Below are 71816 nucleotides of genomic sequence, written 5' to 3' on the forward strand. Positions count from 1 at the left end.
TTTGTTTTGCTTACCTCCAATATAATAGTCAACATTTTTCTACTTCGTAAAGCCAATTATTAGGAAGTGTAAATGTATTAACTACAAAGTTTTAATAAGGATGTTTGCGGTACCATTTTTACTGGATTGCTGTACGTTAGTTCCTTGCATACATCGATCATTTTTCTTAGGATCACTTCATCGCATCGCTGAGAGCACTAATACTAGTTCTATCTGTAAACAACGTACATGAACTTCAAAACAAAAAATCTTGAATTAACATCAGGGCAGGATCCCAGTGGCGTCAAGGTAAGGTTACTACTTTATTTGAAACAAACAAATAAATAAAATACTATATTGTATATGCATGCATGTATGCCGCAACAGTTTAAATCTCAAAATTGAAATGATGATTCTGTTCATTTGCAAGAAAGAATTGGAGTGCTTCATTTTTGCTCGATGTGGTTTCCTACTGTATTGAAATCGGAGTTAATTTAATTATCACAACATGCAGTTGATGTGCTTGCCTCTCACCGTGCGTTTGGCATTCTCTTTGGTGTTCCTTGCAATACTTATTATCTCACATGCTTATTCCGATGTATAAAACTTCTAGTTTTGTCATATAGTAGATTAAGTATGTAGTTTGAGACGACTTCATCCATCTACATATATTTTTACTAAATTAATTTACTATTTTTAAAACAAAAGAACTAAATATATGCATGTGATATCCTATCGTATTTTATCTACTATCAATAGCATAATTTGAACAGTTTTAACAATAGTTAAGTTTGCACGGCTTTTGTTTGTTTTCACTCTTGCATGCTTCCCCTCTCCCTCGGCGCACCAGTTCAACACAACGACCATGACGCGGTCAATCCCTCCACATTGCACCCCTCCACCATCATCGACACTAGTAGAGAACAGACCTTTCATCCGAGGCTAAAATGGGCTCTAGTCCCGGCATTTTTTGCGCCCGGGACTAGGGAGACCTTTAGTCCCGGTTGGTGTCTTCAACCGGGACTAAAGGTCCCTGCCCAACGGCTACTGCGCTCGGCACAGTGGTAGGGGACCTTTAGTCCCGGTTAGAGACACCAACCGGGACTAAAGGTGGACCTTTACTCCCGGTTGGAGCCATCAACCGGGACTAAAAGTCCTCCAACCTTTAGTCCCGGTTGGTAACACCAATCGGGACTAAAGGGTGACCTTTTAGTCCGGGTTGGTATTACGAACCGGGACTAAATGTCTCCCACCCGAGACTAAAGGTCCCTCACGGGTCAATTTAAAAGTAGGAGCGCAGAGGACTATGTCACATATGGTGTGTAGGTGAGTTGGTAAGGAATCTATGCGTGATGAGAGAGGTCTTGTGTTCGAATCCCACACAGCGCAAGCGAGGTCTCAAGAAATTAGTTTATTTTTTGTACTGAGGAGGGAGCTTTACTCCCGGTTATTGACCCGGGACTAAAGTGAAGCACCCTTTAGTCCCGGATTCTTACTCCCGGTTGGGAAACCGGGATTAAAAGAGGTTCCCAACCGGGAGTAGAGCCGGTCTCTCTACCAGTGCGAGGTCTACTGTCCACCGTCGCCGCGCCAGCGCTGTTAGCAGTTCCCTGGAGCAAGAAGCTTTGTGCTTGGGGAAAATCGCCGCAGGCACCTACAACAGAATGGCTCTAGTCGGATGTTCCTGTCCACCCAGGAGGGTGCACTACGCTAGATTCGCACAGTAGGAACGAGGGCATTTTTACTATAGGGGCGGCTGGGGTTGGGGGCTCCCCTACAGTGGACGTCCTTGGGCCCCAGCAGCCCAGCCGCCCCTACAGATGGCACTGTAGGGGCGGCTGGTAATCTGAGCCGCCCCTACAGTTGGGGCTGATCTGTAGGGGTGGCTCAATCACCAGCCGCCCCTGTAGTGACCATTTGTAGGGGTGGCTGCCACCAGCTGCCCCTGCTGTTCGACTGTAGGGGCGGCTGAATCACCAGCCGCCTCTACTGATGGCGCACGAATAAATAGCAACCACCCATTCTTCCACCTCGGGACATACTCTTCTACCAAAAAAAAAGTTAGGAGGCCTTTGGCTCCTCCTAAAAATTGCTCTACTAAGGGAGGAGGTTTTGATCTCAAATCCTTTGATGGAGAGGCTCTAAAAGGTAAGGAAATGCTTCTCCAACTCTTTATTTGAAGTTTAATTCGTTGGTTAATGAGTAATTTAATTTTTGGTTTTCTCTCTCTTCCATGGAGCTTGAGTTAGTAATGAGTGAAATTGGACCCTAATTTTCACTATACTAGGGTAAATTAGGTAGGGAAGTAAGATTGCACCCTTTGTTAGTACATCTTTGTTGATTTTAGTGTAGTATTAGTGAAGTTTGATGCATGTGTCATGAAACCCTATATCTAGATCTAGATCTAGGATTTTTTTAATTCTTTTTCAATTTTTTCTTTATGTGACTAGGGTTTGCATGTAGGTGAATGTGTAAGATTTTAATTGTTGCTAATGTGTAAAATATCCTCTACCATGGCTACTAATTATCATTTAATATTTATTTTGATTCCTTTCTATAATGTGTGTTTTTAATTAGTTATGGATAAATAGGCCATTAATTAATTATCCTCTACCATGAAATTGGAATGGAGTTTGCATTAAAGGTAGTGGATGAAATATTAAATGTTGCTAATTGTTTTCTTTGAAATTGTTTATTTGAACCAATTAATTTATATTTTAAAATATTTATGCATTAATAGTCAATTAATTAACTATCCTCTACTATCATGGTGCGTGTCTCAGGTATATACAATTATTCTCGAGTAATATTCTTTTTTTGGTTGTTTTGTTTCTATAAGATGGACTACAGGAACTCTTGGATGTATGGTTCGTTAAGACACGACGCTCTTTTCTGTGATGAGGTGGACAAATTCATCAAAGCGGTAACACCCAGTTTCAAGGACAAAGCCGAATGCACACCATATGTGAGCCCTGGAAATCAAATCTCACATATAGCTACAAATGAAGGGGCAATATCAATTCATAATGCTTAATATATAGCGAACTTAGCAAAAGAGATAACCTTAGAAAGCAATCAACGGATAGACAACTCTGATCTCCGGGTGCAGACTTCACTCCACTGGATCCAACCGACTGGTTGATCACAAGCCTAACTCCTTTGAAAATTAGCAATCTGAACTTTGTCCTGTGTGGGGGAAATTGCAAGAGTGAGTCCATGTCGAACTCAACAAATATAGCTAGGGGTTTATGAGGCTCAATAAGCTGACACTGGTTTACTGTGGTTAGCAATTAATTGATCATCCAATTTAGCATTCATTAGCATCAAGGTAGTAGCAAAACCCATTTACACATGATCAATGAACATGAATAATCAATATCTTAAACAAACATAAATGATCATCTTAACAAGTAAAAGTCATTATCCCTTAATGTAAGTGTTCCAAGGTCACTCGTATCCGTGAGCATGGCTAGTATACTAGTTTGTTAACTCTACGCAGAGGTGTACACTTTCACTGTGAGTCATGATTCTCGTATGCCCGGGTTAGCTAGGCCCAAAACACAGAGAACCATATGAAGCCACCCAAGAGCTCGTCTAACCGGCCAGGGCCGCAGGGTCATCAGATATAGGAACCGCCCTTCCAAAAATAAAGTAAAAGGCCGCTTCCAAAGCTAGGCTCAACAGGACAGAGGCTGTCCTATACCCAACTCGCAGACCTCTAACCAGCTAGAAAAGGGTTTCTCAAGCGACTAGAGCCAGAGCCCTATAGCCCTCACAGCTGTACGTTAATCCCAGATAATCAGTTACAAGACAAGTCCTTCTGTTGCTAAAAAGTCATCTTGTTTATGTTTATAGCATATTCATTAATCAAGTTTCAAGATCATGATTGTTGCACTAGCAATAGAACTACCCAATGCAAACCTCCCAGGGTGACAAGGTAATTAAGTATTTAAAAGCTAGGAAATCCTACCATAGGTAGCAAGGAAGACACATGCATATGTATTTTAGTGAGCATCATGAATAGGACAACAAGGAAGGTCCTTAGCTATACTTGCCTTTAACTTGCTTTACACCCAAAGCAACTTGCTCAGAGAAGCCCCAACTTTATCTTCCATTCTATAACTTCTGCAGCTTCGGGCACTCAACTTCTGATCTCCAGCGTTCGCAAATGGTTCTTGTTCTACTCGAAGCAAACACCACGCAAAGGCAAACATACAAGAAACAAAGTAGAGTAAGACAACACACCACATAAGAGATAACATCGTACTAAATGTTGCTACGATCGCGAGAGCGTAGGAAACGACTATCAGGAGCTTTTATATATATATTATAAGACTAACGACTATTGATTTATTTTAACTAATTAAAACCAAGTGAAGAACAATAATTGAAACTGGTCAAAACATTTTTAATTTGAAAAGTCGAGTTTAACCATATTTTATATTTATAGACATGCATGTGTTATTTAATCAAAATAAACTTTAACTTTTCAGAATAAAAGAACAATGTGAGCACATCTACTACAACTGAACGTGACGTGGGTTCAGCTACACAAATTCTAATCAAAACATATTTAATTTAAAAGTTGAGTTAGAATTAGTCATATTCTATTAAGAATTATGACCATGTAATTTAAGTCAAATTAAACATTAAACATGGAAAAACACGTGAGAATATATGTTCAAATCATATATATGCTATGCATGACTGAGCTAAGCAAAGTTATAATTAAAAAAAACATTTTTGGTTAACAGTTAACAATATTATTAACATTCGTTTAAGAAAGACCTTGGTGTGGAACCTATGTTTATTATTTTTTTTATTCAGAAAACTGATATAGCGTGCACACTAATCAAATTAGTATTTAATTTATAAAATACAGAAACATTCAAAAGAGTATCCAAACAAGCTATATACGATGTGTGTCTAAGCTAAGAAAGCTAATACCTGATGAAGATCATGTTAATATTAGCAAACTAATACTGCTTTCAAATTAGAAAACTAGTGGTATGCACGTTAATCCACTTTGGGTAATTCAGAGCTGAAACGAACAAACGGTGATGGATAATCTTTGACGAGAATAGCTACATATGGATATCAAGAGTTAGCAACGGATAAAGAGGATTAAAAGAAAGATAGATACGTACTGTGCTTGGTCATATAAGGCTGCTATTTCTTCCTTGGCCGGACACGTACTTGCATGGATGTGAGTTCTATTTTCTTCCAGAACACAACGGCCAGAGCTAGTTGACAGCTGGTTTCGGTTTTGATCGATTGCTGCAGACAGCAACCAGGGAAGCACGCCAAACCGGCAGGAGAAGGCAGTAAGAGTCTTGACTTTCTTTGTTTCCTTCTGGTTGTTGGCATGACAGAAGCTGGCAAGGACGCAGGTGCCCAGAACGTACTGGATCGCCGGCGTGCAGCGTGAACTAGCAAAGACGACAAGTAGAAACCGAGCAGGGCGGCTAAGCTCAGCGGTGGTGCTCAGCAGCAGGATGAGAGAAACGACCGGATGCAGCTATGCGTTTGATGTAGCGATGACGACCACCAGAGTTCTGACGGGCAGCCGGCTGAACCAAGAGATCGATGGGTGCTGGGACAGCAGAACTTTGGCGGCGGCGGCGACTCCGGAAAAAGGATTTCAGATCCTCAATAAGATCAAAGAGAGAAACGTAGCATGTATTTATATGCGCTAGGTTAAAACCAAGATGGAAAAGGACTAGATTTTATTATTTCGGAATTAATGTGTTTTATGACTAAAACCAATTCTAGAAAGTCTAGAATTATTATTTGAGTCACGAAAAATACTCCGAAGATTCTGAAGATTTGGGAAAAAGTTCTCAGAGACATTTTGGAACATGAGGAACCTAACCAAAGTATTTGAAGCTCAATAAAATATATTTTGGAGCATATGTAAATTAGATTATGCTAGCAAAAATGTGAGAACGAATTCTAGAAAAAGCTGAAAAAAAATTCACGAGAAGTTTTTAGAGATATTTTGATGGATGAGAAACTCAAATGAGTGATTTGGAGTAGAACGAAAAGAGTTTGGGAAGCTCCAACGAAAGAATTAAGCTAGAAAACAAGGAATTTTAATTATTAGAAAAGAAAGCACGGGCTGGAGAAAGATAAACGACTTACTAAATGTGTGTTGAAAATTTTACTCACTCGTAACACCAAGTCAAGCAACAAGCAAACACCACATCAAGAAAACAAGCCCGTCATATTAATATGAAAAGTTTGAAAACATAATTTGAAACTTACTTAATCTTGAAAAATTTTATACAAATATTGAAATCATTTTTTTATTTCGTGTTTCCTATTCACAACCCAAAATAGGAATTTTAGGGTGTGACAAAAGCCGCAGAGAAGCATGCAGCGACGTTGAAAGAGAATAGTGACACGATTATTTGTCCCTGCAAAGATTGCAAGAACCTTATTGCATTTCGAGATGTGAGTACCATCAAAGAACATCTGATTAGGAGAGGATTTGTTCCGGACTACACAGTGTGGATTCATCATGGTGAAACAGTGGTTGTTGATGACAGCGACGATGATCTAGCTGATGAAGCTGAAACCCAAGCATACTTGTCCCGATTCACAGACGATCTTGAGCAACAAATGGATCGTGACTATGGCAATCAACAAGGTGGTGGCTTTGGCAATAAACAAGGTGGTGATGATGCTGGTGGTGTCAGCAATGATGGCGAAGCACGTGAGGGGGATGCAGATGACGGTGACAACTTGGACGAAATGCTTGGGGCCTTTGGACCTGAAATATTAGAAAAGAGCAAGAGAGGTCTAGAAAATCTTGAGAGGGTGACAAAAGCATCGAAGAAGACTGTGTATGATGCTGAGAAGGGCTGTCTGACATACTTCACACTGCTACGTTTTGTGCTTGAGCTACTCTTCCTGAAGGCTAAGTACGGCTGGTCGGACTGCAGTTTCGATGATCTGTTGTGCCTCATGTCACGGTTGCTCCCACGGCCGAACACAGTTCCCGCCAACACATACCAAGCGAAGAAGGTTATAAGTCCACTCACATTGGGGGTTGAAAAAAATCCATGCATGCCCCAACCACTGTATCCTTTTTCAGCGTGGCACATCGTTCGAGACTTTAGATACATGTCCTAGGTGTGGGGCTAGTCGGTACAAGAACAATGACCTTCAAAGTGGGGTGGAAGCCTCCACAGGAAAGAGGAAGAAGGGTGGGAAGAAGGTGGTGCGAGAATCTCAGCCCCCAGAGGAAACTCCATTAGGCAACGATGCAAATAAGAGAAGAATTCCTGCCCTAGTTATGTGGTACTTGCTAGTAACGACCGCTTGAGGTGTATGTTCCTAAACCCTAAGGAAGCCGCACTGATGACATGGTGGGATGATGAGCGCAAGGTGGATGATGATACGATCGCACACCCGGCCGATTGTAGCCAGTGGCAATCGTTCGATGCCAAGTACAAAGCAGAATTCAGTGATGACCCACGGAATGTACGGTTCGGCTTGAGCACCGATGGAATGAATCCCTTCAATGAGAGGATGACCGACCACAGCACATGGCCAGTCATCTTGACCATGTACAACCTCCCAACGTATTTGTGTCAGAAGAGGAAGTACATTCTCCTCACCATTCTTATCTCCGGCCCCAAACAACCAGGCATTGATATAGACGTGTTCTTAGAGCCTCTGATGCAAGAAATGGAGAGGCTATGGAGGTATGGGGAGCCGATGTACGATGCGTTCCGGCGGGAGGACTTCATATGCAAAGCAATAATATTTGTTACTACCAATGATTACCCCGCGCTGTTTGCCCTGTCTGGACAGTTGAAAGGCAAGACTGGATGCTTAGTCTGTTTGGATGGTACTAAATGGGTGTTCCTAGATGGATCCAGGAAGATAGTTTACATAAGGAACTGGCGCTTCTTAAAGACAGGTCACAAGTACCACGGCAAATTGTACCTAAGATACTATGGCAACATCCCGGAGGATGAACCCCCTCCAAAGAGACGTTGTAATGGAGAACATGTGTTCAGAATGGTCCAAAACATACACGTCGTCTATGGAAAGAAGAATCCAGATGGAACGATCAGAGATAGAAGCACACCTCCTATCGAAGGCGTACCATTCAAGAAGCAATCGATCTTCTTTTAGTACCTGCCTTATTGGCCAGACTTGGAGGTCCCCCATGCCATTGATACGATGCATGTGCAGAAGAATGTCTTTGAGTCTCATGGCTACCTTGATGGACACGGGCAAGTCAAAGGATGGTCTCAGATCACAGAAAGACATGGTGCAGTTGAACGTGATGTGGGAGCTTTGGCCGGTACAGCAAGATAATGGCAAGTACAGTCTTCCCGCAGCTAGCTTCAACCTAACCCTAGAGGAGAGGAGAGCTATATGCAATTTCCTTAGGGAGGTCAGAGTGCCGACTGGGTTTTCGGTGACCCCGAAGAAGCTAGTGTCGATGAAGGACCTATCATTAACATACTGCAAGGCTCACGATTGTCATGTGATGCTGACAGTGTTCCTACCAATTGCAATCAGGGCTATAAAGCCAGAGTTCCTAAAGATGGCCATCACCCGCATGTGCTACTTCTTTTCGAAGATCTCACAGAAGACGATTCGCAGGCAAGAGCTGAGTGACCTACATGAATTCATGGTGGAGACCCAGAACTAGCTAGAGATGTGTTTACCTCCCGCTTTTTTTGATATAATGGTACATCTCATGATTCACCTGGTTCATCAGATCGAGGCACTACGCCTTAGCTTCTTGCATGAAATGTGGTCCTACGAGCGGTTCATGTCGGTTCTAAGCCGATACGTGCATAACCGAACACACCCAGAGGGCTCCATGATAGAGGGTTACAATTCCAAAGAAGTCGTCGAGTGCTGCCAAGAGTGGCTAAAAGTACAGAGAGGGATTGGTAATCCCGATTCTCGTCACAAGGGAAAGCTAGCTGGGAAGGGCACAAGTGGTAGGAAAGTGTTCCTCGACAATGATTACAGAGAGGTGAGTCGGGCGCATTACAGTGTCTTGCAGAGTATGGCAGTGATGCAACCGTACATTGATGAACACATGGCTATCATTATGGCCAAGAGGAATGGCCGTTCAGATGATTGGGTCATGAAATAGCATAAGCAACGCCTGACATCATGGTTGAAGGACCAGAACATACAGCCTAGAGAAACCATAGATTCTATTACCATCAGTCGGTTGGCGGTCGGGCCATTGAAACAGGTGACGTCTTGGAATGCTTATGACATCAATGGGTACACATACTATACCGACACAAAGGACGGGAAATCTGTGAATCATAACAGCGGCGTCTGAATAGAGGCTCTCAACGGAGAGGGGCGAAAGGTCCTGTACTTTGGCATAATTGAAGATATATGGGAACTTGACTTTGGAAGGGATATAAAGGTGGCCCTGTTTCGATGCCGCTGGATCAAGCAACATCAATTAAATGAGATCGGACAGAGAGTCGTCGACCTCCAGAATGTAGACTACCAGGATGACCCTTGGGTGCTCGCTGAACGTGTCGCGCAAGTCTTCTATATGCCCGACCCGCAAAGTAACCTCCCCCCAAAGAAGAAGACAAAGCACGTGGTGGCCTCTAGAAAACAACATATCATCGGAGTTGATGGCGTGGATGATTTTGAAGCTTACAATAAGTGTGATGAGATGCCGCTATTCACAGACTTTTGTAAGAAGATCGAGGCTATGGAAAAGAACCTGCCCAAAGATGTATTGCCATGGGAATGAAAAGGTGTCAAGGGGAAAGTTGTCACGGTGGGGTAGCTAGTTTATGTAAGTGTGTTAGTGTTCGTAAGACTACATTCATGTATGTGTGTGTGAGACTACATTTATGTATGTGTGTGAGACTACATTCATGTATGTGTGTGTGAGACTACATTCATGTATGTTTGTGTGAACAATGTGTACTAAGAATTTATCAAATTATGAAATTACCAAAATAAAAGTTGTAGATCTCCATGAGTTATTCAACTTTGGTATTTATTACTTTTTCAGTTGAAATGATTTGGGGGTCCAAATTATGGTTTCAACTTGTCTTTTTTCAAATTTCAAAATTTGAAAGGTTCAAATTTAGTCAAATGACAATATAACCAAAATAAAACTTATAGATCTTGATGAGTTGAACAACTTTTGTATTCATCACTTTTACATCTGAAATCATTTAGGGTTTGAAAATTTAGTTTGAACTTGTCAAATTTCAAATTTCAAATGTGATTTCTTTATTTAATCTGTGGGTCAACTTTGTAACTAGTTTTTCTTCCTCATACTAACTCCAAATCTGATGATTTTTTTCCTAAAATTTTCTAAAATCATTCTCTATCAATTTATTTTGTTGGTTTTGTCAATATATACATATGAAAAGTTTGAGCAATTTAAATTTTGAATTTAAAAAAAATGCAACTTCAGACAAGATTTTGGTACCCCAAATGATTTCAGCTGAAAAAGTGATAAATACCAAAGTTGAATAACTCATCAAGATCTACAACTTTTATATTGGTCATTTCTTCATATGACAAAGTGGTAATGACATTGTTCACAAATGTGACACATCTCTCATAAGGTTTTATAAACTGAGACATATGTAAGATTAGTAAACAATGTGTGCTAAGAAATTGTCAAATGATGAAATCACCAAAATAAAAGTTGTAGATATTCATGAGTTGAACAACTTTGGTATTCATCACTTTTTATGTTGAAATCAATTTGAATCTCAAATTTTGGTTCGAACTTGTCGTTTTTCAAAATTTCAAATTTGAAAGGTTCGAATTTTGTCAAATGACAAGATGACTAAAATAAAAGTTGTAGATATTAATGAGTTGAACAACTTTGGTATTCATCACTTTTTATGTTGAAATCAATTTGGGTCTCAAATTTTGGTTCGAACTTATCGTTTTTTAAAATTTCAAATTAAAAAGGTTCAAATTTTGTCAAATGATAAGATAACCAAAATAAAAGTTGTAGATCTTGATGAGTTGAACAACTTTTGTATTCATCACTTTTACATCTACAATCGGTTAGGGTTTGAAAATTTGGTTTGAACTTGTCAAATTTCAAATTTCAAATTTTTAAATTTGTAAAACATTGTCACATCCAAGTTTGATCAAACTTAAATGCTGAAGCATGATTTTAGAAATTTTTAGGAAAAAAAACCATCACATTTGGAGTTAGTATAAGGGAGAACAACTAGTTATAAAATTTACCCACAGATTAAAAAGAGAAATCACACTGTTCTAGATGATCCTTACATGATCATAGTGAACAGTGTGATTTTTTTTTAATCTGTGGGTCAACTTTGTAACTAGTTTTTCTTCCTCATACTAACTCCAAATCTGATGATTTTTTTTCCTAAAATTTTCTAAAATCATTCTATATCAATTTATTTTGTTGGTTTTGTCAATATATACATATGAAAAGTTTGAGCAATTTAAATTTTGAATTTCAAAAAAATGAAACTTTAGACAAGATTTTGGTACTCCAAATGATTTCAGCTGAAAAAGTGATAAATACCAAAGTTGAATAACTCATCAAGATCTACAACTTTTGTATTGGTCATTTCTTCATATGACAAAGTGGTAATGACATTGTTCATAAATGTGACACATCTCTCATAAGGTTTTATAAACTATATGAGACATGTGTAAGATTAGTGAACAATGTGTGCTAAGAATTTATCAAATAAAGAAATGACCAAAATAAAAGTTGTAGATATTCATGAGTTGAACAAGTGGAGATGTCTGGGTTTTATGCATCTGACGTCGCAACTTGCTCGAAACACTCTCAATTTTTTACCACAGCCTACACATGCGATAACATGACACCTCGACAAGTTTCGTGATTTTCGGACTTCGTATGGACTTTATATACTAACTCCGCTTTCGTTTACTTGTCACCGAAATTTTACTATAGCAATTTTGACCTTACGTTTTTTTTCTGTAAAAGATTTTTAGATACATCAAGTTTTCACATATATAATTGTTTATTGAACATACTTCATTAGTGTTATATACATTGAAGTATCTAAGATTTTTTTAGAAGAAAAAACAGACGGTCAAATTTGCTACAGTAAAAAATTGCTGACAAGTAAACACAAACGGAGGGAAGTAATTTTAAAACACTTTTCCGGCAAGTGGCTCGTCATGTTACGTGAAGAAGATGCGCGAAATTTGATGCGAGTTCGTGGATAGAGACTCAACATACACCAAATACGATGAATAACATTTCTCGGAGCACTAGATTACAATATTCCATGCACTTATAGTTCAAATTTGAATTATATATACAAATTCAACATAATCAAATTAATCAACCAAATATAACAAAAAAACTAGAAAAAGCACCAAATTTGAACATGAAGTTGTAAACAATGTAGGCGGGCCCAACAAAAAATTTGGGGTAAAAAAAAAACAAAAAAAATTAAAAATTTGCCGAGTGCCAGCTTGGCACTCGGCAAAGACTGTGTTTGCCGAGTGCTGGGCCAGGGGCACTTGGCAAAAAAATTTTTAAAAGAAAATTTTCAAAAACGGTTAAAAAGTCTTTGCCGAGGGCCTAACGGTGATGCCCTCGGCAAAGATTGACGGCAGGGGATGGACGTCATGTCAGGCGGTGTTGCCGAGGGCCGGCCCTTTGCCGAGGGCTTAGCCCTCGGCAAAGAATTATTGTTGCCGTGTGCTTGTCTTTGCCGAGGGTCTAGCCCTCGGCAAAGAGTCTTTGCCGAGGGCTGTTCTTTGTCAAGTGCCCGAGCATTTTCCCTCGGCAAATCTTCAGGCCCTCGGCAAAGATGCTCTGTCCGGTAGTGCACCCTGCAGATGAACGACAGCCCATTCGTCGACCTCACGGATCGGGTGCTCCAGTTGGTAGGCATCGCCTTCCATCCGGAGTTCGCTACCAACGGCCGCTTCTTTGTTTCATACACATGCGATAACAGTACCATGCCCGGTTGCGCCAGCAGCTGCTCCTCTGCTACGGAAAATGGCTCTATGCTAACGTCCCAGTATCATCTTGTTGTCTCCGAGTTCTCTGCGAAAGGAGGCCATGAGTATTCCTCCCGGAGGGATGGGTACAGCCGAAAGAGAGCCTTTTGGGTGAAGGAAAAGCAAGGGAATCAGAAGCGGTTGATGAAAGCAAAGGTACGGCTCCTAAAGCAATGAAACAAATGTCATTGAACGGTGTGTAGTACAACGAACTATCGATACACCGAAAACGAGTAAAGATGGGTACATAAAATGAAGACATCGTGGATTACCCAAATTGGGACGACGATAGGACATTTCACTTTCTTTCGCAATAGGTAATAACATGCCTCCTCCATTTACTCCTTGCTTTAAGATTGATGAACTAAAGATTCAAGAGAGGATCTTTTAATTTCCTAGTGTTTTGTTCGAGAGAGTTCATCATCATACTGATTAATTAATTGCTACTATTATTTGCTAAACTATTCCCTGCTCTTGTTTGTGGAGGCAACTCGTGCTGATCCAGCTGAAGTCAGGAGGGTCTTCAGCATGGCGTTGCCTCTGCAACAACACACATCCTACAACCAGCATGTAGGACAGATTCTATTCTGGCCCAATGACAATGACGACGGTTATTACCTCTACCTCATCGTCGGTGGTGGGGAGGGAGACCTCTGCAAGGACAATACATCGTATTGTGGCAAAATCGTCAAGTTCAACATCGACAATTCCACTCCTCCGAAGATGGAGATTTTCGCCGTGGGTCTGAGCAACCCCATGGGATGCAGCTTCGATTCTCAAAGGTCATCCGACTTCTACTGTGCGAACGTGAACCAGGTATACATGCATACAAGCATATATGTACAAGCATGAATGGGTCGTTCCCTCTTCATATTTCATGGGAACTTCGGTGTATGCAAAAAGAAAAATCATAAACCCCAATATGCCATCACTGTATTTATGCCACATGCCCCCCATGCATCCCCAACCCTGCGGACATTGATAGTGGCAAAATATATCGAGAACTTATGATTCTTTGGTGGAATAGGATGCATTGTTCCTAATTTCAATGTCGGCCTTTGGTATCCGTTCAATCTGGCTTCAAATGAAAACTGATCTTTTGTGCAAACATGCAGGAACAGTATGAGCAAGTGTATTTGATCTCCAATATGACTGGCACCTACGTTGGCTCCTCGTCGAATATCACCCCCCTCGTCGTCATCGATCACGGCCGCTCTGCGGCCAGTGGTGGTGCACCATCGATCGTGGGCGGTAGGGTCTACAGAGGGTCGGCGGATCCCTCCATGAGTGGAAGGTGCATGCTAGAGCTAGATAAGATCCATTTAATTTGCATCGGCTAATTAACTGCTATGCGCCTATGCTCGCTGGCCGGCAGTCATGTCACAGTGCATGACACTGGTAATTTCATGTACCTAGGTACCTGTACATGTATGGTTCAGCCGTGCAGGCCGCCATAGTCGGGACGCCAGAGAGCATTATGCCTTACGCCACTGCGCCGATCTCAGCCATCTGGTACTCCGGAACCGGAAGCACCCCCTGCGGCGGCAGCAGCGCCATCAGTGGCCAAGTGCTCTTCTTGGGCGGGGACAACAACAAGGATTTGATCATCCTCACCAAGGACGGGGTCTTCCTACTCTTCGAGCGCGCATTCTGCGCGGCTCCTCCGCCTCAGCTGTCCTCACAGTCGCCGGACATGTCGATGATGGGCAAGGTATTGGGAGGAATCTTCGGAGTGGTAATGTCCGTGTTTGGTTCGGTTGCGATCTATTACTACTGGAACAGACCTGCCGCTGGAGGACAGGCACCCCAGGTCAACAATAACATAAATATTCAACTGGGAAACCACAACGGCGCCATAGCTATAGCTCAGAACCGGGCCTAGACCAGATATTACCAGCTCGACCGGGTGCTATCGTTTAGGCTGTGTGGTGCCCGGCCCATTCGTGTTTCTATCATTCATTAATTGTGTGGTGGACTGGTTGTGTATAGAATCAATAAAGATTGTTACTATTATTCGAAACTCCCGGTTGAAGGTCGATCGGTGGCTGAAGGTCGATCGGTCTGATAAATTTTCTACTCTATTCTTACTTTTGCACGCTCTTCCTAGGATTCAAACCTTCGAAATCAACAAATTTTAAGTCCATGCTGGAATCTTGACGGAGCTCTCTAGGGTTTTAGGGGCCGATGGGTGCTCATTTCATGTTGGGTGAGGAAAATGAAGATGGAAGTCGGTAGCGGTGGTGGCATATATCCAGCATTCTAGCGTCAGGACCATTTTTTGCAGGAAGTAGGACCAATTTTATGTAGTAAAAGAACCATGACGAAACCGCTATGGAGTGATTCCAGTCGCCGAATCATCGCTTCTGCCCCACCTGCAACTCAACGAGCTCTCGATATTCTTTGTCTAAACTAATTTTAACGCATCTAAAATATACACCGGAGGATCGAACTGTGAAAACCATTCAAAACTTTTAGGCGACAGAATTTTGGCAGATCATTTCAATATGTGCTAGGAACGAAAACGTTGAAGAGAATAGCTACGAACGTACCTTTGATATAAAGCACAGCATGAACCAGATTACAATCTCCTTTGGGAGGGTCTTCAATTCTCCCACAAACTGTTAGCTTCTAGGAAATTTTGTGCGCACAGGGAGCTATTTTCCACTCCTTTCTCGAAATGAACTAGAAGCCGATAAAACCAGAAAAACTAGCTTCACCGATAATTATGTCTTCATTGGAGAAGTGATTCTTTTTTGCTCCCACCAGAATCTGTATGGAATGATTCTCACAGAGAATATCCTCCAAAGATCATTGCTAGACAGTCCATTTGTATACTGTAGCAAGAAACAAGAGCAAGAGCAAAGAGGAACACACACCCAAAGTATTACGTCCATCCTCGCAGGATGTAGTAGTATCGTGGCACCAGTTCATGCCCAAGGCCACAAGTGGGAGATCAACTACAAGTTCAAAGTTAAGTGAAACTCCGTTTGAACTTGAAGCTGATGTCTCACTTGGGGGCTGGAGCGGTGCACCTCGGCCGGCTCGAATATGTCAGTGAAGATACAGCAAGCTGCTTAGACAAAATTAAACACGGTAGACGAACTACGCATTCTCCCGCGCTTGAGCTGCTGGCTCCGAAGAGCTTCCTTATTTATAGAACGGGTTTGCATCTTGCAGCACCTAAAATCGATAGAGACGTTTTAGTTGACCTACCAACCATGACGATCGACCACTCGGCGCGCGAAATTTCACAGAACTTTCCCAGTACATCTTATTCTTAAATTGGTTGGGAACGACGACTTACAGCCTGTTCGTTCGATCGTATCAGCCATGCTTATCAGCCATGATACAGTGTTTTTCTCCCACAACAAAACAGCATCAGCCGGCTTATAAGCCACAGAAACGATCAAGCGAACATGGTGTTATTCACTTCAATTTGTAGTGTAGTTTCAATTTTGTGGAAACTACACACCGGACCCCACCGGCCTGCAACGAAGTAAGCGGCTACATCTCTGTTGGTAAGATTTTATTATCAAAAAAGAAATAAAGGACCGTCTAGTATCTACTCCTATATAATGTGGTGGGCCGCACATACAATCCCGCCCGCAGTTAATATTAAGAGAGTATTAAGAACCATATCAGTCACTGTCCGGCCTTTCGTGTTATGTCCATGCATGAACACAGCACATGCTGCTAGGGCAAAACTGAACGCGCGCGGTAGAAGCAGTACGCATTCTGGCTGTGTGTTGAGCTGCTGCCTCCAAATTAAATCAGAGCTTTGGTACCTATTACATAGAACGGCTTTCATCTTATTCTTATGCAGCACCAGTTCAAACGATAGAGACGTTTTGGTTGACTTACTAACCATACGACGATCGACCAGTTGGCGCGCGCAATTTCGCAGAACTTTCCTACATCTTATTTTTATATTATACATACCAAAGTTTTAAATCTCCGGCTATAGCTGCAGCTATAGCCGGAGATAGCTGCTGGGAAAGGAAGCAGCTAAGCGATGCAGTTTTTTGCGCTAAGGAAAGCCGGGTGCTAATAGCGGCGTTTAGCCGGCAATAGCCGCTAAAGTGGACTTAATTTAGCGCCGCTAAACTGTGAAACGAGGCCGGCAAAATTCTTGGCAGCCCACGAAACTGACGCAGCACGGCCCAGCTAGCTTGAGTCCTAGCCCACGAGCACGCGGTCTCTCTCGGTCACTCACTCACCCACGAGCCCAGCTTGAGTAACCCTAACACTCGGTCACCCACTCATTCCACTTCCACCCACTCTCCATCTCGGAGACGGCCGTGCGGCGGCGGCTTCTCTTCCGGCGGCGGCGGGCCGGAGACGGCCGTGCGGCCTGGCGGCTCTCCCGTTCTTTGTCTTCCCCAACTCGATTCTTCATCTTCCCCATCCCGGCATCGGCATCGAGCAGATCAACAGAGGCCGGCGGCTGTGCCCTTTGGCGGTGGCTCGTGGAGGCGACCGGCGCCGGCGGCTGCTTCGAGCGGGCGGCGGCGGTGGCGCCGGAGGCAGCTTAGCAGCGGCGCAGTCTAACGAGGAGGTCCGTCAGCGCTGGGTGCTCCTCGTCTCCGAAGCACTGAAGTAGCAATAGAACACCAAAGGCGACGGCATGGCACAACAATCTGGTCAGTGCTCATAACCTCCTCTCTTTTTTTTGCTTGTATGTCGCAGTCTCGCAGATCTCACTATATGTAAACAAGCTGTCAATATTTGTTACCTCTAATTTCAATATTTCATATACTTGCCTCCCGTGCTTATTTGGCCTAGGTGGTAATTGATAATAACTGCTTCTTGCAGTGTTGAGTAGTCTTTAGCTTCCAGTTTCTGAGTGACATCCATGTATAACCACTTGAGCCAGTCACCCACGAATCTAAATGCATATGCTGAAGCCAGCAATGGAAAGAGTCTGCTTTGTTGAGTCTTGTAATCAAGGACCTGTAAGTCTGTAACCAGTTTGAATACATTAGCCACCTTTTGTTGGTAACCAAAAGATGCAGAAATTATCCATGTTAAGCATAGGCAGTAACACTGGGAAGTTGATTCAAAAAATGGTTATCGCACAGCCATTCACAAGTATGTAAATAAATGACAATAATTGTATCATGAATGCTTCACAGCATGTTATTTGAGATAACTATGGGCATATCTATAATGATATGGTGTCAACAGTCAGCAATTTATTACTAGCAACCAGATGGTGTCCGATTGCTTTGATGCCTGCCTGGTGTATATATCGCATTTATTATTTATTTTCCATTTCCACTAGTCCAGTTGAGTTGAGCAGAATAGCGTATTCAGAAATACATTGAGAGATTAATTGAGAAGATGAATAAATGGCAATACAAAAGGCTCAGTATTAGAAATTTAGAATACCTTAGTCTAGTGCTGCCTCTGCCACTAGTCCAGTTTAATGTGGCTTAGTTTGCTCTTTGTATAGGTAACCCGTCTAGTGCTACCTCTGTCTCAGTAGAAGCTGGACCAAAACAACCTGGTATCAACTTAGATGACCCTGCATGGGCTCACTGTTTCTGCCCAGACATAACCAAGAAACATCACCTACGGTGCAAGTATTGTGACAAGCTCTGCAGTGGTGGAATTACAAGAATTAAGTACCATCTTGCAGGAATTAAAGGTTTCAATACTACTAAGTGTGGAAAAGTTCCAGCTCCAGTGCAGCAAGAGATATTTGATTTGCTTACGAAGAAGACTAGTGAAAAAGAACAGAAAAACAAAGAAAAGGAAATGGACAGAGCTGAAGTTAACATAGAAAACTCAGATTGTGAAAGTGGCAGTGAAGGTTCAAATCATGGCAATAATGCTCTTGTGGTGAAGCCAAAGGCGACAAGAGGATCTAGTAGCTCTAGATCTGTAGCAGGTGGTCAAACTATTGACAAGTACTACAAGCCTCCTTCTATAGAAGAATCTGCTAGTATGACACAGAGAGGAATTAATCTAAGCAAAAAGGTTCAAACAGCATTGACAACTCAGAAAAGAGAAGAGAGGAGGGATAGAACTTGTGAGTACATATGTCAGTGGTTCTATGAAGCTAGCATTCCACACAACACAGTCACCCTTCCTAGCTTTGATCATATGTTAGAGGCCATTGGTCAATTTGGTAGAAATCTGAAAGGGCCTAGTCCCTATGAGATGAGTGGACCGTTCTTGCAAAAAAGGAAGGAAAAGGTGATGGATGGATTCAAGGAGCATAAGGAATCATGGGAGGTCACAGGTTGTTCTATCATGACAGATGCATGGACAGATAGGAAGGGTAGGGGAGTGATGAATTTAGTTGTGCATAGTGCTCATGGGGTACTCTTCTTAGATTCAGTGGAATGCTCGGGTGACAGGAAAGATGGCAAATATATCTTTGAACTTGTGGATAGGTACATAGAAGAGATAGGGGAAGAACATGTTGTCCAAGTGGTGACTGATAATGCTAGCGTCAATACAAGTGCAGCAACTCTATTGACAGCAAAAAGACCTTCAATATTTTGGAATGGATGTGCTGCTCATTGCTTGGATCTCATGCTAGAGGATATTGGTAAGCTTGGACCAGTTGAGGAGACCATTGCTAATGCAAGGCAAGTGACTGTTTTCTTGTATGCTCATACTAGGGTGTTGGATTTGATGAGGAAGTTTCTTAAGAAAGACTTGGTTCGCTCTAGGGTTACACGATTTGCCACTGCTTACTTGAATCTAAAAAGCTTGCTGGACAACAAAAAAGAGTTGACAAGACTATTTAAATCAGATGAGATGGAGGAATTGGGTTACTTGAAGCAGGCCAAGGGGAAGAAAGCCAACAAAGTGATCAGATCCGAAGCCTTCTGGAAAAATGTTGACATTGCAGTTAATTACTTTGAGCCATTGGCTAATGTGTTGAGAAGAATGGACAGCGATGTACCATCAATGGGATTCTTCCATGGATTAATGTTGGAGGCAAAGAAAGTAATTTCTCAGAGGTTTGATAATGATGAGAGCCGCTTCAAAGAAGTCTGGGATATCATTGATAGAAGATGGGACAACAAGCTCAAGACTCCACTACACCTAGCTGGGTACTATTTGAACCCCTACTACTATTACCCAAATAAGTCAGAGATTGTGAAAGATATGGATCATTTGCAGCAGGTGTGATTTCTTGTATTACAAAGATGGTGGCTGGTGATGAAGAAACCCAAGACAAGATAATTGAAGAACTCGACCTGTATCAAAATCAGCAAGGGAGTTTTGGAAGTGAAATTGCCACAAGGCAGCGAAAGAACAAGTATTTCAATCCAGGTGATGTTGCTGAATCGCTTCACCTCCTATTCATGCTCAGCCATCATTTTGAAAACTCTTTGCCACATTCTGTTCAATAGTGTTGCTTGTGGGATACCATTTTTAAAAGATTTGCTTGTAAGCATAGCATTTGTTTCAGATATATTGCTTGGAGTCATAGCATGTGTTGGAACAAGGAGTGGATATGTTAATCTATGTACAAAATAGCAGCAGGATGGAACTGTTGTAGTTGAAAGTCTAGGTTGTGGAGGTCTTATATTCTTGCTGCAGAATTGAGCCATTCTAATTCAGCCTGGTGTGAACCACACAGTAGTGTCAACTGAATACTTCTTTCATAGTGATTTTTTTAACCTTTTGACATCTATCAGCCTGGTGTGAACCACTTGAGTATGTCAATTGAATGCTTCTTTCATGTTGAAGTTGATGTTGTGGGGAGGGAGGGACCCTAGCCATACGACCCTGATACTATACGACACCTCCTGGTTCCAATGGCTCTTCATTGCACTACTGGAATCGCGCGATTTGCCTAGTGCCGCAGACACTAGGCAAAGGCCCAGAAACACTAGGCAAATAGTTTGCCTAGTGTCACACTAGGCAAACAAGGGTCGACAGAGACGGACTAGGCAAAGAGCACTTTGCCGAGTGTCAAACCTCGGACACTCGGCAAAGTGTTTGCCTAGTGTCAAGGACACCACTCGGCAAAAGTATTCCACTGACGGTGGAAATTGTAACGGACGTTTTGCCTAGTGTCGGAGGTCTGACACTCGGCAAAGTATGCAAGGTTTGCCTAGTGCCAGACGTCCGACACTAGGCAAACATGTCAAGCTTTGCCTAGTGTCAGGCCACCTACACTAGGCAAATATGCCAAGCTTTGCCTAGTGTCAGGCCTCCGACACTAGGCAAACCGCCTACTTTGCCTAGTGTCAGTTTCCTGACACTAGGCAAAGTCTGTTCCCAGGGGTGCCACGTGTGGCCCCTTTGCCTAGTGTCAGACCCCTGACACTAGGCAAAGTAACCAGAAGCTGAATTTTTTTTTTGATTATTCCATTTGCGACACAAATATAAATCATATTCAAACACCACAAATATATCACATGAATCATAAATAAGAACCACATGTTCACATATATCACATGTTCATACCAAAAGTCCAAATGTGCCACAAGTTCACAAGTTCATAAGTGCACAACCAAATTTCTTAACAAAGTTCACAACAAGCTGATCACGACGATTGTCAAGGGTGAAGAGGCCCGTGGTTTGATGCTCCAGGCGACCCTTCCACTTGATTCGGCTCAAGCTGTGGTGCCGGTGACGCTCCAATCTGTGAAGCCGGCGACCCTTCCACTTGATTCGGCTCAAGCTGTGGTGCTGGCGACGCTCCAATCTGTGAAGCCGGCGACCCTCCAATTTGATTCGATGCCACGCCCGATTGATGCTGAAAAAAATGAAAAGGATACCGTCAATAAAAAATTTCGGCAGAACCTCCCCTGCACGGAGAGGTTTCCAAACCCTGCAAGAAAACAAACGGCACGATGACCGTCAAGAACATACATATCAATACACCGCCACCAACACCACCACCACCCGAACACCACAACTGCCACCACCACACCACAACAACAACCGCCGTCACCACCAACACCATATTGTATGTTTGAGATTGCATATTTTTTCTAGTGTGCCCTATGTCAGGTTGGAACATAATAAGTAATATATTGGTACTCACAGGAGTAGCTGCCTGAGGAAGTGGCAAGACTAGGCTAGCTAGCATGGTCCGCCCCATAGCGGCACCAAGAGTGGACACGAACCCCACCAGCTCCTCTATCCTCTGTCGTTGGGCCTCCAGCACTTCTCCAATATTGTTTACCCACCAATTCTTATTTGCACTGCCCTACAGCCCTTCCTGAAAACCATGAAAAAGAAACGTTCAATCAAATGGTGATTCAGAGAACTTAATAGATAGCACTGCAAAGACAAGACAATGTAACACTACTGATTTGTTAATTACAACACAAAAAACTATTAATTCCTGTAAAGAAATCTTACGCATCTATTCAATAGTCAGGCTGCTATTTCATCAAAAACAGAAATAAATGTAACTCACCCATACACGGAAGATACATTGTCATAGCCAATGCAGCTAGAGAAATACATGATTTGCCAAGGGAGAATCAGCTTTGAATTATGGTGGCAAAAAGAGACATACCAGTTGAAGTAGAAACCAGCAAACTTTGAGTTTTCTGAAATCTCAATTTCCACCCTTGCTTTTCTGGATGCCTGCTCAAAAATATATGCTACTGTTACTACCTACTATACTATAAAAAATGCCCAGCATGCTTTTAAAATTATCAAACTTCTTGTTTAGCAAACAGGAGGTTAGAACCTATAATACTCACTCAAAACTCTGGATGTAATTGGTTAGATAAGACAGTAATAGCAGCAGCAAACTAGCATGTATCAATCCAATCTAGGACAGAAAAATTAGGGAATTCATACTTGTCACCCTCACAAAGCAAATGACCTTTCAATATGAACTCCTGCTACTAGCACAGTAATAGGCTTTCTGTTTTAGTTTAGAAAAACTCAGTTGTCGTTTATAGCAAAGAAGAAATACCTGTCCTTTCTTCTAACATAAACCATCAAAGAAATTATAGGAACTGAATCACTCATAAATAAATGGCAGCCTCTGAAATATTTAGTAAGCTAAACCTATTGAGAAAAGTTTAGTATTTTAAACTGATCGAAAGGGAACACACAAGGCAGGAACTCAGAATTTATGACTGCAGGAACATATAATAACAGTTACAGAAATACTAGAAAATGTATTAAAAATAAAAAGTTCTAGGAGTACTGCAGGGCATATTGTTATTGAAGAATGCTTTTATGTACAGCAGGAACAATGTCAGGTCGGTTTCTATTCATGAGCTTGCCAAAATCATACAAAAGGAACCTTCACTGCACTTCACTTTGTAAACCTACAATAAAGAGACGGTCAGATGCGTATACAAAGGTTACAGAAGATCACTTGCACATGACATTCACAGATAACCAGAAACAGAGAAGTGTGTGCATGTTAGAGAAGAAAAATGAAGCTTTGGACTACTTTTTAAAGGGAACATCAATAGATATGGAGATCACACATTGAACGTTGGAATAAATAAGAAATAATCATACTTCAAGTGTCATACATAGGAATATTCTAATAATCAACATGTACAGAAACCTTCAGGAGTTCTATTGTTCTGCTACTGTACTGAAAACCATGACAAGCAAACAGCTAAGCTGAAGTCAAAAGGTTTTAAACTAAACTGATAGCTAAAAGAATAAGTAAATGGTAAAACTATTACTAACTAGCATGCATGTGTGGCTGAAAGTGACAATTACCTTCACTGTTGCATTCCAAATAAGAGTTACTGAAAGTAACATGCTGCAGTTTAGCAAATTTGAGAATAGAGCCAAACTCTGTAGTTGTAGAGCTGATCACGGTTGAGAAAGTAGATAGCTACAGCTGTTGTTATAGAATAGCTTTTGCTGTTGATATGAAAATCAAGGCTGCCAGCTGTTGGAACAAATTGATGCTCACTACCGATGGGCTGACCTGCGGCACAGAAATAAATTCAGAGCAAAAGCCAGGCATGCACTAGAGAGGAAACAGCAGAGTTAGCTGTCGACAGAAAAATCAACAACAGTTGCTGCCCTTTTCTGCTGCAATAGAGTCAGAGATCTAACATAACCAAGAAATCAAGATCAGCTCAAGCTGCAGGTGATGGTTTGCACCGAACAGCAGCAAGTTATCATGCTGTTGCTATCTGCTATACGTTAAAAAACACACATTTCAGAATATTGTTTATTCTAAGTTCTATAGACTGATGTGTTTGGTTTTGGTTTCAGGTGACAATGAACATATCTGACGGACCAGCACTTGGCTGCATCTTACAAACAAAACTAAATGGCTGCTGTTTGAAAGAACAAGTTTCAAGTGAATTAAAAAAAGAAGAATTCAGAACCTGATCTTACAACAGTACCCCGTTTCAGTAGTCCTTTTCTCAGCCAAAGAAATAAGATCATCACACTCATCCTGTTACCAAGGGAAAGGCATAATTATTCGACCACTTTTTTTTTTCAGGCAAAAAAGCTAAATAATGAATTAGTGAGCCAATGTTCCGCAAACTACTTAGTAATGACAAGCTACTTCAGAACAGCCACCACTTTTTTAGGTATTTCATAGCTGTGCACCTTTTTCCCACTCCTGACTACAAAACAGCCAACAACATTCTGTTCAAATGTGCTGTGATGCCAATATTTTGGCTGTCTGGAAAATAACTTCTCATTTTAAAAGGAAAAAAACCAAGTGAAATTTTCGACCGTGCCGCAACTCATGTATTAGGGAATGGAAAATTGTTGATAGTTTTTTTTCTAGTTGTTTCCTATAGTGCCTTTATTGTTTTATTTTTCCCTGACTGAATTGCTTTAGGTGACTGAATGTGCTGTAAGTGAGATCAGGCCTAGCAAGAGCTCGGTGATATCCTGTCCATGCCACCATTTCCCAACTCCTAGCTAAGTTGTAGGATCAAATTTGCCTAATAATTCAGAAGAGAGGAGCCGAAAGCCACACAGATCTAGTACCAGTACCTGAGAAAAAAAAACAGAAGACATTGATTTATTGGGTACCTCGCTCGTCGCCTCCATGACATGGACCTGTGCAGAGAAGAGAGGATGCCGCGAGAGAGAGGGGGAGTGGGAGGAAGGGGACGGGAGGAGCTTGCCTTGCTGGATGCCGGGAACGCTATGGTAGCGGCATCCGCGCCTCGCCGTGACATCGCCTATAATCCCCAGGGGCGGAGCAGGGGCGACCAGCAGCGACGAGGCACCGCTGGGAGCTGGGGGCCTGCGCACGTTGCCGGGACGGCGCAGGGGCCTTGCGCAGGGGCCTGGCCACGGGCCGCCCGGCGGCCAAAGCCTTCCCGCCGAGCAGGCCGGGCTGGGGGCGCCGGCGGCCGCGCGGCAGCGCCCTGGCGGACCGGCCGGGCGAGGACCCCGCGCGCGGCGGACAGCAATGGAGGGCGGGCGGCGGCCGGAATGGAGGGAGGGCGGGGCGCCCCAGCTGCCGGGTAGGCGGCGGGCGAACGCTGGCGGCGGGCGGGCGGCTTCCGGCGGCGCGGGCGGGCGGCTTCCGGCGGCGGGCGGGCGGGCGAAATTTTTTTCGCTGAAAGAGCTCGCGCGCTCTGGGCCTGGGGTTCGGGTTCGGGTGAAAGAATAAGTTAAGTGTTGAATATCCGGCTTTGCCTAGTGTCTAGGATCTAAGAGCATCTCCAATCGTTATGCATTTGGAGCTATGCATTTTGGGCAATTGGAGCACCCCCAAATGAAAATGGCAAGGCTATATTCGGGTGTTCTCCAACCGTTATGCAAAATGCATAGTCCAACATGTGTTTTTTTTTCCGGAAATATCTTTTTCTCGGCAATCATTCCCGCGCCGCAAATTTTTTCCGCGCCAAACAACGCCCCATTCCCGCGCCAAACATCGTCGAAGGAGGTCGTGTCGCCGCCGTCGCGTTGAACCAGGTCGCGATGAGGTGATTCCATTCAGGTCGCGTTGAACCAGCTCGTGTCGCCGCCGTCGCGTACGAAGTGCGATCAACACCATCGCCGTACGTCACTTCCAGGTCACAGCTGCTTGTATTGTGCCAGTTCGTCACTTCGCCGTACGTCACACCATCGCCGTACGTCCCTTCCCCTTCACCATCAGCTCGCGATCGCCGCCAGTTCGTCGTCAAGGCAAGGTACTGGCGAATTTCTTGAAGCCAACATGGGATCCAGGGTACTTCGTCCTATCGAAGAACCTGGCGAAGGAGGACGCGATCGTATCGAGCGCGCGAACCTGGCGAAGGAGTACGCGATCCTTGGCGTCGCGAGCTGCTGTTGAAATCGCGATATCTGGTGGCGGTGCGAAGGGAGCCGCGCGAAGGGAAAGAAAAAAGCCCGCGAGGAGGAACCGAGAAGCCCGAGATGTCTATTTGCATAGCCGGACTACTTTGGCATATATGCCAAGTTTCCCCCTCCAAATGCATAGCTATGTAAAATGCAAAGTCCAAATGCATAACGATTGGAGGGGTTTTTTTTGGAGTTTTATGCATTTTGGTAAATGCCAAGCCCAAATGCATAATGATTGGAGATGCTCTAACACTAGGCAAAAAAAAATTCAGCTGCAAAATTTATTTATAAAAATAGAGTAAATACCTGGTACACCTCACTGTTGGGTTTTTTCGAAGTGTCTCCGGTAGTACCGGTTGTAAGTACCGGTACTTCCGGTCTTCACAAAACAGTGGAAAAATAACCTAGCGGTACTACAGTTGTGCTGGTTTTTGGCCTAGCGGTAGTACCGGTCTTCTACTGGTAGTACCGACCAAGTCAAGTAGTACCGGTCTTCTACTGATTTGCCTAATGTCCTAGATCTGACACTGAGTAAATATGAATGTTTTTGAACTATGAATTTTTTTTAAATAAAAAAACACTCAAACAATATAAACTGAAAATTAACTTTGCCGAGTGTCGATAACCCAACACTAGGCAAACACTATAAAAAATAAGTTTGCCTAGTGTCTTCCATGAGACACTAGGCAAAGAGGCCAGTTTACCTAGTGTCTAGCTGGCACACTAGACAAACTTATTTATTTTTTTTAATTTTGGTCTTCAAACTTTCTATCGAGCCTCCCTACATAAAATGAGACTACATGTTGAAAGTTGGCACAATTTTATGAAATTTTGCTATATTTCTTTAGTTTATTTAATTTCTTTGAATTTTTTCGACAAATGCAAATTTGAACTGCAAGTGTGTCGAATAATGGCAATTCATGAATGCAAAAATGATATTCATGTTAGTAAGTGTTAGTTGAGGCCGTATCCAGAAAAAGACCAAAAATTTCACACATCTTCACGTCGAGACATGACCACGAACTTGCGAGCAAATAGTTTTTAAATTCTATTAAATGAAAACGGAGTCTGAAATTCATGAAACTTGTCGACAAGTCAAGATATCGCATGCGGGTGCCATGATAAAAATTTAAAAAGATTTCGAGCACATCGTCACGTATAATGCTTAGAAACCCTAACATCATACGTGACGATGTGCTCGAAATCTTTTTAAATTTTTATCATAGCACCCGCATGCGATATCTTGACTTGTCGACAAGTTTCATGAATTTCAGACTCCGTTTTCATTTAATAGAATTTAAAAACTATTTGCTCGCAAGTTCGTGGTCATGTCTCGACGTGAAGATGTGTGAAATTTTTGGTCTTTTTCTGGATATGGCCTCAACTAACACTTACTAACATGAATATCATTTTTGCATTCATGAATTGCCATTATTCGTCACACTTGCAGTTCAAATTTGCATTTGTCGAAAAAATTCAAAGAAATTAAATAAACTAAAGAAATATAGCAAAATTTCATAAAATTGTGCCAACTTTCAACATGTTGGTCAAGGTACAGTAGGAAAGCTACAGAAAAAAAATTGGAAGCTAAAATCAAAAAAAGAAAAAATATTTTGCCTAGTGTCTCTGTAAGACACTAGGCAAACTGGCCAGTTTGCCTAGTGTCGTCCGGAGACACTAGGGAAAGTTCTAATTTTGCCGAGTGTTAACGGAAGACACTCGGCAAAATGGTAACGGTGGTTGCCCTCCGGCAACCTTTGCCGAGTGTGATGGTATGCCTAGCATTGACACTAGGCAAAATGGTCATTTACCGAGTGGATTTCTTTGCCTAGTGTCGACACTCGGCAAATCGTTATTTTGCCTAGTGCCTTTGTTTTGCCGAGTGCTCCGGGGTCTAACACTCGGCAAACAAGCTCTTTGCCTAGTGTCCGATGATTGACACTAGGCAAACCATTAAACACTAGGTAAATCTCGGTTTCCCAGTAGTGTTGCCATGCACTTGCGGGAACCAGAAGCGGTATACTGGGGTGGTGCTGGCTGCGGATGGTATTAATTAACCATGTCAAAGATCTTTCAAGCAAAGGAAAATGAGTAGTCCATTACAACTAACAAAGTTGATTGATGTCCATTTGTAGACATCAGCATTTTGAAACAGAATTGCAATGGCACAGCATGGTTTTATCGAACTTTCTGGCACATAAAAAAAACTTGAGGCTCTTGATCAGAACCAAAAGGAAAAAAACATACACAAAAAACTTGTATATGAGTCAAATTTGGTTTTGATATTGCATTAGTCATAGTTTCTGTGCCACGTGTGTTGCTGCTGATTAGGACAGGAAGTTTTCTAGCTCAAGCATTGTCTATCCTCCACTACAGTAAGGATCCTTGTTTTAGACTGGAAAAAAATCTTGAGTCTGATTCTTCTAATAGTTTGGTGTCCCTATAGTCCCATTGTCTGTACATGTATTTGGTAGACTACTTATTTACAATTAGGTGACTGCAAGCAATAGGCTTAAAGCCATTGCACATTTGCACCTCAATAGCTTTAATTATCTGTACATAGAAAGCACTTAACTCTAGCTGCTACCTGAGGTATCCTCCACCCCACAGTCGGCAGCACCCCCACAACCTTGCCACTCCAAACACCAACCGCTACCACAATCGGACTAGCCTACCACCACTGGCTCTTTCTAGGCCCACCAGACTTCAGTGAAGCCCCAACTTGAACCATAACAGTGCTGGAGAGTGCGAATTGTGACACTGTATTACAAAGATGGTGGCTGTTCAAATTCTAACTTGTTTAATGTTTATGTAGCAAAATGGTGGCTGCACCATGGCACAAGCACACCAAATCTTAGGAAATTGGCAGCAAGGATTCTGAGTCTGATCTGCAGCTCCTCAGCTTGTGAGAGGAGCTGGTCAGTATTTGAATAGGTAAAAAGAAAATTATGACATGCACTTTGTGTGCATGCTATCTTTTTTGAATTTTAATGTTTGTTCATGGAATTTAAATCTGACCTGCAGCCTTGTCTTCACTACTTGACTCGTAGGTTCATACAAAGAAGCGCAATAGGCTACTTCATGAAAGGATGAGAGATCTTGTATTTGTTAAATTTAATTCTAAGTTAAGGAATAAGAGAGAGAAGAAGGATAGAGATCCTTTGGAGAAAGAAGTAGATGATGTTGTGGCAGATGATGATAATGAATTCATTACTGGTATTACGCCTTTGCCAAGTGAAATGGAACAACAACAATGTGCACAAGAATCACATAAGCACACACCACAACAAGCACAACCACAAGCTAAAAGGAAAAGGCATGTGCACCCTAAGAAGAGGAAAGTCAGGAGCCTGCAGTCTTTGATGAGAAATGGCCCAGTGCAGCCTGAAGCTCCATCATCCGATTCAGAAGATTGTGCTGATGGTACTCTAATGCAGACTACTGACTCTGATAAGTCTTCCTCTCCCTATGTCTCTGAGTCTGATTAGTGAGACTAGAAGAAATGAAGATTGCAATATTGCCTCGTATTAGTAATTTAGTATCCACTGTCTGATTGCAATATTGCCTTGTCTGATTAAGTGATTAGTGAGACTAGAACTCTTGATGACCTTTTGTGTTGTACTGTTAGCTTTATTCAACTGGTTATGTATCAACTATCAACTGGTTATTGCCTTGTCTGTTAGTTTTAAATGGCCCAGTGCAGCCTGTTGTAATGTACCCCTTTCAATCAGTAATGGTTATGAAGTTATGCCAATGTCATGTTTTTTTTTTCATTTTTTTTGCAAAAAACAGCTAAATGGTATAGCTGCAGCTATCTCCCGCTATAGCTGTGCTTAGCTGCTGAGAAGGTCAGCAGCTAAGAGGCTTAGCCGGCTATTTAAAACATTGATACGTACGCAGCACCTTCAATCTATTTGGCTGGGAACGCTTATATTCATTTCAACTTGTAGTACTTCCGATTTTGTATGGCAGTTGCACCGGCCGATAGATGCACGCGGCTACATCCCATCCAATGGATGCTTCTGTTGGTCAGATGTTATCAAAACGAAATTCTACTGTCTACCATCTACTCCTACCTAATGTGGTGGGCCGCACAGCGCACATACGTACGTATATATACGAAATCCCACTGTTAGTATATTAAATAAAGTATTTAGAACCATCAAGGTCACCCACACAATTGCGCAGTCAGAGTGTGTTATATATATGGCTAAGCTTGGTATGAGAGCTCATATCATCTTTTACAATTCACTTCTGATCCCGCTTTGCATATCAATATAGCTCCATTGACGTCCATTTTCGTCACCGGATAATCTCATATTGAATTACATTTATTTTTCTATTATATTCATATATCAAAAGATAATTTGATTGCAATTTGCGTCCTTCTAGAGATCACATGGACCAGTTCTACTCTGGGTTCCCAGTTCTTTAAAGGCCTGATTTGGGCAGCTTCTGCAGCCAAGGTGGGCTTTAGGTGGAAAATAGGAGATGGTAAGAAAGTTAAGTTTTGGGAGGATAATTGGCTAGGTACGTCTAGTCTTGCTATCCAATACGTACTGGGAGGTTTATATTTTGGTCAATGAAGGCTGCAACCATGGCTACTCATTGAGATGGGGAGAACCTTAAATGTACTTTTAGGAGATCTGTAGATGAAAGGCTTTTGAATCTTTGGTTAGAGGTGGTTCAATTAGCTTTTGTCACACCCCAAAATTCCTATTTTGGGTTGTGAACAGAAAACACTAAATAAAATGAAGGATTTTAATATTTAGATAAAATTTGCCAATAATAGTTTAAATTTCCGTATAGTTTTATTAAACAAAATGGTGCTTTTCAAACATTTCTGAATTAATTTTACGGGCTTTTGTTGATGTGGTGCTTGCCTGTTGTTTGAGTTTTGTGCTTTTGAGTGTCCTAAGTTTTCAAAACACGTTTCGACATCGTCCAATCCTTCTCGGAAATTTTCCAGATTTTTCTGGAACTGTTTCCCATTTTTCCTAGAGCAAAACCCAATTTTTGGATGCTCTAAAATCCCTTTTCATCTCTCAATCTATCTCTCAAAGCTTTTCTTTCTCTTTTTGGAATTTTAGAAATATTTTTCAGGGATTTAAAACAATTTCAGCTTTTTTCTGAAATTGTGTTTTAATTAAAAATGATTTTCTAAAATCCCGAAATTAGGAAAAATGCCTCATTTTCCCGACCTCAAACCCTAACACTATATACATGCCGGTGTTCTACTCGACGTGCTAGTTCCAGATCTGGAAATCTCATCCCAAGCCGCCACTCGTAACTGTCTACATCTAGCGCCGAAGTTTGCACGGCGAACTTTTCCGGCAAACGTTCCAGGTCGTCCAGAGCAGGCGCCGCTGGCAGCATCAGCCGCGACGCGCCCACACTCGGTCGAGGCCGGTTCCTCCAGCTCTTGTTGGCCTTTGCTTCAATTTCCTGGCCAACAACCACCTCGCGGCCTGGTGCAATCTCCGCTCCTGTGTCGAGGCACCGGCCACTGGGCAAGGGACTGCAAGCGGCCACGCTCGCCGTCACATTCTGACCGCTCTCCGAGCAAGGCTCCACGCCAACGAGCCCAACAACCATGTCCCAACTTTCACCGTCGTACCCCCTCCGGGCGCTCGTGCTCCATGGGACGGAAGACCTCGGTGCCGCCTGTGTGCAGACGCCCTCAGGCCTCGCTGAGAGATGAACGCCGGCCCCCATCTCCTCAACCACCGACCCTGTCGCCGCCATCGTCGCCCGTGCTTGGTGATGCGGCACGACACCCTCTTGCTGAGATAGTCGTCATTGTTGCATTTGCATCTTGTAATCATGTCAAACAAGTTATCAACATGTAGTTGCATTAGCTAGACAGTTTACTTTTGTAACGTCATGTTTGTAATCGCGTAGAATCACAGGTGGAACGGAGACTGCACGTTGCCACGCCGTGATCGCGTCTTAGGGCGAGCTCCCGCCATGGCATGCATGCCATGCATGTCGCACGGGCACCCAAGAAAAGTGGCGCACTGTGCAGCTGCGCGTTGTGGCGAGGGATGCGGATCAAGCCCGTGATAAAGACTAAGCAATGCATCAAAGAAGCTACACCAGTTGCAGTGGAAAAACTCTCTATCGCGCGTGTGTGTTCGTTGTGCTCTCGGCGTCGTGTTCGCGGTGACCGCGCTCTGGCATCGTAGAGCGCCGGTGAGTTCATAGCATCGGCGATCCGCTGGCCCTAACAATCTGGTATCAGAACCGTTTGATGTTCTACAGTGGGTCCGTTAGCCCACCCCAATAGCCTCCGAAGAAGAAGTTCGTGATCCCATGCAGGAAGCCGGAGAAGAAGATGGGTGACGGCGCGTCAGCGAGCACCATGCCCGGTGTTCAGGAGAGCTCATTGATGTGGCCGATGTTGGATCGGTCGAACTACACCGAGTGGGCGATGCTGATGCAGTGCAACCTGGAGGCGATGGAGATATGGCACATCATCGATCCAGGCACCAACGACAAGAGATCGTAAGATCGGTAGGCGATGGGGGCGCTCCAAGGAGATGTGGGCGATGCTGGGGGCCGCAAGACCGTCAAGGAGGCATGGGAAGTGGTGTAGACGATGCGGCTTGGTGCTGATCGTGTGAAGGACGTCAACGCCCAGAAGCTATTGAAGGAGTTCGAGAATATCGAATTCAAGGAGGGCGAGTCCGTCGACAACTTCGGTATATGGATCACCAACCTCGTCGCCAACCTCAAGACGCTTGGGGAGACGGTGGATGACACCTATGTGGTCATGAAATTTCTCCGCGTGGTGCCTCCCCGTTTCACCCAGGTGGTGGTCTCGATCGAGATGTTCTGCGATCTCAAGGTGATGACGGTGGAGGAGTTGGTGGAGCACCTGCGTGCGGTGGAGGAATGACTCGACGACAAGGTCGAGCAGATCATCAACAAAACGGGCGTCTCCTACTTGTCGAGGAGGATTGGCTTGAGAAACACAAGCATCGCTTCCATCCCGGTCCAAAGGAAGGTGGCGGCGGTTCTAGTGGTGGCCACAAGAAGAGCAAGGCGGCGGCGTGCTCTGATGGTGGCGGTGCGGGAGCGATTAAACTGACCTCCAAGGGCATGCTAAGGTGGAAGGGGCGGTGTTGTAACTGTGGCATCTATGGACACTAGGATGCAAGCGCCCAAAGAAGGAGAAGAAGGAGGCCAAGCAGCCAGAGGCGAACGTGGCTGTGGGCGGAGTGGAGCAGCCGACGTTGATACTGGTGACGTGTGACGTCGACGTCGTGCGCGGGCCGACATAGATTGTCCACCTGGCGGAGAGTGTGATCCCGGTGATGTGCCTGACGGCGTGTGGGTGCTGGACACCGGCGCCAGTAACCACATGACCGGAACTCGATCGGCGCTGACACAGCTCGACGAGGGTGTTCATGGCACGGTGCGGTTTGGTGATGGCTCTCATGTCGAGATCCATGGCGTTGGTTCCATGGTGATCACTACACCACAACCCACCTTTCCCTACAATTATGTGTTGGTAAATCAAGGGTTTTGGCAACACATAATGTGTTGGCAATTCTTTACCTTTTTAGCGTCACTTAAACTATCGGCAATAGTAATGTAAGGCTACAACTTATATGTCGGCGTTTCTCCTTCCAACACATAAAGTGTCGGCGAAAGTTTTTAGACAAAAAAAGTGTCGTTGTAGCCTACCTAAGCCACTGTCCAAGTGTCGATGAAGGGGTAGGCGCCGAAGCAAAATAGAGATGCCTGTGTGGGCGGGAGACAGCGCGCCGAAACCTTGTTTTTTATCGGAAAAAGGCTAAGCCACTAAAATAGGAGGCCCACCCTTCGTTCTCCACTCATGCAGACTTTAGAAAAAAAAGAAAAACCTTGCTAGCAGGGCTCCGCTGCCGGGCGCCTCCAGGAGCCGGTGCCGGAGGCTAGCACCCGGCGCGGCCGCCGCCCCTTATGCCCGCCCAAATCGCCGCCTCCCAATCCCGCCGACGCCGAAGTTGTCCCTGGCCGGAGCCCCGCAGCCTACAGCCCTAGCCCCAGCCGCTGAATCCAACGGACGCCGCCGCCCTAGCCCCTAGTCGCCCTAGCCTACCGCCGCCCAAGCCTGCCACCCCCAAGCCTGCCGTCGTCCTAGCCCACCACTGGCCAGCAAGAGCGGTGCCTCCCCATTCCTCTCCACATCCAGGTGCATCATCTCCGCATCCCCATCCTCTCATCCCCATTCCCCTGAGTGCTAGGGTTTCGGCACAACTTAATTTCTTGTATTTTTTTTTGGTTACAGAAAGCAGTAGACGAAGGTGAGAAAGGCTAGAAAGATTCAAGGTTTGGGTTACTTCTCCTGCCAAACTTTCATTCAGTCTAGATCCGCCCTCTCTTCCACTCTTTGGAGAAGGCTCGATTTAGATGTGATCTTGTGAAGGTTGTGATCTTGATGCTACTTGCAATGCTAGATATTATGATTGTTTATCTAGTTCCTAATTTCTAGAAGCTCTCTAATTTCCCATATAGCTGAAGAAAAAAATATTGTTTATCTGGTCTCTGCATCGTGATTGAATCGGGTCTGCTATTAGTACAGGTCTGTTCATGCACTAGGAAACTAAAGTAGGGCATCAACTAATAATAGTCGTAGTGTTTGGAGGAGTAGTGCTAGTTCTACCCCTACTCTAGAAAGCTCTGTATGAGAGGAGAGGAAGCTGTGAGTTACTGAGGAAGAACAGAGCATGCTCCTTGGCATGAAGGCCATGACGACATGCATCTTTGCACAGACATGTACATAATATGGCTAACAATTCAGAAAGATGCATGTGTGTATGTACATAGTGTGTCTACATTATTTTCCTGCATATGAAACAAGCACGTTAGGGCTAGCTCTTGGAGTGGTAGTGGAGATAATGTTGAAGTGTTAATAATCTGATATTTGTGCCTGAAATGATATATGAGATCATTGACTGAACTATGTATTTGACATGCATTCAGTCATTCTTATACCTGAATTTCAGGATGCTGCCTATGCCTGCCAATAGGTTAGGTGCCTAGAAAAAGTTCACCGTTAGTGTTACTAAAACTAAAGCTCTTTTGGTTGCTATCTCCCCTATTTTAGAGAATTCAGCGCATACTAGCTAAATAAGTATGCTCTCATAGTTCACCTTTCACCTACATCTCTTGCCTAGTTTAGACTTCCATCCATCTTTTGCCTATATTCTTTGCTATAAAATTCAGCAAGTTGAATGAGTGATAATTTTTTCAGAGGTGATCTAAGAATCTTTGGAGGAAATGTGATGCACCAGCACCAACAATGATTGAATTTGAGGAGTTTATCTAAGGAGCTGTTTGCCAATGATCTGTTTGTCATGCACCATCAGCAACATTGATTGGATTTGAGGAACAACAGAACCTTGAAACAGTAGTAAGTATCCACTTTCTATATTGACAGCTTTGGAATTGCAGTTGTGTGTTAGGACATTGACTCGTATATATCTGTTTAGTAGGCTGCACCCTACATTCTTATTCTGGTGAAAATCAGCAATTATATTTGGTGCAGATATCATCTGTTTATTAAGACTATTATAAGATATTTACTAGAATGGACTCAATTTTTTTCATAGTCATATCTGTGTGATAATTGTGTGAATTTGTGGTGAAACTGAAATAGTGAATCAACTAGTCAAGCCCTTAGCTAATCATTGAATGTTTAGTTTTGTCCCTTTTGCTTGATTTGCAAGTGCAGCATGTGTTCTGTGCTTGCTGTCGAGCTTTATATGCACAAAGCTCTTCACAACCTTCCCAAAGCACACTCCAAACAAGCTATTTGTTTCAGCACTACGGCTCTGCACTTTCTGAAATTTGAGGGCAATATCACTGGATAGCTGATGCAAGTTGCACACAGCAAGCTTCTACCTCTGCACTCTGCAACTTCTGAAAATTACTACTGAACACGGCCAGACTCCAATACCGCAATTCCTTCAGAGCTAGCTAATTACATTGTTGACTGAAACACTCATGTATTAGCTTGCCTTACACTAAAAAAATGAGCTGATCGGCTCTAAGCGATTTTCTACATTGCCAAAGACTCTGCCTCGCTGAACTGTATTTTCTTGCACTGCACAAAGCACTCCGCCACCGCACCTTCATTAAAATTTCACTGTCACCTCCTCTTGTGCCTATACTCTACTCATCTATGCAATTGTATACTAATTTGTATATCACTTCTTTCTTACTGCAGCACAGTGTCTCCCATAAATTTCAGGCCCTGCTTGCTTCTTCTAATACAAATACTTTCTACTGCATAACTCTGTCTTAGCTTGCTGTCGAGTCAAACAAAAATATACGTTTGTATAATCAAAGAGCTATTAAGTTCATAGACCATAGACCCTAAATGCTTGTAGCTGCTGTGAACATTAGATACAGATTTTGTACGGGATGATAGTAGAGCAATACTCCGTAGCTAATGTGCAATGTGCCCATACTAACTTGCACTGGTGCAGCAAGGCTTTTTGCTCCCGGTTGGGAAACCCCTTTAGTCCCGGTTTCCCAACCGGGAGCACCAATTCGGGACTAAAGGTACCCTCCTTTAGTCCCGGCTTGACGCCCGGGACTAAATGGGGACCTTTAGTCCCGGTTGGAAACACCAACCGGGAGTAACGGGGGCCTCCAGGCCTGGCCAGGGACCGCCACGGGGCAGGACCTTTAGTCCCGGTTGGAAACACCAACCGGGACTAAATGTCCCTCTTTTTTTTCCTTTTTCTGGTTTCTATTTTTGGTTTCTTTTTTCATTTAATGATTAGTTTTGATATTAAAATACATTTTCGAATACGCTGCTAATAGTAATATATATGTGTACTTCGCACGCGTAAGTTTTCGTTCGAACTTTGTACATAAATAACAAACGAATATACGCGTACATGCATATATATGATGATCATATATATACACACGTTATTTTATGTACATATAATATGTGCATACATATATATATATATATATATATATATATATATATATATATATATATTACAAAGGTTTGATATATAAATTGTTTATGTCCTTAGCAATTCACTCCTCTAGATTTGGCATCCACGTTTCATTTAGGTCATTATAGAACTCGCCGTTGGGGTTGATGACCTGGTCATTTAGAAATCCTGCTATAGTCTCTCGAATTGCTTTAAGTTGGTCAAGTCGTATGACTCTTTCCCTCAATCATTCAGTCTTCAATAAAAGTTAAAGGAAAAAGTATTAATATATATATATATGTATGTGTATTGCTCATGTAATTACTTATACAAATGAGAGCAATAAAGAAATTGTAAATATACGATCGAAATAATATAAAGGAAAAAGTATTTATATACGTACTTTGAGTTGCTCTTCAAGAGTTCTCTTTGAGTATGCCATAATGAACTCGCAAACATAGTATCCGCAGTAGTTGTTACCCTGCTCCTGCCTTAGAACCCACTTTTACGACAAAAAAATCAATTAGGGCAAATTGAAATCATCATATGGTGTTAATTGAATATAAATGTGTAGTTATAGTACTTACTTTGTGTGCGATTACACCCAGTGGCGCTTTGCAATGTTTCATTTTTTGTTCCTCAATGAACCTTTTCCAAACCCTGCTCCCAATAAAATAAAAAAATAATTTAACCTTTAATAATTGTTGAGAGATCGGCGCCATTATATATATATGTTGTTATAGAGAAACTAAATTAATTACTCCGTTTGCGGTTTTCTCAACGAGTCTAAGATTTTCAATCTACTATTGGCCATATCGATGACCATCAATATCCAGTGATTGCTGGATAAACATATATATATATGTGTGTGTGTGTGTGTGAGAGAGAGGTAACTAGCTAGTAAGGAAATATTGATGTCCCATATATATGATCGACATTAATTACTTATAATAACACTCACTTGAAGTTGTAGGGGAAGAGTATCTCCTTCTTGTCGCGTTGGTTCATTATGAAATTCATGAGATTTCTCTCAGGTTGAGGCTTATAATCCTTCGGGGGGTTAGGGTGTTTGTATACGACATACGGATCAACGAACCCAACATCATTATCCTTTCTCTTTCTAAGTTCTGTCATCTCATATCTGCATACATGAAAATTGTGAATATATAATAAAGAAATTGTGAATATAGTAGAAAATAATCACACTTACAGACAATAGCAGCTAATGAGACTTTTGTCGAGAGAGTCCAGGTGGCATAGTTGGTGTAATTCTGGAAGCTCGACATAGATAATGTCATTGCCACGGAAGTAATGGTGGTTTCTAATTCCGATAGAAAGATAGATTTGTCCCGCATCAGACGCCGACATGTACCACCCGTTTAACAGGTACATTTGCGTACCCAGTTCACCTAATTTCTCTGGGTTGTATAGACTCTGGCCTGGTACAAATTTCTTGTAAGGATCCACTTCCGGAGCAGATGGTCCTTCAGTGAGCACTTCGGCAAGGTTCAAACCAGTGTCCTCATAAAATCGAAGAAACGACTCATAGCCGCCTACCTCCGCCACTAAGTTTAAGTTTGAACCATATTCGTTAGGAACGACAAGCGGGGGGGGGGGGGGGGATTGATTGTAGCAATTGTTGTCCGAGTTGTGCAACACCTTTCCCTACTCTCTTCTTTTTTTGCGCCACCTCATATGACTTGGTGAGAGAGCGGTCATAGTCCGATATCGGTTGTTTCGCGATGCTCTTAAGAGAATCCCATTTTTTGCTCCAACTTCTTTCTTAGCTGATCTGGAGGTAGGAAGAAGTATGATGGCTCCGGGTTCTCCCTCGCTCGTCGTGCCTGTTTTGCACCTTCAAAGAAATCTGTCACTTCTTTTTGTACTGCATCCATTAATTCCTGTTCACTTTTCTCATAAGATAGTTTTTGGGGAATAACCGGATGAGTATTTGCTTTCTGCTTCTTTGCCGGCGGGCAGGGCAACGGCTTCATTTGCGGGGCGGACCTCTTAAGGGCTGGCTTCCTTGGAGGCGGGGGAGGCGTTGGAGACCGCCTTGGAGGCAGTGCAGACTTTGGAGGCGGCGGAGGCATTGGAGACCTCGGCAGAGGAGTTGTGGACTTCCTTGGAGGCGGTGGAGGAGTTGGAGATGGTGGGGATGCAGCAGTGCCTTCGAAGGTGTCATCATTGCCCTGAGCACTATGATGGTCGGGAGAAGCAACAACTGGACTTTGGTTGGTGGAGGCCCTGCTTTGTGAGTACAAAAAATAATGAGATATAAGTAAATGCTTATTATTAGTCATGCCCATAGAAAATTATCAAAAAATTGTTTTGTTAACTTTTGTCCACACCTAATGTCTGCTGGTGGTGGAGCAGACGCCCTAGGGATAATGATGTAGCGCTTGCGCCATAGTATATATGCCTTCTCTGCTTCTCCTAGAGTCTTCTCTCCATCACCTCCAGGAATGTCAAGAGCTAGATCCTCATAACCTTTGCTCACTTTATCCACTGTGACCCTAGCATATCCAGGTTGTATTGGTGCCCCATGGATTCTTGGTGTCTTGGTAGGGTCTGGAGGAGTAAAAACACCGACAGCGACCTTGATTGTGTCATTCCCCCTTGGAACATGTAGCTCAATTGATGTCATTGGAGTAGTGACATCATCCATGGGGAAGCGCAGCGCTGCGTCATCTTGCTTTGGCAGCTCAGTGGAAGCGCAGCTGCTTTTCAACTGACCAGGGGGGCTAATATTAACATTTATTCCTGGCTCTGATGCCTGCCTCTGGGCACTCATTGCTATCTGCACTTGCTTTCTGATTTCTTCCTACATTCTTGCTTCCATTGCTTTTTCTCGCTCCTTTGCTTCAAGCACCATTTCCTCCAACATTGTCACCCACGCTGCTTGCTCCTCCTTGCTTCTTTGGCGGCTTTGGTAGGTTTCCCTATCATTAGGGAAACCATGAACCCATGGAGTGTTGCGTCCTAAGCCTCTGGTTCGGCCAGTGTGTTCAGCAGTCCTGATGGCATAAGTCAGCTCATCCTTCTCTCTATTGGGCTTGAACACACCAATCTCTTTAGCTTCTATAGCAAAAGCCAATCGGTGTGCTGCTGTTTCGAGTTTTTGCCCATACACTGCCAGACCGGTCTATGGGTCGAGTCTTCCCCCATGACCGAAAAAACAATTCTTCGAGCGTGGGGGCCACTTGGCTGATTCTGGTTCGATCCCCTTGGCAATAATGTCCGCTTCCATTTTTTGCCACTTCGGAATGGCAGTATCGTAGCCACCTGATCCCATGTCATGGTGGTATACCTTTTTTCGGGCATTCTCTTGGTTCCTTCTCACCCGTGCCTCACCCTCTGCTGATGTCTTGTACTCTACGAAATCATTCCAATAGGGCCTCTATTTCGAGATCGGGCCCGTAGCAGTATTGAAATTCGACGTTTCGTTCTTCTTGATGTATGTGTTGTATAGGTGTTTCTTCCAAGTCTAGAATTGTGTGGCCATCTTCTTCATAGCCCATGATCGAACTAGCTCCTTCAATTCATCATTGTTGATATCATCATAATCATCCGCTTGCAACGTGAAATGGGCAAGGATATCATTCTAGAGCAAATTCTTATCAACATCAGAGACAAAACTAACATCAGGGTCGTTGATCTTTTTCTTCCATTCACGGATACTGATCGGAATTCTGTCACTTACAAGGTACCCACATTGTTCCACGAATTTCCTTTTATGTGGACCAAGTGGTTCGCCTGTCTCGATGTTGAATTCTGATATTATGTACCGGCCCTCCAGTGGTTTCTTCGGTCCTCGAACATTTTTGCTCTTCGCCGTTGTGGTCGCCGATCCAGAGAGCTATATATAAAAAAATAATAAATAAATATCTTTTGTACACAGAAATATATACAATATTCACATATAATATATATTTAGTATATATACCTCGCCTATATTTTCTTGCAAAACATTTTCTTGCTCATTTTCAAGAGCTAGGTATTGACTTCCGTCATCAACATCCTGCTCACCAGCATTGGCAATAATATTCATCATTTTTTCCTCCATGTTGTCTCCCGGGGTAGCCATATCTAACAAATTTAACAAAATTTAATTCACATATATAAACAAGTCATATATATACAATAAGTCATATACAAATTTATCTAAGTCACATATATATAAACAAGGCATATATGTACAATAAGTCATAAACAAAATAAATCTAAGTCACATATATAAACAAGTCATATAAACAAGTCATATAAACAAGTCATATATATAAACAATTCATATATGTAAACAATCATATATGTCAACAAGTCATATATGTAAACAAGTCATATATGTAAACAAGTCATATAAACAAGTCATATATATAAACAAGCCATATATGTAAACAAGTCATATAAACGACGAATTCGCCCTAGCGAGAACGACGAATTCGCCCTAGCGAGAACGACAATTCGCTCTAGCGAGAACGACAGGGCGAATTCGTCGTTCTCGCTAGGGCGAATCGTCGTTCTCGCTAGGGCGAATCGTCGTTCTCGCTAGGGCGAATTGTCATTCTCGCTAGGGTATACAACAACGGGGCGGCGTTGCTCCGCATATACAACAACGGGGCGACGTTGCTTCGCATACAACACAACGTGGCGGTGTTGCTCCGCATACAACACAACGAGGCGGCATTGCTCCGCATACAACACAATGAGGCGGCGTTGCTCCACATACAACACAACGAAGCGGCGTTGCTCCGCATACAACACAACGACGGTGTTGCTCCGCATACAACACAACGAGGCCTTCCTCTGCATATATCACATACAAACACATATCAACGTACGTAGGGGTCGGCGGTGATGGGCGTCTGGAGGCGGTGATGACGAGGCGGCGAGGGGCGTGGCTGGCGGCCGAGGCTCCTCCTCCTCCCTTCTCCTTCCTCCTCCCTTCTCCTTCTTCCTTCTACTCCCTTCTCCTTCTTCCTTCTCCCTTCTCTCCTCCACCTCCCTTCTCTCCTCTACTACCCTGCTCCTCCTCTCCTCCAATCCGGCGGTTCAGGGGGCAGGGCACCAGTCCGGCGGCGGGGACGACTGCGGCGGAGCAGGGCCGCGATGGGGATGGCCGCGGCGGAGCGGGACCGGGATAGCTACGGCAGAGCGGGGCCGGGCCGGGGACGGCCGCGGCAGAGTGGGGCCAGGGTGGGGACGGCCACGGCGGAGCAGGGCCGGGCCGGCCGCGGCAGAGCGGGGCCGGATGCAGCGGAGCGGGGCCGGGGTGGGGATGGCCGCGGCAGAGCAGGGACGGGCCGGGGTGGTCAGGGGGCGGCGCGTCGGCGAGCGCGCTTAGTCGGGGCGTGCGACGTCGGGGAGCCGATGCGCGTGCGGGCGCTCGCGAGGTGCGGCGTCGGCGGCGGATCGGACGAGCGGCGACGGGTCTGTTAGGGCTTGGCTCGACAGTGGGGAGGAGGAAGAAGAGGGGCTGGGGCGGGCGCAGAGGCTATATAAGGGAGAGGACCTTTAGTCCCGGGAGCCACCACCAGCCAGGACTGAAGGCCCTTTAGTCCTGGGCCCTGTTAACGCCCGGGACTAAAGGTCACACCTTTAGTCCCGGCTGGTGGTGGTGGTGGCGCTCGGGACTAAAGGTTTTTGGCGGGCAACCGAACTGCAGTTTCGCTGCCCGCCAATTCATTAGGATTTTAATATATTTCTTTTTACACAAATGATAAAAGGATAGTTAATTGCACAGAAAATTAAATAAAAGACATAAATTTTTTTAAAAAAAATATAGATTCTATTTTGCTTTATTGCACACAGGAAAATTATGTGACCTAAAGTTTTAATTTTTTAACAAGTTTTAAAACACAATATAGTGTTTAAATTACTATTTCGATAATGCAAAAATATAGTGTTTAATTAAATTCAGAAAAACTCTCGTGTTTTGACTGGAAATTTGTTTTCACATCATTTGAACGTGACATAATCCCACCATCAAACATAAATTCACAATTATTACATAATATCTCTAATACACACTATTAAACATCAATATATATATCAAGCGGGCACAGTAATGAACTTCTTCTTGACGTATGTCCCTTGGTTATGATCGCGCCGTAACCATGGAGTGTCCTCATCGTTTAGCTAGATTCTAGGGTCTTTGTTCACTGTGAAGGGTGAAATTCAGTCATCCTTTTCATAATCTTCTGACATGTTTGACTTGTCTTCGATTCCGATGATGTTTCTTTTTCCTGAAAGAACTATGTGGCGCTTTGGCTCATCATTGATTGGGTGGTTGTCGTTTTTCCCTCTCTTCGGTTTTGTAGACATGTCCTTGACATAGAACACCTGAGTCACATCCTTCTCAAGGACAAACGGTTCGCCTTTGTACCCAATATTGTTGAGGTCCACTGTTGTCATTCCATACTGGTTGTCGACTGCTATGCCGCCTCCAGTCGTCTTTACTCACTGGCACTTGAACAAAGGTACCTTAAAATGAGATGCATAGTCTAGTTCCCATATCTCCTCTATGCGGCCATAGTATGTTTGCTTGTTCCCACTAGGGTCGGTGGCATCTATGTGGACACCACTGTTCTGGTTGGTGCTCCTTTTATCTTGTGCTACTGTGTAAAATATATTCCCATTTATCTCGTACCCTTTGTATGTGAGGATATGCCATGATGGCTGCCTAGCCAACAAATACAGCTCCTCATCAATACTCTCATCACCCTGACATTCTTTTCGCAACCAGTCGCTGAAAGTTTCCATGTGCTGACACGTAATCCATGCTTCAGACTTCCCTGAGAACTCAGATCGGAGGAGGTTCTTGTGTGTCTTGATATACGGATCTACCAAGGAGGAGTTCTGTAGAACTGTGTAGTGTGCTTTATTGAAATAATCATCACCCTTACCAATATATGTTTTCTTCCCTAGTGTCCCCTTTCCACTTAGTCTCCCCTCATGTCGTGATTCAGGAACACCAATCGGGTTAATATCGAGAATGAAGTCAACACAGAAGTCAATGACCTCCTCTGTTCCGTAGCCCTTGGCGATGCTTCCTTCTGGCCGAGCACGGTTGTGAACATATTTCTTTAGGATTCCCATAAACCTCTCAAAGGGGAACATGTTGTGTAGGAACACAGGACCGAGAATAGTAATCTCCTTGACCAGATGAACTAGGAGGTGTGTCATGATATCAAAGAAGGAGGGAACACCAACTCAAAGTTGACAAGACATTGAACCACATCATTCTATAGTTTTGCTAGATCCGTTGGATCGATTGCCTTCTGAGAAATTGCATTGAGGAATGCACATAGCTTCACGATGGCTAGACGTGCATTTGGTGGTAGAATTCCTCTTAATGCAACTGGAAGCAATTGAGTCATGAGCACGTGGCAGTCATGGGACTTTAAGTGTCCAAATTTCTTCTCTGGCACATTTATTATACCCTTTATATTCGAGGAGAATCCAGACGGTACCTTAATGCTATCTAGGCATTCAAACAAGTTGTCCTTCTCTTCTTTGCTAAGAGTGTAGCTGGCAGGACTTAAGTACTGGCGTCCATCATCTGTCTTCTCTGGATGTAGGTTGTCTCGTTCTTTCAAACACCGTAGGTCCTGTCGTGCTTCAATTGTGTCCTTAGGCTTCCCATACATGCCCATGAAGCCTAGCAGGTTCACACAAAGATTCTTCGTCAGGTGCATCATGTCGATCGCGCTGCGGACCTCTAGGACTTGCTAATAGGGTAGCTCCCAAAATAAGGACTTCGTCTTCCACATGGGTGCGTGACCGTTGGCGTCCTTTGAAACAGGTTGGCTGCTAGGTCCCTTTCCAAATATCACTTTCACATCATTGACCATATCGAGGACGTCCTCACCAGTTTGGTTGCGAGGCTTGGTCTGGTGGTCTGCCTTACCTTTAAAATGCTTGCCTTTCTTTCTTACGGGGTGATTTGTAGGAAGAAATCGTCGATGCCCAAGGTACATGACCTTGCGACACTTTTTCAAGAATATACCTTTCATGTCACCGAAACAGTGCGTGCATGCATTATATCCCTTGTTTGATTGTCCTGAAAGATTACTTAGAGCTGGCCAATCATTGATTGTTACGAACAACAATGCTCGCAGGTCAAAGTGCTCCTGCTTGTGCTCATCCCACACGCGTACACCTGGCTTATTCCACAAAAGTAGAAGTTCTTCAACTAGTGGCCTCAGGTACACATCGATGTCGTTGCCAGGTTGCTTTGGGCCTTGGATGAGCACCGGCATCATAATAAACTTACGTTTCATGCATAACTAGGGAGGAAGGTTGTAGATACACAGAGTAATAGGCCAAGTGCTGTGACTACTGCTCTGCTCCCCGAAAGGATTCATACCATCCGTACTTAAAGCAAACCTTAAGTTTCTTGCGTCACTTGCAAACTCGGGGAATTCTCTATCGATTGCTCTCCACTGGGACCCATCAGCAGGGTGTCTCAACATATTGTCTACCTTACGGTCTTCTTTGTGCCATCGCAACAACTTTGCATGGTCTCTGTTTCTAAAAAGACATTTCAAGCGTGGTATTATAGGAGCATACCACATAACCTTGGCAGGGATTTTCTTGGGATGTTCACCCTCAACATCACCAGGGTCATCTCGCCTGATCTTATACCGCGACACGTGACATACAGGGCATGCATCCAACTTCTCGTACTCCATGCCACGGTAGAGGATGCAGTCATTAGGACATGTATGTATCTTCTGGATTTCTAATCCTAAAGGGCAGACTACCTGTTTTGCTTCGTACGTAGTGCTGGGCAATTCGTTATCCTTCGGAAGCATCTTCTTTTGGATTTTTAGTAACTCCGTGAATCCCTTGTTAGATACACCATTCTTTTCCTTCCATTGCAGCAATTCCAATGTGGTACCTAACTTTTTCTGCCCCGCATCACAAGTTGGGTATAGCAATTTCTTGTGATCCTCTAGCACGTGGTCGAACTTGATCTTCTCCTTTTCACTTTCGCATTCTCTTTGTGCGTCACGAATGGCCTGACCAAGATCGTCAGTGGGCTCCTCCTCTGCCCCTACCTCTTCTTCAGTGGGCTTCCCCTCTGCCCCCACCTCTTCTTCAGCGGGCTTCTCCTTTGCCCCCACCTCTTCTTCAGCTTCCCCCATTGCAGTATCATTGAAGGCACCATATTCAGCAAAAATGTCATCATCGCCCCATTGTTCTTCTTCACCTTCTTCCATTACAACTCCGGTTTCTCTGTGCTTCGTCCAACAAATATAGTTTGGCATGAAACCCGACTTGAACAAGTGTGAATGAAGAGTCTTTGAGTTAGCATATTCCATCATATTCTTACATACGGCACATGGGCAGCACATGAAACCATCGCGTTTGTTTGCCTCGGCCGCACGTAACAAAGAATGCACGCCATCCATGAACTCTTGGGAGCGATGATCAGCATTGTACATCCAATGCCGACTCATCTGCATTACATGACATAAATACCGTATTAAAACCTAGAACATAATTAGTTAATTATACAATATGCATACCACCACAAAAGCTATAAATTTAAGAAAGCCTCGCTACAATGTAGACAATCCCAACTATCACTAAAAACACTAAAGCTAAAATGCACTTCAGCAGCACAAGGATTTCGCGACCAATCCCAACTAAAACAGACAGCTCCCCCGTTTGTTCAACATCTTTGGGCTTCTTTGGCTGGATCACTGCCTCATTAGCCGCCATATCAGCCTGTTGTGCAAGATATTTTTGCACGACTTCAACATACTCTTCCTCCCAGTAGAAGCCTGAACATCCAGTGCTATCCCACTGAAATTAAAACAGAAAATTAGAACTTTAATCACAACCATCATGAAAATAGGTATAAACTAACCATAGTCATTAAATACGATAAAATAACTCACATTGCGATCCGGACAATGGTAGAAAATGCGACCCTTGTTGGGACCCTCCTTCTTCACTCGGTACTCCATCACAATCTTCGTCTCATCACAACACTTGCCGCATGCAATGAGTGGGAGGCCCGGCCTAAGTCGCTTTGGAAACCCATGAGAGGTCGAGGACCCGGAAGCAGTTGCCATCTACTTTCTATACTCATTTTTTAATACACTATAAATTTCTCATTTTATAAACAAATAAAATTAAAAAAACTCTAAAATTCTCTATATCTCTAAATAATGAAGTGTGCTATGCATGCTACAAATGAACAGTGAATACTAGTTTTTAATAGCTACTTTAACCTTCCTTCATGTAAATATGCAAGCTTGAAGTGATTTTGACCTCAAATTGCTTACAAATGAAAAAAACCACAAGAAAGAACCATATATATAGTGAACAAAATGAGATAAGACAATGGTGAAACATGAGAGTATGAAGTTGGTAACCTTTAGAATCGAAGAATCGACGGAGGAATCGAAGAAATCGATGGAGGAATCAAAGAATGGATGGAGAAAGAGCAAGAACATTGCTTAAATTTGAACTGAAGCTCTCGGGTGGGCTCGGGGAGGAAGAAGACAGCCAACAGGATTTATATGGGGGACCTTTAGTCCTAGTTGGTGGATCCAACCGGGACTAAAGGTCACTTTCTAGTCCCGGGCCACGCCACTAGCCGGGACAAGAGCTTTAGTCCCGGTTGGAGCCACCAACCAGGAGTAAAGGTCGACCTTTAGTCCCGGTTGGTGGCTCCAACCGGGACTAAAGGTCCCCTGCCACAACGGCCTGGCGCAGGAGCCATTGGGCAGAGACCTTTAGTCCCGGTTGGAGCCACCAACCGGGACTAAAGGTCTCTCTAGTCCCGGGCGTAATATTTCCCGGGACTAGAGCCTGGTTTGGCCCTTGGATCAAAGGTCTGTTCTCTACTAGTGTTGTATACCAGCACGATTCAGAACTACAGGTGCAATGTGCAGGGAGTGTGCTAGCAATTCTAATTGGGGTATAAAAAGTTAGTACACCAGTTCATGCATGCTTCTTTTTCTAAATTGGTTTCATTGCTTGTTTGTGATCATTACTATTAGGACAAGTATGTTTTCAACCTTTTAACTGTGCTCGTGGTTTCTTTTTGAACCCTTAAAACTAAAATCATCCATTTGCATCCTTAAAACTATAAAATCTCCAATTTGCATCCATTTTAAGGCTGTTTTGTGCTGATTTGGGTACTACATATCATCGAAAACCACTAGATTTAGGATGAAGGTTGCGTTTTAGATGGTTTTGAGAGACTGAGGTGATTAAGTGTATGGTTCACACACAATTTTCATTAAATATTGTTCTTTATAATTTGGCTACTTGTTGGTAAATTTACCGCTGCCTTCGCACTATGGCCAAGTTAGAATTTCCCCTGAAGGCCTGAAGTTTTCACTTGACTGTCCTGGTGATCGCAACCCTTTACCCCTGGTTCTGTGTAACTGGCATAGAACTCAGGCTAGCTTTGTATATTCTGATTCCACACATATGCACATATGGATATATGCTGCAATATGGTGCGCCGTAACATCACATTTTATGATGCATGCCATTAAGAAGGTTAGATTTGACCGTCTTTGGACTGTAAAAAGGATTCAATATGATTTATAATCTTTTCCACCAAAAAGGGAAGCATGCAAAAATAGATGTTTGAATTTTTTTGTCTTATCTACATCCTGCTTAGTCATGTAACCGGAAATTGTCAAGGATGCTGGAACCATATGCAACTTCATTTGCTTTCGTGCCTTTTCTGTGGCTGGTGTATGCATTTTGCATGGGCGTCTTCACCTTTCCAGGAGTTGAGGTGCATGATCCCAACAATATGGCGAGATCCACTTTGGTCCCTCTAACTCTTTTTTGCCTTTTGAACTAGAAGGGTCAAGCTTTAGTTAAAAGGCTTTGCATGTGTGGATGTTCTAGTTCTGGGCATATATGGATTCTTTTTCATCTCTTGCTAATTTTGTTCATGTGACCTAGTTTTTTTTAGCTAATATCGTTTACAATATATGCCAATGATCATAATATTTCGGTCACTGCAAGCAATATTGAGTTCAACGGAACTTTCCCAGTTTTCATTTTATAAAATGTCGAGATGTCATATCAATGAAATGAAATACCGAGAATACGCACTCCAAGGGGCCCTATGTGCTTCTTTCCTCTTGACATTGCATTGGTTCCCGTTTCTAGTCATGGCGCCAGTGACATACTACCATGTGAAACTGTACGTGTTACTTTCACTTGATGTTAATTATAACAGAATATTCATATTATTCATCATTGGATACTATGTTGTTCATACTTTTGGCTGCACTCACATCTTGATTATTTTTATATACATGGAAATAATACTTGACATGATCTACAAGCCTCAATGGCTCAATGGAACAGCTAAGTAAGAACATATCAATTTTAGAATTTAGGGATGGCGATGTTGTGCTTCTAGGGTGATAATTTGTAGTTTTCCACATGTTCTGGGCCATGTGTTTTTTTGTTTGGTCCTGTAGCAATTCCTTCTCTGAAAATGGGAGAATATTGGTAGGGACTCAGGGTATTAGCAAATGGGAGAAGGTAGTGCACCTATTCTAGTATTATACCTTCGCAATTTTATAAGCCTCACTACCAAAATTTGTTAGCTAGTTAATTTTCATTAGTGCTGGAATATGAGTGCAACAACTCTGAATCACGCTATGTGCACTTTATTTGCCAAGATAAATAGTTTCCTTTTTATCAGTATGTGCTAGAAAAGAATCATTAAGTAATATTTTGTTGTAATTATTTAGTAATCAGCATGACCTGTTGATTCCAAATATTGTTGGCTTAATAATGATTAACGAAAATGATTCTTAGTTTGTTCTGGTAGGATACATCTATAATGTAGCTGAACTCTTCTCTTGAAGGTATGAGCTTGGGCGCCAGCCGGCCAACACCAAGTTGTCAACCAACAAGACAGTGAGGAGGGTTCGTGTTCGTGGAGGTAATGTGGAGTGGAGGACTCTTCGCCTGGATACGTGGTCTACAATGCATCAAACAATGAGCTTGTGAGGACTCAAACCCTTGTGAAGAGTGCCATTGTGCAAGTTGATGCTGCCCCATTCAAGCAGTGGTACCTCACTCACTATGGAGTTGACATCTGTAGGAAGAAAAAGTTCCTGTTGCAAAGAAGGAATCTGCTGAGGTATTATTTCTTGCAACACAGCGTCTCACTATTTACTATTAAATGTTTTTAATAAGGGATTGGCTTCATAGTTCATACATCATGATTTGTAGCTAGCAAATATCAGCTCTTTATGTTCTCTCTTTTAAAGACAACTGACTCACCTCATTCTTGTATGTTTATATTGTCTACTCCTGTGCCTTGCAGATTCTTAGAGAACTCTTCTTTTCTTATCCACGTTTCACATTTGAATTGCATGTTTTGCACTATGAGTTTTAGATTTCTGTATGGAAAATGTTAAATTTGATTGTTTTTATTAATATATTTTGCTTGAAGTATTTCCATAAAGCAGAGATCTATAGTTAATTAGTTTTCTATCTTTAGTGTCTGTTATGTTTCCTCTGGTGATCACTTATTGTTTGAGATTCATTCATCTAGGGACAAGAGGGTGAGGTAGCAGCTGAGGAAACAAAGAAGAGCAACCATGTCAAGAGGAAGCTTGAGGAGCGTCAGAAGGGACGTGAGCTTGACGCTCACATTGAAGAGCAATTTGGTAGTGGAAGCTTGCTGGCGTGCATTTCTTCCTGCCCTAGACAGTGTGGCCGAGCTGATGGGTAAGAAATAATGGACTTCCACCAGACTTTCTTTGTTTTTGTTAGAGCAGCTTATCTGTTTGTGTACCATTTAACTTTTGTAGCTTAAAGCTTAATGTTTGTTTATACTCTTTATGTTACAATCACCGTGAGTCTAGACATTTTAGATATGTTGGCGGCTGTCACAAATTTATCCTTCTAGGCTTCAAGTAGAATGGAAGTTGTCCCCTTATTTTCATTTATATCTTATATTGCAGGCAGCTCCTTACAATACACTTTTCTTTTTTGTATAACAGGTACATCCTTGAGGGTAAAGAACTTGAGTTCTACATGAAGAAGCTTCAGCGCAAGAAGGGCAAGGGCGCTGCAGCTTAGAGCATTCTCATGGATGGTCCTCCGCGGAAATGTGTGGCCTATTAAATATTACTCTAGCTTTTTTTTGTTAGTCGTCTCAAGTTCAGAACGTCTATGTCATGTTTTGTAGACCTGATGAGAACACTATTTTCCGAAAATGAATCAACTCTATCTAGCTCCTAAGAATTGAGATTTTCCTTCTATATGAATAACAGTGGATTTGTCAAATTATTCAAATTGTATTTATATCTACATATGTAGTACAGTTTTGCCGATAGTTTAGTTGTTGGACATGGCATGATTCACAAAATACCTTGAAAATGGTTTCGCCAACACACAAACTATCGGGAAAGGTTCAAATTGTCGGCGTAGGTCTTAACTGTCGGCAAAGGGTTAACTGTCGGCGTAGGTCCACCATTTGGCAACACAAAAAGTGTCGGCGATTCCTTTAACTATCGGTGAAAGTTTCGCCCATGGCTTATAGCGCGACTGTTTCTAAACTGTCGTCAAAACCTTTCGCAAGAGGTTATCTGTCGGGAAAGGTACCCTTTGTCCACTATAAAAAGTGTTGGCAAAGGTATGTTGTGTTATAGTGGATGCAACATCACCACAGTGAACACAAGGTACTGGCTGACGTCTACTATATCCCAAAATTGAGAAGCAACATTGTTAGTTTGGGTTAGTTAGAAGAGAAGGGTTTTGAGGTCTCTCTGAAAAATGGAAGAATGCGTGTGTTTGATCAAGAGCACTCACTGTTGATTTCTACCCCTAGAACTGCTAATAGGCTGTACCTTGTTAAGTTTGGATTGGTTCCTCCAGTTTGGTTACTTGCACAGTCTGAAGATGAGTCATGGCGTTGGCATGCTAGATTTGGGCATCTAAATTTCAGAGCATTGAATGATCTCAGTGCCAAGAAAATGGTAGAAGGTATGCCAACTGTTAAAAAGGTAGAGAAGATTTGTCATGGGTGTGTTATTGGGAAACATCACAGAATTCCTTTTCGTCAGGTGTCAGGCTATAGAGCAGAAAAGGGACGAGAACTTGTACGTGCTGACTTCTGTGGGCACATTTCTCCCAAGACACTAGGGGGTGCATCCTATTTCGTGTTGGTAGTGGAAGATTACAACAGGTATATGTGGGTGGAAATGCTCAAGACAAAAGATCAGGCTCTAGAGTGTTTCAAGAAGATAAAGCTTAGAGCTGAAATGGTGAAATGGAGTCTGATGGCAAGTTGAAGGCCATGAGAACAGATAGGGGGGGGAGTTCATTTCCAATCTGTTCTCTATTTTCTGCAGTGAAGGTGGAATCAAGCATTACACCACTACTCCTTATTCTCCCCAGCAGAATGGAGTCGTAGAAAGAAGAAATCAAACTGTTGTTGAAATGGCTAGGTGTATGCTAAAGGCAATGAAGGTTCCATCAGAATTTTGGGGTGAGGCAGTGTGCACTGCTGTCTATGTACTGAATAGGTCACCCACTAAAATCCTGAACAGTAAGACCCCATTTGAGGCTTGGCATGGGAGGAAACCCAAAGTTAGTCACCTAAGAACCTTTGGTTGTACTGCTCATGTGAAATTGGTTGGTCCAGGTCTGAATAAGTTATCTGGTAGATCCATTAAAATGGTCTTTATAGGCTATGAGTCAGGTACTAAAGGCTACAGATTCTTTAATCCTGTCACAAGCAAGCTGGTGGTGAGCAGGGATGTTATCTTTGATGAAAGCCAGCCTTGGGATTGGACTAATGCAAAGAGCAGTGCCAATCAGCAGACAGACAACTTTGTTGATCACTATGAGTTGTCTGACGAAAATCTGACAACAGCAGCTGATGCAGTGCCTAAAGCTGTAGCACCAGGATCTCCTGCTGTGCAAGCAGGAGGGGAAGATTCAGCAGCTGGGGGTGGGGTTGTGGATCCTCAAGAAGCAACACCCATCCATGTTGGCACCCCTGGCTTAGCTCAAACACCTCAACATGGAATGCAGACACCATCAAGTCAAAGTTCAGATGAAGGTCCACAGAGATTCAGGTCACTGATTGAAATATTTGATGGAACTAAAGAAGTGCATGACTTTGAATACAGTGGTGTTTGCATGCTAGCTGAAGATGAACCAATCAGTGTGGAAGTAGCTCTTGAAGAAAATTGTTGGAGAGAGGCAATGAAAGCTGAGTTAGAGTCCATTGCTCAGAACAAAACTTGGGAAATTTTAGATTTGCCCAAAGATCATAGGGCAATTGGCCTCAAGTGGGTGTTTAAGGTGAAGAAAGACCCAGCTGGGAATGTGGTGAAATACAAGGCCTGGCTGGTTGTCATGGGTTATGCACAAATTCAGGGGGTGGATTATGATGAAGTTTTTGCTCCTGTGGCAAGAATGGAGACAGTGAGATTGTTGCTGGCTCTAGCTGCACAAGGGGAGTGGGAAGTGCATCACATGGATGTTAAATCTGCTTTTCTGAATGGAGATCTACAAGAGGAAGTGTATGTGCATCAACCACCAGGTTTCTCTGATCCTAAACACTCAGGGAAGGTTCTAAGAGTCAATAAGGCTTTGTATGGCCTCAAACAGGCTCCTAGAGCCTGGAATGCCAGACTTGATCAAGAGTTGTACAAATTGGGTTTCATCAGAGGTATAGAGGAGCATGCAGTTTACAGGAGAGGGTCAGGCAATTCACTTCTCCTAGTTGGGGTGTATGTAGATGATCTCATCATTTGTGGGCCAGATAGCAAAGGCATTGCTACATTCAAGCAACAGATGAAGATGAGTTTCAGTATGAGTGATCTTGGCTTGCTGAGCTATTATCTAGGCTTGGAGGTGAAGCAGAAGCCCGGTGAAATCATTATTTGTCAAAGTGCTTATGCTGAAAAAATTGTTGAAATCTCAGGTATGAAGGGTTGTAACCCTGTAGACAAACCTATGGAGTAGCACATCAAGCTGCTGCCTGGCAAGCCTGAGTTGGTGGCAAATGCAACTAAGTACATGAGTATTGTTGGCAGTCTCAAATACTTGGTGAATTCAAGACCTGATCTTGCTTTCTCTGTTGGGATGGTTAGTAGGTTCATGGAGACACCAAATTCAGACCATTGTCAGATATGTTGCAGGAACCACAGAACTTGGCTGCAAATTTGTCAAAGGGCAAAGTTCAGAGTTGTTTGGTTTCACTGAAAGTGATCATGCAGGAGATATAGAGAAAAGGAAGAGCACCACTGGTGTTGTGTTTTTCTTGGTGGAAACATTGTGACTTGGAGTTCACAGAAACAAAGGGTGGTGTCGAGTCTGAGTACATTGCTGCTGCTACAAGAGCCTGTCAGGGAGTGTGGTTGAGCAGACTGTTAGCTGATCTGACCTGTTCAGAAGTGAAGAAGTTCAAGCTTTTCATTGACAACAGGTCTGCTCAGGAACTAAGCAAGAACCCTGTGTACCATGAGAGGACCATTAGATCAGAGAGTGTGTTGCCAATGATGTGGTGGATGTGGTATAAGGACTAATGAAATAAATAGTCGAGTTTTGGTTATCTCATGTTTTCTCTGTCCTACATTCTAGAGCAACCGTCTTTATTGGCTTATATCTCTGATTTTGGATGATAAAAAATCATGAGAAAATTCTGGACAACAGTAGACTTTAATATCTTTCTCCGATCGCAAGAATCACCCTGATAGCTATTTTGGTTATGGAGTTATAAAAATCACAAGATGATGCACTTGTGCTGTCTAAAGCCTAGAACAGTTTCGGTTGTGCACTGTTTGCGACTATCTAAACTGCAGAATTTGGAAAAGTGTTCTATAAAGACGTTGTGGAGGATTTGATAAGTTTTCCAACGGTATAAACTAGAACTTAATTGGATTAACAGAATGAGATTTACAGCTACTTTACTGCGCTGCTGTTTTTCACCCCGCGAGGAATTTCAGATTTCTTGTCCTTGCCCATACAAAAGAGTATCATTGGGATGTCAGAACGTCTTGATACTAGTTCGCTCATCTAGAAGAAAGTGCAAGCTACCCTGTTTGATCTTTTCTTAAGGGGGTAGCTAAGTTGAAGGATTTGTAAGATGAAGTTTCTTACATTCTAGCGCTTCATTTGGAAGTATCAGTTATCTCTGGGGTTTGGTCTTCTCTTGTCTCTATTGCCATCAATCATATCTTGTCATCTCTTGAAGCTACAATTAAGGATGTTATGAACGACTATGTTCTAACTGATACATGTTGAAAACAGATGGTTGCTACCATGAGAAGGTGCTTTTTGGGTCTGGCCAACTTCAGAGCGCAACACAACACTGGTGGGAGTCTTACCAGTATGGACATCCCAACAATGCTGGACAGATCACCAGGAAGGAGTTTAGAGAGAGCTTCAGGTCCTACCATCTCCCGTTAGGTGAGGTAGAACTTAAGCAAGAAGAGTTCCTCAACTTGAAGCAAGGATCTATGATTGTGTGTGAGTATCATGACATGTTCACTCAGTTGTCGAGCTATGCTCCAGAAGAAGTGGATAATGATGCTAAGAAACAGAAATGCTTTTTGAAAGGACTAAATGATGGAGTTCAATTGCAGTTGATGACTGTTGTATATCCTAATTTCAAAACATTAGTGGACAGAGCAATTGTAATTGAGAACAAGTGTCGAGAGATGGAAGAGAAGAGAAAGCGTGATCTTCAATGCCAGTTAAGAAATACTCGTCTTCGTTTCGCTATACAACCAGAATATCAGTCACACCATATGAATCTGCTTGGAAGCAATGACCAAGATCAGTATCAGCATCCCCATGATGAAGTGCAGCATTTTAGTTCTCAAGAGCCATGTCTGTCACCTCCCACTATCACCTTGATGAAGACAAATACTTCTACTGGTGAGGAACATTATGATTGTGGTGAAATTGAACACTATAAGAACGATTATCTTGAGAAGCTTGCTGAGAGTAATCAAAGCCAGAATCGATAGCAGCAGGAGCTAGAACAGAATGTCTATAAGAAGCAGGTGCAAGAAAATAAATTAAGGTGAAAGTACATCCCTAGAAGTCTGAACAATGTGGATATGATTACCACTCAGGACGTTGTTTATGGTTTGCTTGCAGTAAGCTCAGCCACTGCTATGGGGTTGTTTGACCCTAGTGCCTCACATTCATCTCTAGGGAATGTGTGGAATATCATAAGATAACTATGCTTCCAATGAGGAGACCAGTGATGGTTAACTCTCTAGGAGGAGTATTGAAGGCAGACCGCATATGCCCAAAAGTTAGTCTTGACATAAAGGGGGTAAGAAGCGAGGCAAACCTTGTTGTTTTGGATTTAATGGACATTGATGTTATCCTTGGAATAGGATGATTGTCTGCACACAAAGGAGTGATTAAGTATGCCCAACATTCGGTGCTTCTAATAACATCGTTAGGAGAAAGAATTGAGTATGAGGGTATTCAACCTGCACCTGAGGAATATGAGAATGACCTATTAGAAGGTGTATACTCAGAGGATGTATATCACATAAGGGCTTCATCATCTATAGTAAGTATCTTTTGCTCGGTTGATAAGTTATTGGATCATCTATGAGGAATGGATGCATTCGTCATTATGGATCTACAATTCGAGCTATCCTCAGTTGGGAGTCTGATCTTCAACATACCTAGGACAAGTAGGCGTTGATGACATAGGAATGAGATATCTAATAACTACAGATGGTTCTATAGAGTCTCAGGAAATCCCATTGATATACTAGGCATGACAATAAGGTTTGGGATTGAAGAAAGTTAATGATGTGATTGGAATCCACTCGAAGATGCGAGCGGAATTCAGAGTTTTAATAATGGGGTTTGGTTAGAGGTTCAAGGGAAGTTTATCCAAGGCCATCAAGATATTGATAGTATTACTGGAGAAGGTTTTAAATTCGTTTGGATCAAGAGACCTCAGCTAAGTATTTAAAAGGAGTGAAAAAAGGGGTTGGAGTAAAACCTATGTATTAGCTTTGTCAGATCCAAACAAGAGCTTTATATCCACTAGGATGCACCTTATCAAGGTGTGGGATGTGTCCTTATACAAGAAGAAAAAGTAGTAGCTTATTCATTAAGTCAACTAGGGAAGCGTGGGTTGGATTACTCAACATGTTATGATCTGTAGTTATCCATTGTGGAGCATGAAGATACTATCTATTTGGGCCTAAAAGTGACATCTAGGAGGATCACAAGAATCTATAGGACATCTTCATTAAGATGGTCTTGAGCTTGTGATATCCTCGTTGGAATGAAATTAATTATGACTTGGTAAAGTGCTATCACTTCGAGGAGCAAAGTCATGGCCGATGCCCTTAGCAACGGAGAATTGTGCTAAGAAGGTTCGGGTGACACTAAGGACTACGAATTGCATTCAAGGTTCAAGCAACTTAACTGGAATCATTAATGTTTTGAAGATTGATGGTAGAATCTCTTTCTGACCAAGAAAGTGAAAAGGCTCTGTTGGAAGATGAATATTTTAAGAAAGAGAATTGATAGTATGGAGTAAAAAGGAAAGGTGGCCTGGTGATTGGAGTTACCTTAGTATTGTTTGGAGTATCTATTAGAATCTTGTAATTAGTTTGGCAAGTTACTTGGAGTAAGGTTAACAGGTAAGCAAAGTAAAGAAGAATCCAAAGACGGAGTATCCCTATCTCCTAGTCAACGTCTTCCGAATCTCGGGGACGAGATTCATTTTAAGAGGGGTAGAATTGTAACACCCTAAAAATTGTTTTTTTTGAAATAGGGTGAAAAAGATTTAATTATTGCATTTTGTTCCATGAAAATATAGGAAAATAAAATTTTTCATTAAATTAAAATTTATCATAAGGTAGCAACATGTTTGTGCATACACGCTGCTGCATATTATTTTGTATTGTGTGGTTTGAAACCAAGCTCCAAAATGATTCAAATGGATTTGAAAATGGATTTGCAAAAACATTTTAAATAAAAAGAAAAAGACATTTCCTTTTCCCTCCCTCACCCTACCTGGCATTTGGCCCGCTCAGCCTTGCTTCCCTGCATGGCCCACCTGCTCTCTTCCCTGTTTCCCAGTGGCCCAGCTAGCAATCGGCCCAACCAAACCGCGCCTCCCCTCTCTTCTGTCGGCCCGCTCCCCGCCCCGTCTCCTCTCCGCTCTCTTTCACTGACCGATGGGCCCAGTGTAACACCCTAAAATTTGCAACTTTGGGAATGTATTAAAATCGATTTAATTACGAATTTTTGTGCACATAAAATATAGGAAAAATATTTTTCTTTCATTATATTAAAATTCATCATAAGGAGTTACAACATGGATGAGCATACATGTCGATGCATTTGATTTATTGCAGTGAGTGGTTGATTCCAAAATTCAAAATGAATTTAAAATGGTTTTGAAAATGAATTTGAAAATGAATTTGAAAATGAATTTGAAAATGACTTTGAAATAAAAGAAAAGAAAAATAAAAGAGAATTTGAAAAATTATAAAGGGTTTCAAAAGTTTTCAAAATGAGCAGTTTTGGGACATGTCGTACTCAACAAATATAATATGGGGTTCATGAGGCTCAAAAGGCTGACACTGATTTAACTGCGGTTAGCTTTTAATGAGTCATCTTTTAGCAATTGGGTGCCAACAAGTTTATTCACAAGCCCATATAAACACATGATCAGGTAAACATGAATAATGAATAGCATAAACAGTAATCATTAGTGAGCATCTTTATCATCTGTATCATCAGTGTTCATCATCTATTCCGTAAATGTTCTAAGGCCGCTCGTGACCGTTAGCACGGCAGATATACCAGTTTTACACTATGCAGAGGTTGTACACTTTCACTGTGAGTCATGATTTACCCTTTCGCGCGAGGTGATCAGCCTCTTGACCCACTACCAAGGAAGGTCGGCAGGGTTAACTATGAAGCCTTTTAAAGGTTTGTCTAATAAGTTAGGGCCATTAGATTCACTCGTCAAACAGATGTAGAGCCCCCCTTCCCGATGGCACAATGACGCGTAGCCTATACACAAGGGGATAGAGGACGCACTATACCCGATTCTTCAAGCCATTCTTACGCCAATAAAGGTAACCACTAACAAGCTAGAAAAAGTTCTCATACTGAGCTAAAGTAAGAGCCATGTAGCCCTCACAGCTGTACTGTAAGTCTCGAATGATCAGTTACAGATAAGTCCTTAGGGAGAGAAATCTAGAGCACCATAAAATAGCCCAATGCTCTAGCCCCCTTGTTCCATGTTGCTAAAAAGCATCTTTTAGTGTTTATTGCAAATACCATTAGTCAAGTTATAAGATCATGGTTGTAGTTGAGCACTAGCATCATACTACCCAATGCAATAACCCAAAGGTATCAAGGCACAAGGTACAAAGTACTAGGAAATCCTTAGTGGTAATCAAGGTAGACACATGCAGTATGAATTAAATAATTAAAGGTGTATAGAACAACAAGGAAGATCCCATGCTATACTTGCCTTAAACTTAGATCCTTCTTCTATTGAATTATAACCTCCAAAGGACTTCTTCTGGATCACCAACTTCTTTTATATCACCAACGCAAAGCTCACCGACTGGACATGATCATAAAGCACCACACAAGCATCCATGCAATCATACACGAAGCAAACAATAGATCTAAATTAGAACAATACACCAAACATAATAAACAACAGTAAAAAGGTTTTAAAGATGTTCTACACGTTACTATGAACACACAGACGCAAAAAGCACGTTAACCAGAGCTACAGTGTAAAAGATACATCTACCGATAGATCCGTTTCGAAAAGAAACTATAGCCTTTATTTATTTTAATTATAAAACATATATAAGATACTTTAGGGAAATATCTAAATTGTTTTAAGCCAAATTATATTTGTATGAGAAAACCAATATAAGATTAATCTTATTTTATTTACAAAAGACAGAGGTGAAAAGCCTAAGTTGCTTTTAATTGAAAAAGTAGCTTCATATAGATTAATCACATTACTATTTTATTCAAAAGCTCTAAACATGATAAACAATGTTACTAACATGTAGATCATGTCGTTATGAACCTAACGCAACTTGAACGGATCAAATCAGAGTTAAAACGGAGAAGATATGGCCTAATGAAGATAGTGGCAATTTTGTAAATAGATGGAACTTGATTTTCGAATTAAAATAAATAAAATCCGATCTTTAAATCTGGTCGAGGACTACGGGCACTATTTAAAGAAAAAGCAGGGATCCTTTTGGAAGAAACCAGGGACGATGGGTTTATACTTAAAAAGATGGAGGGGGTTTTCTACAAAAGACCATGGCGAAGGGGTAACGGGATCTGTCGGCCGTTGGATCTGACTTGGATGGCTCTGATTAGACAGAGAAGGGGGAGAGGGATATCGTCGGCCAGAACAGTGACCTCGACAACGGTTCCATGGTCGATCTCCGTCGGTGAAGCTCGGAAAGACCCTACGGGGCTCTATTGCTTCAACGGAGTTCACTGGGAGGTAGAGGGGAACAAGGGCGGATCCAACTAGGGTACCGGTTAAAGCAGGGGAGGGACGGTGATGGCGGTACGCGTGGTCTAGCGACTCGGGTTCGATGGCGAGGCTACGGCGATGTCGCAAAGACAACAGACAGCGAAAGAGGGATCGAGGATAGTACCTACAGGTTCCTTACCTTTACGTGAAGCTCGGAAGGCATCTAGTTGACGACAGAGAGCCTTGGAACGATGGCGCAGTGGCGACGGAAAGTAGTGCTAGGGTTGCAGTGTGTGGTGAAGCTAGAGCGAGGCGGCTATGGGCTCTAGGGTATGAGGGAGGTGGTGCGACGTGTGGGGCGCTATTTAAGAGGGCTCGGCGTGGCTTGAGGCGTACTCCAAGATGAAGACGGGGCAGAGAACGACACAACGGTGGAGTCTGGGTCGGCTACGCGAGGTGGGAGACGAAGCTGACCAGTGGGTCCAGGCTATTGGTGAGATAGAAGGTGGGGCTAGGGTGGCAGAGAGAGGGAGCAAGAGGCACTGCGCGGCCAAGCGGCTGTGGGCTGAGCTATGCCTGGGCCGGCCTAAGAGAGGAAAGGGAGGTGGGCTACCGGCCGTGCGAGGACGAGTGGGCCAAACAAATCTGGAGACAGGCCGGCTGCGGCCTATGCCAGTAGGCCGAGGCGAGCGGCCCAAGCAGGGAATGAGAGGGAGGATAGGTAGGCCGGGCTAGCAGAGAGGAGGGCCAGATTGAGGAGAAAGGAATTTTTTTTTCCAATTTCCAAATCTTGTTCTATTTCTCAAATTCAAATGTAAACCAAAACAAATTCAAACATTGTTTCAAACATACTTTTCAAAATGCGCACTTTTGGGAGGTTTCCAAAACTGAACTTTTGCAAACTTTTGAAACCCTTTTTAATTTTTCAAATTCTCTTTTATTTTTCTTTTATTTTATTTCAAAGCCATTTTCAAATTCATTTTCAAAACCATTTTAAATTCATTTTGAATTTTGGAATCAACCACTCACTACAATAAATCAAATGCACCGACATGTATGCTCATCCATGTTGCTAGTCCTTATGATGAATTTTAATATAATGAAAAAATATTTTTTTTTCTATATTTCATGTGCATAAAAATTCGTAATTAAATCGATTTTACTACATTCCCAAAGTAGCAAATTTTAGGTTGTGATAATTCTACCCCCCTTAAGATGAATCTCGTCCCTGAGATTCAGAAGACGTCGGCTAGGAGATAGGGATACTTCATCTTTGCATTCTGCTTTACTCCCTCGGGTAGTTCCATCATGCAGTTCCATCTTCTTGATAAGGATTCCACTTTACTTTGCATACCAGTTGACCTTACTCCTGGTAACTTGCCAAACTGATCCCAAGATTTTGATAGGTACTTCAAACAATACTCTGGTAACTCCAATCACTAGGCCACCCTTCCTTTTTAGTCCACAATATCAATTCTTTTTCTTAAAATATCCACCTTCCAATGAAGCCTGACAAATCCCATGGTCAGAAAGGGATTCCACTACCAATCTTCAAAACATTAAGGATTCTGGTTAAGTTGCTCGAACTTGGAATACAATTCTTAGTACTTGGTGTCACCCGAGCCTTCTTAGCACAATTCTCTGTTGCTAAGGGCATCGGCCATGACTTTGCTCCTGGAAGTGATAGCACTTTTCCAAGTCATAATCAATTTCATTCCAACGAGGATATCACAAGCTCAAAACCATCTTAGTGAAGATGTCCTGTAGATTCTTGTGATCCTCTAAGATGTCACTTTTACTTCCAAAAAGATAGTACTTCCATGCTTCACAATGGATAACTCCAGATAACATGTTAGGTAATTCAACTCATGCTTCCTTAGTTGACTTAATGAACAAGCCACTACTTTTCTTCTCATATTTTCTTGCATAAACCTATACTTTTTCTTCTTGCATAAGAACACATCCCACACCTTGATAGGGTGCATCCTAGTGGATATAAAGCTCTTGTCCTGATCTGGCAAAGCTAATACATAGATTTTACTTCAACCTCTTCTTGGACTCCTTCAAACATTTAGCTGAGGCCTCTTGATCCAAACTAACTTAAAAGCTTCCCTGGTAGCTCAACCAATAATTGATGATCTTTGGATAAACCTTCCTTGAACCTCTAACCAAACCTCATTGAAACTCTGAGTTTCTCTCACATCCTTGAGTGGGTTCCTATCACATCATTAACTTTCTTCAATCCAAACCTTCTTGTTATGCTTAACATGTCATTGGGATTTCATGAGACTCTATAGAACCATCTGTAGTCATTAGATATCTCATTCCTATGTCATCAACGCCTACTTGTCCTAGGTATGTTGAAGATTGGACTCCTAGCTGAGGATAGCTCGAATTGTAGAGCCATATTGACGAATGCATCCATTCCTCATAGATGATCCAATAATTTATCAACTGAGAAAAGGATACTTACTCTGGATGATGAAACCCTTAAGCGATATACATCCTCTGGGTACCACCCTTCTTACCAGATTAACCGATTCTTCCAAGTGAGAGCTAGAGAGCATAACTGAACTTCATATGGCACCTTAAGCATTTGGACCCTTCTTAGATTCAACACGCTTGCCAATAGGTGGCGCTTGTGTGGGTTGTTCAACACTCTTTGAGCAATAATCTGTAATAACTGAGTTTGTGTCATCAAAGCTTGCTCTATAGATGGGGATTTGATGGCGGTGGATTAGAATTGGCAGGATTCCTTCCCAGTGAGAGCTAGAATATACAAAACCACCTTCACTTTGGCTACCCCCTTTAGAATAGATCAACTAGGGGACACACAAAAAAAGGTAGCTTGCACCTTCTACTAGATGAGCTAACGAGTATCAAGACGTTCTGACACCCCAATGATACTCTCGTGTATGGACAAGAACAAGAAATCTGGAATTCCTCACGAGTAGAAAAACAATAGCACAGTAAAACAGCTGTAACTCCCATTCCGTTAATCCAATAAAGTTATAGCTTATACCGTTGGAAAGCTTATCAAATCCTCCACAACTTTCTTATAGAACACTTTTCCAAATTCTGCAGTTTAGGTAGTCAAAAAAAGTGCAGAACATAAACAAATCCAGACTTCAGACAGCACAGGTGCATCGTCTTGTGCTTTGCATAAGTCCATAACCATAATAGATATGGCTCTGGCTTTAGCTCAGTATGAGGACCTTTTCTAGCTTGTTAGTATTTACCTTTATTGGCATAAGAATGGCTTGACGAATCGGGTATAGTGCGGCCTCTATCCCCTTGTGTATAGGCTGCGCGTCATTATGCCGTCGAGAAGGGGGGCTCTAAATCTGTTTGCCAAGTGAATCTCATGGCCCTAATTTGTTAGACAAATCTTTGAAAGGCTTCATAGTGAACCCCGCTGACCTTCCTTGGTAGTGGGTCAAGAGGCTGATCACCTCGGGCAAAAGGGTAAATCACGACTCATAGTGTAAAATTGGTATATATACAACTCTATCCATCTAGTCCTAGTACAGCTACCATGATGCTATAGTGACTAGATAACACAGTAGGGTTGACTCTGGCGCCTGCCCCTGCATGTGCTATAGTACGGCAGGTGAGCCATTCGGCGCTTGCCCCTGCAGCAGCTACAGTCCCACAGCAGGGGGCCTTTATGGCGCTGCCTCCCCCTGCTGGGTGTTCACATAGGGATGCAACAGTATTATCTAACAATCTTCCCCTAATCCTGCTGCTAACCCTACAACCCCTTCCATGCCGATCATCTTCTTCAGCTCTGTGAGTCGAAGACGGCCGAGCGGCTTGGTGAGGACGTCCACGAGTTGTCGACCAGTTTCGATGAACTCGATGACGATCTACCCTCCATCAACACAGTCCCTGAGGAAGTGGAACTTCACGTCGATGTGCTTGCTCCGTTCATGGAGAACCGGATTCTTCGCGAGGGCGATGGCGGGCTGGTTGTCCACCATCAGTGCTGGTGGGTGAGCTTCTACGCTAGTCAGCTCGCCCAGTAGCCGGCACAGCCACACAACTTGGCACGCCGCTGTGGCCACCTCTACGTACTCTGCCTCACATGTAGATAGCGCCACCACCTTCTGTTTCAACGACAGCCATGATATTGGAGAAGACCCGAGGAAGAAGAGCACGCCAGAGGTGCTCCGTCGTCCGTCAATGTCCCCCGCCATGTCTGCATCGCTGAACACAGTGAGCTGCAACCTACTTTCGCCGGTCTTGGGGAAGACGATCCATTGATCCACCGTCCCCTTGATGTAGCGTAGTAGCCGCTTTACTGCAGCCCAGTAATCCTCTCTGGGATCCTCCATGAAACGACTGACATAGCCCACGATGAACGCAATGTCTGGCCTCATGTGGATTTGGTAGCGTAGACCGCCAATGATACTCCGGTAGAGTGTTGCATCCACCTTTGCCGCGGTGCTGGCCTTCGTTAGCTTCAGCCGCTCCTCCATCGGAGTCACGCATGGCTTGCACTCAGCCATGCCGCTCTGCTCCAACAGCTTTGAGGCGTACGCGCTCTGACCGAGCGTGAGTGCCTCCTCCTCCGAGGTAGTAGGAGAGCACGCCGAGATCGCTCATTCAAAAATGAGCCGCCACCTCACGCTTGAAGCTGTTGATGTCCTCCGCACGCGCGCCAGTGATGATCAAATCATCCACATACACGCCGACAACGAGCTCCTCCTTCCCCCGTTGTCGTGTGTAGAGCGCGTGCTCGGTTGCGCACCACTAGAACCCAAGCTTGCCTAGCGTGGCATCAAGCTTGGTGTTCCACGCTCATGGGGACTATCGCAGCCTGTAGAGCGCCTTGCGCAGTCGGAGCACCCTGTGCTCTGCTCCCTTGACGGCGAAACTCGGTGGTTGCCTGACGAAGACCGTCTCCGCTAGCTCGCCATTTAGGAAGGCCGATTTTATATCTAGGTGATGGACGCGCTAGTCCTTTGCTGCTGCCAAAGCTAGTAGCAAACGGACGGACTCCATGCGTGCTACCGGTGCAAAGGCTTCCTCGAAGTTGATGCCCTCGCGCTGTACAAAGCCTCGGGCCACGAGTCGCGCCTTGTGCTTGACAATGGCGCCGTGCTCGTCCTGCTTTACTTTGAACACCCACTTTAGGCTGATCAGACGACATCCTAGAGGTGGATCGACGAGCTGCCAAGTCTCGTTTTCCTCGATCCCCTTCATCTCCTCCAGCATCGTCCATCGCCAGTTTCCATCATGCTCGGCCAGCGCGAACGTGGGTGGTTCCTCAACACTGACAAGAAGCAGCTCAGGGTCATCGAGTAGCCTACCCGCCAGGCCTAAGGGCCCTGTGCCACCGACGATGTCGTCCAGCCTACGGAACCGCACCTCCTCACCTTCGTGGAAGGCATCCACGAACTCAGTGATGTCACTTGGAGGTGAGGTGAACTCAATCGGTGTCGATGGAGTTCTCTGTTCCGCTGGAGTGCTCGGCACAACACCTAGAGTGATCGGCACCCCGGATGTAGTGCTCGGCACCCCGGACGGCACTACTCCTAGAGTGCTCAGCCTTAGTCTTGGAGTGGTCGACACCACTGCAAGACCTCTTGGCTCTGTTACGGGAGTGCTCGGCACCCGTCCTGGAGTGGTCGCCACCACTATAGGACCTCCCGGCACCACTCCTAGCGTGCTCGGCATCCCTCCAGGAGTGCTCGACATCCCTCCCGAAGTGCTCGTCACTGCCCCAGGAGTGCTCGGCTCTGTTGCTGGAGTGCTCGGCACCCCTCCCGGAGTGCTCGGCACCTCTTCCCCAGCGTCTCCACCACCATGGATGACTAAGTGCTCAACGACGAAGGTGCTGGTGAAGCCGCCAGCTTCCCCCATGCTTGGACTATTCTAGTCCCAAGCTGCCTTCTTGTCGAACACGATGTCGCACGAGACAAGCACCTTGCCTCCGTGTGGGTCGTAGAGCCGGTATGCCTTGGTACCCTCCACATAGCCTAGGAACACCATCGGTGTGCTCCTATCCTCTAGCTTGGTGAGGATCGGCTTCGTCTTCCTGACATGGCCGATGCAGCCGAATGTCCGGAGGAAGGACACACTCGGCTTCCTCCCATACCAAGCTTCGAACGGCGTCTTGCCCTTCAGGGCCGTTGTGGGAGCGCGGTTGAGGATGAACACCGCCGTGGTAACCGCCTCACCCCAGAATCTTATCGGCATTCCCTTGGCCTTCATCATGGATCGAGCCATGCCGACCACCGTCTAGTTCCGCCGCTCCACCACACCATTCTATTATGGCGAGTACAGTGCGGTGTGGTGTCGCACCACACCCTGATCCGCGCAGTACGTAGCGAACTCTATCGAAGTGAATTTGCCGCCCCGATCAGTCCTCAGCACGTGGAGCTTCTTGCCGCTCTCGGCCTCCGTGCGCATCTTGAACTTCTTGATCACCACCGCCGCTTCGTCCTTGCTAGTCAGGTGTTGTAGCCACATGTAGTGACTGCAATCATCCACGAGCAGGAGGAAGTACCGTCGACCACCGTTTGTGGCTGGCATGATCGGCCCGTAGAGGTCACCGTGGACGAGCTTGAGAGCGTCCGACGCGCGATACTTGGCCGCCTTTGGGAACAGTAGCCTCCTCTGCTTCCTAGCCAGGCAGCTGTCACACAGCTCGCCTCCGTGCTCGATGTGGGGTAGCCCTCGAACCATCTTCTCCAGCCGACCAAGCGCGTCGAAGCTGAGATGTCCGAACCGAGCATGCCACAGCCACGGCTCCTCGGTGTGCCTTGCCACCAGGCACACCGACTGCTCAACCTTTAGGTCGAGTAGGTACAACCAGTTCTGGGACCTCTTCACCTTGGCAAGAAGTCATTGTTCCCAGTCCCTGATCCTAAGGACTCCGTCCTTGATCAGAACCTCGCTCCCACGCTCATCCAGCTGGCCAATGCTGATGATGCTGGAACGTAGCTACGGGATGTAATATACATCCGTTAGCGCGCGATGCTCCCCATTATGGCACCTGAAGATGATGGTGCCGCGCCCTCAGATAGCCACCCTTGAGCCATCACCAAACTTCACCGTACCGGTGACATCATCGTCGAGCTCGGAGAAGGCTTCCTTGGAGCCCATCATGTGGTTGCTGGCACTAGAGTCTAGGTACCACCGCTGCTCCTGGTCGCTGTCCACTCGTCCGAGGAGGACTTGGGCGCGCTGTTCATCAAGGTCGACAGCCTTTAGGGCCTTCCCAGGTCCTTCCACTACTGTCCCCTCTTCCTTCTCCTCGGCTTCGACGTCGTGCAGTGCACAGAACGTCGCCATCAGGATAGTGGCCTCATCCTCATCATCAGCTTGCGCCAGATGAGCTTCAGCCTTCTTCTCCTGCTTGCGATTTGGGCACTCCCGTGCCCAATGGCCCATCTTCCCGTAGCACCGGCAGACGTTGGGGTCGACCTACTTCTTCCTCTCTGAAGAAGCCTTGCCACGGCGCTTGCCATCGCCACCATGGCTGGAGGAGGCTATCCCAGAGTTCCTCCGAGCGACCCACTCCTCCTCTGTCAGCAGTAGTTTGCCGCTGTCCTTCGTTGCTGTCGTCTGTTCCAGGCGCTCGTCCACCACCCACAGACGGCTTGTCACATCCTTAATGGTGAGGGTGGACAAGTCCAGCATTGTCTCTATGGAGAGAGCGATCTGGATGTACTTTACCAGTATGGAGTGGAGGTACTTGGAGACCGTCTCCTCTTCGTCGATGGTGATGCCGTGGCTCTTCAGCTTGCTGATGAGTGTCTGCAGGCGGAGGGAAAAATACTTCACCATTTCACCATCCTTGAACTTGAGGTTGGCGTACTCCTGCTTCAGAAGCTGGGCCGTCGTCTTCTTTGCGCGGTCGGAACCGATGCGCATCGCCGTAATAGCCTCCCACGCCTCCTTAGTAGAGCTTTTTGCTCCCAATGGCTCCCTGTATTCCATCGGTACAGCAGCGAGGATAACCTCCAACGCTGACATGTCATCTTCTTTATTTTTGGTGCCCTTGTCAACAGCATTCCAGAGCCGTCGGGCTCTGAGCTTGACCTTCATGGTCACCGACCACTCTCCATAGTTGGTGCCAGTCAACGTCGGCCAACTGGTGTCGCTGACCTCCCGCACCGTGCGAACAACGACCTCCTGTCGTGGCTGGGCAGCCACAGCAGTGTCACTGCTGTCACCCATTTCTGAACCGTTTGTCATCGCCAGCGGTTAGTCCGGCGACGGCGCTTGTATGGCTTCAATACCACTTGTTAGACCACAGGATCACCGGCTCAGGTGAGTCGACCACTCACCGGCCTTGCCAAGCACGGCCGACCACGAGAGACGTTGTCCGACCACACACTACGGCTAGAGGTAGAAGAAGGGAGGGAGAACAGAGCATACACACATAGTAGAGACCCCAGCGTTGGCCGGAGCCTTGTATAGGAGATGGCAAATCTGAACTCACTACTTTACTAAGTTGTAGTGGCAAACTATATATACAACTATATCCATCTAGTCCTAGTACAGCTGCCATGCTGCTACAATGACTAGATAACATAACAGAGTTGACTCTGGCGCCTGCCCCTGCATGTGGCTACAGTACAGCAGGTGAGCCGTTCGGCGTCTGCCCCTGCAACAGCTACAGTACCACAGCAGGGAGCCTTTACGGCGCCGCCTTCCCCTGATGGGTGTTCACACAGGGATGCAGTTGTATTATCTAACAAACTTGAGCCTGTATGCTACAGCACCAATCTTGGCTTCAATCTAGTAAGGGCCAAAGAATTTGAAAGCCAACTTCTGGTGTGCTCGGCGAGCCAAAGAGGACTACACATAGGGTTGGAGCTTGAGGAATACACAGTCACCTCCTACAAATTGCCGCTCGGACCGATGCTTATCAGCCTGCCTTTTCATACCCTGCTGGGCACGATTCAAATGGTGGTGAACCAGGTCTTGCATCAATGCTCACTCTGAAAGCCAATCGTCAAGGTGAGGAACAGAGGCACCTATTGCTTCAGCAGACAGTCCCAACTGACGAGGAGTGTATCCATACAAGACTTCGAATGGGGTGCGGCCCAGAGCTGAATGAAAAGTTGAGTTGTACCAGAATTCGGCGAGAGGCAACCAATTGATCCATTTAGCAGGACAGGCATGCACAAAACACCGAAGGTAAGTCTCCATACATTGGTTCAAGTGCTCGGTTTGTCCATCCGTCTGTGGATGATATGCAGTACTCAAGCGCAATTTAGTCCCAGCCAGCTTGAACAATGATTGCCAAAAGGTGCTTGTGAGTATCCGGTCTCGATCAGAGACTATGGCTATTGGCATACCATGAAGGCGATAGACCTGATCCAGAAACAGTTTAGCCACTGTCTGAGCAGAGAAAGGATGCTTCAATGCAATAAAGGTTGGAGCAGCCCTGAACTTTTGCTCCTGTCAGGTTTGGCCTGTTGGCAAGTGATGCAGTCTCTGACCCAAGCATCTATATCCTTTTTCATAGTCTGCCACTAGAACAACTGCCGAATCCTGTAGAATGTAGCAGGTGCTCCAGAATGACCTCCCAGGGAGCTAGCATGCAATGCCAGGAACACTCTCTTTTGCAGTGGTACAGAATGACGAAGCCAAATCCTGCCATCATATTTAATAACTCCATTATGTAGGGAGAAATGAGTATCAGAATTTTGCCAGCCACGACCAACTTGTTCAACAAGGTCATAGCAGTGGAGTCCTGGTCATAAGCAGCACAAATATCCTGTAACCAGTTTGGAATTACCTCAGATACAACAAGCAGTTGATCAGTAGATGGGCACCGAGATAATGCATCTGCCACACTGTTTTCAACTCCTTTTTTGTAAATCAACTTATAATGCAACCCTAGCAACTTAGTGAACAATTTCTGCTGCCAAGGAGTATGGAGCCTCAATCATTGAGATGAATAAGGCTTTTCTGGTCTGTGTGAATATAGAATTCATTCTGCATAAAATAAGGGCGCCACTGATCAACAGCAACTACTATTGCCAGGTATTCCTTTTTCATAAGTTGATAACCCTTGGTTCTTTGGGCCTAGAGCTCTGCTAATAAAGGCCAAGGGGTGCCCTTCTTGTAGCAACACAGCCCCAACCCCAACTGCACAAGAATCGATTTCATTGTGAAAAGGTTTGTCAAAATCAGGCAGGGCTAAACAAGGTGCTGAAGTCAAGGCATCTTTCAACAACTTGAAGGCATCAGAATGAATAGATCCCCAAGAAAACTGCACATCCTTACAGAGCAGATCAGTTAAGGGCTTAGTAATGATTCCAAAATGCTTCACAAACTTTCTATAGTAATCTGCCAGCCCTAGGAAGCCTCTGAGTTCCTTTACAGTCTTAAGAACTGGCCACTCCTGAATAGCTTTGATCTTTGCAGGGTCTGTAGACACACCAGATGCACTGATAATGTGACCCAAATATGCAATTGATTGCTGAGCAAACTTACACTTGGTGAACTTAAGCTTCCACTGATCCCTTGTAAGCCACTGAAACACCTGAGCCAAGTGAAACAAATGCTCTTCATAGGTTCTGCTGTAAACCAGAATGTCATAAAAAAAGACTAATACAAACTTCCTGAGCCCAGGACCTAGAGTTAGGTTCATGGCTCCCTAAAAAGTTCCTGGGGCTCCAGTTAGACCAAATGCCATAACCTTAAACACATAATGGCCCAAATGAGTCTGAAATGCAGTCTTTGGTTCTTCTCCTTCTTGTAGTAGAATCTGGTGGAAACCAGCTCTGTGGTCCAATGTGGAAAACCATTGTGCATTAGCCAACTCATCCATTAACTGATCAAAGATGGGCACTGGAAACTTGGATTTGACAGTAATAGAATTAAGTAGTCTGAAATCAACACAAAACCTATAAGACCCATCCTTCTTTGGAACCAACAACATAGGAGAAGAAAATAGGCTTGAACTAGGCTGAATGATACCCTGATCAAGCATCTCAGATACCTGTCTTTCCAACTCATCCTTCATCTTTGGTGGGTACCTGTAGGGTCTGACTGCCACATGTTTGGAATCAGGCAATAGTAGAATAACATGATTGCAAGCTCTTTGAGGAAGGAGACCCACTGGAGGTTCAAACAAATGAGCATAATGTTGCAGCAGATTCTGTAACTCAGAAGGAAGCCCTGAAAAATCTGGTACAGTAACCTCCACAGTAGCACAGCATACT

The 71816-nt window shown here is 43.8% G+C and overlaps 4 protein-coding genes, 1 long non-coding RNA gene and 2 pseudogenes across 6 annotated transcripts; 5 read left to right on the forward strand and 2 right to left on the reverse strand.

Annotated features, from left to right (window-relative positions):
• The first annotated feature begins 12813 nt into the window (after positions 1 to 12813).
• Positions 12814 to 14860, forward strand: LOC136503788 (HIPL1 protein-like). Its single transcript, XM_066498756.1, has 4 exons — positions 12814 to 13134; positions 13465 to 13794; positions 14094 to 14272; positions 14395 to 14860. Exons 1-4 carry the CDS (start codon positions 12814 to 12816, stop codon positions 14858 to 14860), a joined length of 1296 nt encoding a protein of 431 aa, XP_066354853.1.
• A 4223-nt stretch (positions 14861 to 19083) lies between these two features.
• LOC136503789 (uncharacterized) lies at positions 19084 to 19873 on the forward strand. Its single transcript, XM_066498757.1, has 2 exons — positions 19084 to 19797; positions 19841 to 19873. The coding sequence occupies exons 1-2, from the start codon at positions 19084 to 19086 to the stop codon at positions 19871 to 19873; spliced, it is 747 nt and encodes a 248-aa protein (XP_066354854.1).
• A 5-nt stretch (positions 19874 to 19878) lies between these two features.
• On the forward strand, positions 19879 to 29695 carry LOC136504339 (uncharacterized; annotated as a pseudogene).
• Positions 21373 to 25492, reverse strand: LOC136505175 (uncharacterized). Of its 2 annotated transcripts, XR_010771120.1 has the most exons (6): positions 25035 to 25492; positions 24276 to 24346; positions 23653 to 23866; positions 22475 to 23243; positions 21995 to 22171; positions 21373 to 21703 (listed from the first exon to the last, which is right to left on the reverse strand). It is a non-coding gene; the product is annotated as an uncharacterized lncRNA (long non-coding RNA). The 2 variants fall into 2 exon arrangements; XR_010771119.1 differs by having other exon boundaries at positions 22475 to 23866.
• Positions 29696 to 42254: 12559 nt separating the features above from the next.
• LOC136503790 (uncharacterized) lies at positions 42255 to 42584 on the forward strand. The gene has a single exon (XM_066498758.1). The coding sequence runs from the start codon at positions 42255 to 42257 to the stop codon at positions 42582 to 42584; it is 330 nt and encodes a 109-aa protein (XP_066354855.1).
• Positions 42585 to 49300: 6716 nt separating this feature from the next.
• Positions 49301 to 51353, forward strand: LOC136503791 (small ribosomal subunit protein eS8-like; annotated as a pseudogene).
• Positions 51354 to 63663: 12310 nt separating this feature from the next.
• LOC136503792 (secreted RxLR effector protein 161-like) lies at positions 63664 to 65105 on the reverse strand. Its single transcript, XM_066498759.1, has 2 exons — positions 64566 to 65105; positions 63664 to 63705 (listed from the first exon to the last, which is right to left on the reverse strand). The coding sequence occupies exons 1-2, from the start codon at positions 65103 to 65105 to the stop codon at positions 63664 to 63666; spliced, it is 582 nt and encodes a 193-aa protein (XP_066354856.1).
• Positions 65106 to 71816: the final 6711 nt, after the last annotated feature.

The sequence above is a fragment of the Miscanthus floridulus genome, chromosome 14, assembly GCF_019320115.1.
Source record: "Miscanthus floridulus cultivar M001 chromosome 14, ASM1932011v1, whole genome shotgun sequence".
Lineage (NCBI taxonomy): Eukaryota > Viridiplantae > Streptophyta > Magnoliopsida > Poales > Poaceae > Miscanthus > Miscanthus floridulus.

Coding starts and splice junctions, on each gene's coding strand:
- LOC136503788 (XM_066498756.1), top strand. CDS start 12,814: ATGAACGACAGCCCATTCGTCGACCTCACGGATCGGGTGCTCCAGTTG. Junction 13,795..14,093: donor ACTGTGCGAACGTGAACCAG/GTATACATGCAT, acceptor GCAAACATGCAG/GAACAGTATGAGCAAGTGTA. Junction 14,273..14,394: donor GATCCCTCCATGAGTGGAAG/GTGCATGCTAGA, acceptor TCATGTACCTAG/GTACCTGTACATGTATGGTT.
- LOC136503789 (XM_066498757.1), top strand. CDS start 19,084: ATGTTAGAGGCCATTGGTCAATTTGGTAGAAATCTGAAAGGGCCTAGT. Junction 19,798..19,840: donor AGGGGAAGAAAGCCAACAAA/GTGATCAGATCC, acceptor TTGACATTGCAG/TTAATTACTTTGAGCCATTG.
- LOC136503790 (XM_066498758.1), top strand. CDS start 42,255: ATGGGGATGGCCGCGGCGGAGCGGGACCGGGATAGCTACGGCAGAGCG.
- LOC136503792 (XM_066498759.1), bottom strand. CDS start 65,105: ATGGAGGAGCGGCTGAAGCTAACGAAGGCCAGCACCGCGGCAAAGGTG. Junction 63,706..64,565: donor TCGCCCTCGCGAAGAATCCG/GTTCTCCATGAA, acceptor CCTAAACTGCAG/AATTTGGAAAAGTGTTCTAT.